The sequence below is a fragment of the Rattus rattus genome, chromosome 3 (assembly GCF_011064425.1).
Source record: "Rattus rattus isolate New Zealand chromosome 3, Rrattus_CSIRO_v1, whole genome shotgun sequence".
NCBI classification, from domain to species: Eukaryota; Metazoa; Chordata; class Mammalia; order Rodentia; family Muridae; genus Rattus; species Rattus rattus.
The window spans coordinates 117,505,119-117,576,874 of NC_046156.1; the positions used below are offsets into that span (position 1 = coordinate 117,505,119).

The 71,756-nt window shown below is 44.7% G+C and overlaps 1 protein-coding gene across 1 annotated transcript; it reads left to right on the top strand.

Annotated features, from left to right (window-relative positions):
- Positions 1 to 2,881: 2,881 nt before the first annotated feature.
- On the top strand, positions 2,882 to 33,780 carry Anxa5 (annexin A5). The gene is made up of 13 exons (XM_032898499.1): positions 2,882 to 2,947; positions 3,057 to 3,090; positions 16,639 to 16,723; positions 19,012 to 19,106; positions 21,084 to 21,197; positions 22,543 to 22,633; positions 25,672 to 25,751; positions 26,161 to 26,217; positions 29,601 to 29,694; positions 30,834 to 30,929; positions 32,458 to 32,516; positions 32,716 to 32,838; positions 33,312 to 33,780. Exons 2-13 carry the CDS (start codon positions 3,088 to 3,090, stop codon positions 33,372 to 33,374), a joined length of 960 nt encoding a protein of 319 aa, XP_032754390.1. The 5' UTR covers positions 2,882 to 2,947; positions 3,057 to 3,087; the 3' UTR covers positions 33,375 to 33,780.
- Positions 33,781 to 71,756: the final 37,976 nt, after the last annotated feature.

The following is a 71,756-nucleotide window of genomic DNA, read 5'->3' on the forward strand; positions in this document are numbered from 1 at the left end:
TTTTACACTGCATTTACGCACTGACATATTTGTGTGCTTTAAATATGAAATGTCTCCCATAGGCTTTTGTGTTTAATAGCTCTTAACTGGTGGTGCCATTTTGGGGGAGATTACTGCAACTTGAGGGGTGGGGACTCACTGGGCACAGCCTTGAAGATTACATCTGGTCTGCTTCTCCACTCTGCCCTGTCCATCATGAGGTGAGGAAGTTCCTTCACCACATACTCCTGCTGACATGAGTCTGTCCAGGACTGTGGGCCAAGCGACCATGGAGCAGACCTCCTAAACCTCTGAGCCAAGAGAAGCCGTCCTTTTGTTAAGTCACTTCCGTCAGATGGTCACAGCCATTCAGTGTGACCTCTATAAATGACTGGGCTGTGGGAGGGGCTCAAGGCCCAGCAGCAAGTGAGACACGGGATATCTCTCCTTTCCTAAGTATATTTTGGAGATGCTCTTACACATTTCATTGCTTGTTTCTTTGTTTATTGCAGCACCATGGATCAAATCCAGGGTGGTGTGCATACTGGGAAAGCACTGTACCACAGAACTACAGTCCCATTCCTAACTTTACTTTGGATTTTAAGACAGAACCCCACTAAATTCCCCAGGCTGGCTTTGAACTCCCTCTGTAGACCAGACTGACTTTGAGGTTTTCATTTCCCTGCCTTAGATTCCTAAGTAGCTACATCAATAGGCCTACACCCTTGGGCCTGGCTAGCCCTTTAAAGACTAAAACATTCTTTCTGAAAGAGTCCTATGACATCTTGTCATTATTTATCCAAGATCCACAGTCTAGTCTCCTGTTGGGAAGTTGGCTAACTTATTTTTTGTTTGATAAATACAAATGTTTTGAATAAAAATAGTGGAAGGGCATCTAATGTTATGAATCTCCAGAGTCTCGGCTTGGACAACACATTCACAGGCTGTTAGCGTGGCGGCTCCAGGCAACCTTCTGAAGGTGTCATCTGATGAATCACTCCCAGATTGATATGTCGAAAACCCAGCTTCTGAGGTCAAAGGATTGCCTTGAAGAAGCATCAAATTATGCACATTTCGCGCTGTGGTTGAGATTAATGCTCTGATAAAGGAGGCTCCAGAGGGCCAGGGAGCATCTTGCATGCGATGCTTCAGTGAGATGAGGTTCTCTGAGGAAGCAGACCCTCTCCAGATCCTGAATGTGCCGAGCCTTGATCTGGAATTTTCCAGCTTCCAGACAGCCGAGAAATACACCTCTATTGCTTGTAAGAAACGACATTACAGCGTCTCATGTGTTCTTTCGCAGCGTGCCCTCTCCTCAGCGTGCCCTCTCCTCAGCGTGCCCTCTCCTCAGCGTGTGTGTGCGCTATATTTAGATTGGGAAGGTAGGTCATCTTATGCATGTTTCCCTAGGTGCTCAGCACACTCATTCTCATTAGGCCAGGCTTTCTTCTAGTTGGAAAACTTCTGAAGAGCCTCCTTTAGGAAATAGTGTCCCTCTGCCCTATCATCGTGAGCTCTGCCCTTCTACATAGACCTCACGTTGGTACGGGAAGTCAGCTTGCTCCTCCGGAATGAGGGCTGGGGTCCAGGAGAATAAGGTAATTGAGATAGGATGTAATAGAAACATTTGCTGGGGAAGATCAAGGGTCTGGGTCTGATAATTTATGTTCACTACTTGGCTGCAGGGCGGATCACTATTCACTGTCTGCCTCAAGGCATAGTTTTCTACAGCACTGACACTTCTGCGGTCTTTACTCCAGAGAAAGGAGGAAACGGAGTTGAGTAGATGTGGATGAGAAAATTATGAGTGAGGAAAAAAAATGCTCAGGACAGATTGAAGGAGATGCTATTAGAAAGAAAGTAGACAAGTCTGAGCGACTGAGAGATACATGGGTCTTAAAGGAACGCGGGGGTGGGTGGGTGGGGGGAGATGGGTGGTGCATAGAAGTACTTGAAGGGTCAAGTGGGAGGATCCCTTAGTGTAAGAAACAAAACAAAGCAAAAACCAAAGTAGTCTAGGAAAAACAATTCCCTGGGAGAGATGCTGGAATGTCTGAGGCTATGCAGAGTGGCTAGGTCCTTGGAGAAGGAATTCCACAGAGCAAATGAGGAGGGAAATAGGAAAAGGGTACACTCTGGGAAAGGTGGCAGGCTTCCCCTCTTCGGCGGTGATTTTGTCTACTTTTCCAGAAAACCATCAATCTACCTTGTCGGGGGCTCCCTACAGCCCCCCCCACCGGTTAGCTTCTTCTTGCTCAAAGACCTGACCCTGATGCTGCTTTCTAGAACATCCGCGGGGGCCTCCACTTTAATCACCCTGCACCTCGGGTCTTCCAACTTACTGGTTGGGTTTGGAAATGAGCCCAGGTAAAGGGCTGCCCATCCGCTACACGGACATCCAGAAACGAACACTAGCACAGAACACTTGGAAAACAATCTGGAAAAGATCCTCACTGCCCCATGCTTAATGTGCAGTGCAAGACGCTGCTGTGGACTGCAGCTGTGACAGTCCCCAACTTCCCAGGCCCACCCTAGGCTTGCGGCGCCTCCAGCACAGCGGAGAATGAGCGTGTAACAGCCGCGCCCCACGCAGGCGCAAGAGCCTCGAGACTAGGACGTGGCAGGGTGTGTCCTAATAGGGGGAGTGGCGGGGGGGGGCTGGGACTTAAGTTAGGGACGTGGTCATGGTGGGGCGTGGCCTGTTTGGGGACCTAGTCACTCAAGGGAAGTTTGGTAGCTAAGGGTGTGGCGGGTGTCCGGGACAAGGCGGGGCTTATAGTGCAGCGTCGCTGGGGGCGGGGCCCTGATGGGTGTGTGATCTTGGCAGGGGCGTGGCGTAGCGGGGCCAGGTGGGGCTCCACTGGGCTGGCCAGGGCGTTTCCGTTGCACGGAGCTGCGGAGAGTACTGCCTGTCTCTCGGCGTGTGCATCTGTCCTGCTCTCAACCGCAGCCTGCGCTCTACCTTCTGGTGAGTGACCATAGTACCGGGAGCGACTCCTCCACCAAGGGCGCAGGACCCTTTTGGGGGCGGGAGACCAGAGCTCCAGTGACCATCTCTCTCTTTTCCCCTCTTCCAGCAGCTCCAGCCTACTCCTGACCGACAGCATCATGGTAAGCCTGCGCCCGCCACCAGGGCGATCGGGGCCCTCTCCAAAGGCAGCAGAGCTGGAGGAGATGAAGCTGCCTTCCGAGTCTCTTAGTCTCCATTTTTCCCTTCTGGGTCCTGCTCTGTGTCCTCTCCGTGACCTTTTTGGTGTCCTCCGTGTGCGCTCTCCTGTTTCCTCCCTCGCCCTGGAGTGTCCAGAACCCCGATGCATGTGAATCTGGCCACCCCAAATCCAGAGTTGCCAAAATTAGATCCGGAGCAGGAACAGTTCTCTTGGTCATGTGAGAACGCCCTTTTGGCTTCCCTTGGTTTTTTTATTTTCCCGCAGTTTCCTGTGTTTGAATACTGGGTGTGCGTGGGTTATTTCCATGGTGCTTCAGGGGAGCTTTTTCCAGCTCAAGGCGCAGTTTGTTTAAAAGGAACTGACTGCGCCTTTTCTTTCTTTCCTTTTTCTGCTAAAGGCACTGAACCAAAAATCTGGGTTTCCAAAGTCATGAACTCGCAAAAGGAGTTCTGAATTGAATTTGCCACGGGACTCTTTCAAGTTTTTGTTGTTGTTATTGTTTTGAAAGATCTCCTAATATTTGTCAAAAGTGTAGCAAAGAAAAGTTTTTATTTTACCTTGCTTTCCAAGACAGGGTTCCTCTGTGTTGCCTTGGCTGGTCTCGAACTCACAGACTGTCTCTGATGAGTGCTGGAACTAAAGGCTTTCGACACCACCGCCCAGCTTATGCAGTAATTTTTCAAAGTTGGTCATGTGAATAAGTTTTCATACCTAAAATATTCCACCCTGAGGCAGGGTGGTTATACCTGGAATCCTTCGTCTTGGGAGGTAGGGGCAGGAGGATCAGGAGTTAATGGTTCTCTTTGGTCATCCACGGCCTTGGCTTTAATAGACCGTTTCAACAAACAAAACAACAAAACTTTTCATCCGGGATGAAACTAATTTCACCCATCTTGCCAATCTAACTGGCCTTGACAATCTTTTAAATAAGTGTTTCAGCCTACTCAGTGTGCCTGAAGACAGACAGACACACACACACACTCACACACTTAATCTCTCTCTTCCTCTCCCTTCCCCCTCCTCCTCTCCCTCTTTCTTTCTCTCTCTCTCCCTCTTCCTCTTTCCTCTCCCTCCCTCTCTCCCTCTCCCTCCCTCCCTCTCCGTCGCCTCCCCCGACTCCTTCCCTTTCTCACCAGTTCACTAGTCAGGTTGCTTTAGTACGGTTGGATAAGATTTCATGGCTCTTCCCAAAAGTCAGTGGAGGGATTCAGATGATTTGGTAACGACACTATCAAGTTTATACAGTGCACAGTGTTGCCATTCTTCTGCATTTGCAGAAGTTATATTACCTCAAGAGGACCTCAGATTTTGGTTCTTCCACAATAAAGTGCATGTTTTGTAGGATTAGCTTGATTCCTCTGAGGAGTTCCTCTTCATGCGTTGCTGTGGTGATAGACATGGTGATTAGTAAGCCTCACAGAACAGTCCCCTCCATCTCTGCGCATTTGGCTTACTCTCAGATATCTTGTAAATGTCCCAGGGATGTCTCCAGGTTTCGGTTTTGATAAGGTCCCGATGTGCAGCGCAGGCTGGTTTGGAAGAGCGGGCTTCCTCTTTCTCTGAGGTGCCCTTGCCTCAGCCTCCCAAGTGCGGAGATGACAAACCTTGCCGTCTCGATCAATTGTTTTCCATTATCCCTGCTCTTTATCCATGATCCTATTGGAAACACTAGCATGCTGGGCTTTTCTGCACCGTTGTCTGTGGAAAGCACAAAAGCAAACCATTTCCTTTAAATACCTCAGACTAGGATAGCGTTTTGTTTCTTGCATTTGGTGATGCAGAATGCCCATCCACATTTTATAAGTGCCATCCCTCCCTCTCCCTAGTGGTTTTGGGGACCCGGTCTCAAAGAGCTCAGCCTGGCCTTGAACTCAATATGTAGCTGAGGATGACTTTGAATGTTGATCCTCCTGCCTTGGACCTTCCAAGTGCTGGGATTACAGGTGTGCACCCCCAAGCCTGGCTATAAGTGCATTTTACTGTCTAATGCCTCCTTTGCCTTCTGGTGTCATCTAGGAAAACTGGAGCTTCATGTCAGGCCTCACAGAGGCTCTTTTGTTGGACTTTTGTTGACCCAAGGGGATGGGAACCAGAGACTTACATTCCATGACATCTGGAGATTAATGGTATCAGATTTCTGTCTCAGAGGCGTGTGCTTTAGCAATTAAGAAAGCATTGTTTAAATATTAATGTCTCTTGTTTATTGAAATAGTTTCCACTACAGCAACTCTTCACATTTAAGAAGTTTGATTATGTATCTATAGTAATAATCTACTCTTACTTATGCTGGGACTGCACCATTTGAACAAGCACGAAACTACAGAGTCAGGGGTTTAGGCAGACCATGAGTATGACCATCTTGCTAAGAATTTAACTAGAAAGAATTGGTTGAGCCAGGCGGTGGCACACTCCTCTAATCCCAGCCTGAGGAGGCAGAGGCAGGTGGATCTCTGTGAATTTGAGGCCTGCCTGGTCTACAGAGCAAGCTCCAGGATAGCCAGGGCTACACCACAGAGAAACCATGTCTTGAAAAAACACAGAAGACCTAGGTCAGTCACATGCACGCTCTATGCTCTCTGGGTGTTTCAATCTCTGTGCACCCACATGGGCCCACGTGAGCTGATTCTGTGGGTTTTCTTGTAGTGTCCCTGACCCCTCCTGTACCTACAATCTTTCCTCCCCTTCTTCTACAGAATTCCCCAAGTTCTACCTAATGTTTGGCAGTGGGTCTCTGTATCAGTTGCTGGGTGAAGTCTCTCAGAGGACAGTTATGCTAGGCTCCTGTCTGCAAGTATAGCAGAATAACATTAATAGTGTCAGGGTGGCCTCCCTCTCATCTCATAGGTTTCATGCTGGGCCAGTTATTGGTTGGCCATTTCCTCAAAATTTCTGCTCTGTCTTTTACCCCTGCACATCTTGTGGGTGGGGCAAATGGTACATTGAAGGTTTTGTGGCTGGCTGGGTGTTCCAGTCCCCTCATTGGAAGTTTTACCTGGTTACAGGAGATGGCTGGTTCAGGCTCCATACTGCTAGGAGTCTTAGCTAGGGTCACCCTCATAGATTCCTGGGAGTTTTGTTTGTCCTAAGTCTCTAGCTTGTCTCAGAGATCCCCTAACCCCACCCCTAAGCCATCTGCACACATATAAGAGCTGTGTGGTTTGGTCTTCATGTGGGACTCCTAACAATAGGATCAGGGGCTGTTTCTGATTCGTATAGCCTGCCTTTGGGGCCCCTTTCCCTTACAGGCCTAGCAGTAGGGCAAGGTACCTCATCTTACAGCAACTTGATATGCTGAGGCTGGTTGGTAACCATGGGAGGCTGCCCTTTTCTGAAGAGAAAGGGAGGAGGAGCAGGTGAGCAGGGGGAGGAAGAGGGAAGGGAATCTGTGGTTAGGATATTAAATAAATAAATAACAAGAAAAGAAAAATATACAACAAAAGCAAAAAAAAAAAGTAGATACCTTGGATCCTTGTGTGTGTGTGTGTGTGTGTGTGTGCGTGTCTGTGTGTGTGTGTGTGTGTGTTTCCGAAGTCAGGATTGTAACAGCCCATTGGGCCTGGTTGGCTCACCAGTGTATTTACTGACCTAACCTGGATCCAGTCAGAGTAGGGAAAACACCATGGCAAAGGATCATACTGAGAGCCCTGTGACTTCATATTACCATGTTCGCCAAATATGCAGAACCGTAAGATTCTATAGATCCACATTGTGAGATCCGATCTTATTTTCAGTCCTAATCCTGGTCTCTTAACATCAACGGATTGGGTGTTTGAAATTATTTTAATGATAGCTTTCTCAGTCTTTGTCAAAGGAAACACAGAGGTTAATTTTATTTTCTATGATGTCTAAGAAAAGTTTAAATTATAATTTAAACTTATACATACCTATAAACAGTGGGCAGTAGCTATTTTTCAATGTATGCTTGAAAATATTAATTTGAATGAATTGTATGATTTTAAACCATAATGCCCCTGCTATTGTAGCATAAGAATGCTGCTACGTGAGTATCAGATGACTATGATTATTGGGTGAGTACATTTTCTATCATGGTAAATTTGAATGCAAACTAATTCAACTTATTAAGTATTAACATAGCTGTTAAAGATGCCTATATTATCTCTATATAGTGAAATATGCATGAGTCATTTTATATTTTTCTTTCTATATCCAACTTCTTACATAAATGCAGTTTTTTCTTTACATCTTAGTAATGTTTCTTCAGTTAGACTTACTGTATTTTGGGTTAGATTTTAAAATTGGGTTCTTAAGCTTTTTTTTTTTAAATTCCTTAGGTGTTATGCTATTACCATAGGGTTCCTATTGCTGTGACGAAACACCACGACCAAAAGCATCCTGGGGTGGGGTATTTCACCAACATTTCCATTTCATAGTTGATCATCCAAAGCAGTGAGGGCAGGAACTCCTGCAGGGCAGGAACATGAAGGCAGGAGCTGATATATAGGTCATAGAGGACTACTGCGTACTGACTTCCTCGTTCCCATGGCTTACTCACTGTACTGGCTGGCTTTGTGTGTCAACTTGTCACAAACTGGAGCTATCACAGAGAAAGGAGCCTCAGTTGAGGAAATGCCCTCATGAGACCCAGCTGTAAGGCATTTTCTCAATTAGTGATCAATAGGGGAGGGCCCAACCAATTGTGGGTAGTGCCATCCCCGGGCTGATAGTCATGGATTCTATAAGAAAGCAAGCTGAGCAAGCCAGGGGAAGCAAGCCAGTAAGCAGTATCCCTCTATGACCTCTGCCTTAGCTCCTGCCTCCAAGTTCCTGCTCTGTGTGAATTCCAGACCTGACTTCCTTTGGTGATGAACAGCAATGTGGAAGTGTAAGCTGAATAAACCCTTTCCTCCCCAACTTGCTTTTTGGTCATGGTGTTTTGTGCAGGAATAGAAACCCTGACTAAGAGGACACTCACCATGTGAAATCTCTTTGACCACTCACGACCACCTGCCCAGGGATGACCTCACCCACAATGATCTGGACCCCATCCATCAATCTCTAAGAAAAGCCTTAGAGACAGATTATGGAGGCAGTTTCTCAATTGAGGTCCCCTCCTTTCAGATAACTCTAGCATGTGTCAAGTTGACATGCGACTAGCCAACACGACTGACCCCTTGTCAACCTGACACACAAACACACCTCTGTTAAGTCACATTTTATTTCTTGTTCCTCCCCAAGCTCACACATAATTATCAGCATTATAAGAATTCCAGATTTTAAGAGTTGCATGGTCTTTAAAAATACGAATAAAATTCATTCTTTTTAAAAATACTCGGGCTCTACACAAAGCCAAAGTCTGTAAAACTGTAAAATCTCTAAAAGTTCAAATTCTTTCAATTGTGGGACCCTGTAAAAATAAAAAAACCAAGTTAAGTACTTTATTACTTCAAGAAAGAAGAAGAACCAGGGCATAACCAAAATCAAAGCAAAACCAAACTCCAGAAGTATAAATAACGCAGTGTCCAATGTTTGGGATCCACTCAGGGTCGTCTAGGCTCTTCCATAGGGCCTGGGTCGCGTCTCCAGCTCTGCCCTCTGCAGCACGAGCCCCTTGTCTTCCAGGCCCTCGCTGCCTCCACTCTCCTGCTGCTGCTGTTCTTGGTGGTCTTCCCACGGTACTGCCATCTCCAAAAATGTTGGGGTCTTCTGATGCCACTGGGCTATACTTCAGCAGTGGCCTCTCCTGAGCCCCCTTAGGACTGCAGCCCTGGCACAGTGTTCTCTGTAAGCCCTTCATGACCTCTTCTTGCTTTTAACGTCAGTACCACTTGGGTGATTTCCATGACCAGGTTTGGCTGCCAGCATGAGCTACAACCTCGGCCACTTCTGGAGCACAGCCTCCGTGTTCTAACCCTGAAAACCCACTTCCCAGAAGACCTGAGCGTGGTGATGCTGGTCTCTTCTTAATCATAGCTGAGTGAGTCTTTAGCTTCAGTTGATCAGAACCACAGGTTCTTAACTCAAATGGCCTGGTAGAGTCTTTGCTTCCCTCTGGCCTTCATTGTCTGCACGGCATTCAACAGCCTTTTCTCCCAGGCTCCCTCAGAAGAGTTCATCAAGCTTTGCACACATATGTTATGATATATATATATATATATATATATATTATATGACAACACTGTCTTCAGACACACCAGAAGAGGGCATCGGATCCCATTACAGATGGTTGTGAGCCACCATGTGGTTGCTGAGACTTGAACTCAGGACCTCTGCAAAAGCAGCCAGTGCTCTTAACTGCTGATCATCTCTCCAGCCTCAATATATTTTTTTTTCCTAGCCCAAAGTTCTTCGATAATCCTCCCCTCAAAACAAAATGGTGGAGTCTGTCACAGCAATACCCCACCATCCTGGTACCACCCTGTCCTAGTCAGGGTCACTGTGGCTGCGGTGAAACACCATGACCAAAAGGAGGTTGGAAGGAAAGGGTTTATCCCACTCACAGCTCCACAGAGCAGCACTGTTGGTTTTTCATTTCACTGTCTAGCCACAGCCAAACTAATAGGTATTCCAATTACCTTAAATACTTAAAAGTTCATGGGCTCTTTGGTTTGGAAAAAAAGTTGTCTGTATTTCATAGACAAATGAACCATTTCATAAATTTTAATTCGGTTTAAAGATTTCTTTTTTTCAGGTAATCAAATTTTAAGAATTTAATTTTGAGCAGTCAGAATTTAATTTCATTAGCTTTACTGCTCTTTTTTTTTCTGGGGGGGCGGTGTTTTTCTAGACTGCTTCTCTGTACAGCCTTGGCTGTCCTGAAACTCACTCTGTAGACCAGGCTGGCCTCAACCTCACAAAGATCCACTTGCTTCTGCCTTCCAAGTTCTGGGATGAAAGACACATATTACTACCACCCAGCTGTTTTGGCTGTTCTTAAAGAGTTAATATATCCACTGCAGTAGGAATGTCCTGGAGACAAAAATTGGGCTGTTTAAATGTCCAGGAGAAACCTCCAGAGTATCAGTTACCTCTGTGATACATATTTAAACTGTTTAAGAGTTGGTTGGAAAATGTGGGGGTTGGTTTAGCATTGTGGGCTCATAACAATAATTTACCGAGGCCCCTTGCAGAGCTGGCAGGCTCAGAGTAAACAAGTACATTTTCTCTGAGTTCATTACAGAGGAATCTGTGGACGCTGCCTTCCACCTCAGGTTGGTTATCTCTGTTGCTCACTGCGGGTTCCCGGGTCAAGGTTACCCATGGCCTCTGCTGCCCTGGCTCAGTGTGGTGCAGATTCCCCATCCCCCTGACTCTGGCTTCCTTTGGATTCTGACTCCCTCTGACTCTTGGCTGCTTTGCAAGACACTGAACCCCTCATCGGCATCTGCAAGGCCTCGTTTCCGTGTCGCTCACCCGAGCTCCTTGGAAGACCTCTTCTGGTGCTTAAGTGACCTAGAGATGTGTGGATTGTGACTTTCTTCTTATAGTGACTTCAGAGTTCAAAACAGTAAACACATTCCTAATCATAGATCCATTTCTGAAATACACCCTAGTTGCATAACTGTCTACGATTCTACAATTGCACAAACGTATTAGTTTAATTAGAGTTAGTGCTCCTAAGGCTTTGCTTTAAATATGTTGTGGATCCAACCTTCCTTTGTTAGTAGCTCACACAGTATGCAAGCACGTAAGCCATTGGTTGGAAGAAATGCATACTGCAGTCGGCCTCATTTCTCCCCACCCTGGTTTCTGTTGTCTTTACTTCCCATTTGTATGTGCATGCTGGCCGTTTGGATATTTGCTTTCCCGCTCCATCCTGGGTCTTGTGAGACTGGAAAGTATAATGGATGCTGTGACTAGGAGTTGTTGCTAGAATGGATACTTTGCCAAACCCTTCAAATCATTATCTAGTACTTGTGATACATTTTGGAACTATGTGTTACTCTTATCTGAGGTGGCTTTGTTGGCACCATTTCTGCAGGATAAAGGAGGGGAGAAGCCATAGTGGGAACAGATGCAAATGCTTAGGGCATGGCTAAGAATTTGGCACAACCGAACTGTAGATAGCACTGCCAGAGTGCCCATGGTAAGAGAGGTGAAAGGAGTCAGACCCAAGTAATAGGAATTGTTCTCTTGTGTTGGAGAGCCCTTCTTGGGCCATTAAAGGTGAGTAAGCCTGGACCAGATTTGTGTTTAAGACAGAGTGTTCTGGCGCTAGCATGGTGACTGCATTCCTGGTGATTGTAGAAGAGGGATAACCTTGTTGGAGTTGGAAGGGAAACTGGATCACTTGGGAACTTGTTCCAGTAAAACTTGTCCCCCCACCACCACTGAAGAATTAAGACAGGCAGTAGGAGGACTTTATTTTTATTATTTTACATTTTTTAGACAAGACCTCACTCAGCACAAGCTTGCCCTGAGCTCACAACAATCCTCTTGTTTCAGCCTACAGAGTCCTAAGGATACAGGCATTAGTCACCAAGCAGGACACAGTTGGTCCTAGATTGGAGGGACCTGTGGGAGAAGGAGACCACTTCGATATGTGACCAAGGAGGTGGCTGGTGTGGGCTGGGTGCAGGTCAGGATGGCTGGCTGGCTTACTGAGTTTAGGTTTGGACAGAGAAGACAGAACTGGATTTAATGAATTTGAGTTCCTATCAAATTTTAAGGTTTTTAGCGCCTACATTTTAGCACTGTGAGCTCCCTGTAACTCCAGTTCCAGGGGACCAAATGTCTAGCTGTGGCCTCTGGGTTCCCATACTCTGGTGCACATAGGCTCACATGCACACACACACACACACACACACACACACACACACACACACACACACAGAGAGAGAGAGAGAACAAAAGGTTCATTGGCCTGGAGCGGCGGCTCAGGGCACTTGCTTTTGCTGAGGATCCAGGTTTATTTCTCAGCAACCACAACTCCTTATACCCACCCCTAGGTAGCTCTAGTTCTAAGGGGTCTGATGCTCTGTTCTGGCATCTGTGGACACAAGGCACGTGTGTAGGCTGCACTTCCCTCTGAGCAGCAAGGGACTCCCACTCCCCACGTCCTCCCACTTCTCCACTGATTTTTATGTGGTCTCTGTCTATAACTCAACATTGCGCTCAAAGCTTTCCTACCTTAGCGTAGCTAAGTCACAGTCATTAGATTTGTGCTTCTGAAATACTGAAATACTGCTGAAGTAAAGCTTTGAATCCGTTGGCTCTCCTATAAACCCGGTTGTTTCTGATCATCTCGCACATGGATTGGTTGGCTGTTGCTGCTTTCCAAGTGGTGTTCACAGAATATCCCTCAGGACAGTTAGGTGAGGCAGCAGCAGGCTCCCTGCTACCTCGAGAACTCATGGGGGGGCTGAAGCTCTTACGCACATCAGCAACAAGGAGACACCCCCTTACTGCCAGCAGCTTCTAAGGGCACACGTGTTTGTTTCATTTTACTGATGTTTGCCAGTAGAAGACGTTCTGCGCTGGCAGGGAGGGTTAAAATCAAAACACACAACAGCAAAGACATACACACCAAAGCCTGGCACTGGGGGACAGAACTCGGCCTCCTGCACACTAGGCAGATGCTCTGCTGCTGAGCCTCTTTCTCTGTTGGTTTTGAGACATGGTCTCACTGGGCTGTCCTTGAGGTCACTCTGTTGCCTTGAACTTTTGCTCCTCGGGTCTCAGATTCCTGAGTAGCTGCGATTGTAGGCAGGCCCCAAAAGCCCGACCAACAGAATTTTAAGTCACTGTCTTAGGGTTTCTATTGCTGTGATGAAAGACCGTGACCAAAAAGCAAGTTGGGGAGAAAAGGGTTTATTTAGCTTATACTTTCATATTGATGTTCATTATTGAAGAAAGTTAGGACAGGGACACAAGCTGGTCAGCATCCTGGAGGCAGGAGCTGATGCAGAGGCCGTGGAGGGGTGCTGCTCACTGGCCTGCTTCTGATGGCTTGCTCAGCCTGCTTTCTTGTAGAACTCTGGACACCAGCCCAGGAATGGTACCATGCAGCCTAAGCTAGGCGCTCCCCTATTGATCATTAATTGAGAAAATACTTTACCCCTGGATTTTTCAGGGGCATTTCCTCAACGGAGGCTCTTTCCTCTCTGATTACTCTAGTTTGGACAGGGTCAGAGAAGGATTAGGGTCAGGGCTGAGATCACATGTTTAACCAGATGTGTTGTAACCCTGTGTTTATTTTATTTTGTAATTCACAATGGCATCAGGTTCACTTTGCTAATTTTGATCATCCAATTTCTTTTCCTTTTCTTCCATCCATCTGTCCTCTGTCCGTCTATCCATCCATCCATCCATCCATCCATCCATCCATCCATCTTTATTTCTTTGTTTTTCTTTCTTTCTTTGCTTGTTTCTTTCTCTCTTTTTCTTTTGTTATTGTTTTGTTTTCAAGACAGGGTTTCTCTGGTGTCCTAGAACAACTCACTCTGTAAACCATGCTGGCCTTGGACTCGCAGAGATCTGCCTGCCTTTGCCTCACCTTAATTCAGTGACGAGGATGTCTTGTTCCTCATCAGTTGGTTGCTTTATCACAAGGAACATAGTGGGTCTTTAGTTTCTTTATCCAATCAGACCTTCCTATTTTACTAGGGTGTGGGGGGTGTAGAACTCTGTTTTCCTGTCTCCCTACCTTTCCAGGCAACATAATTATTATGATAAAGACTGGATGAGAGTTCAGAAGTGAATGATATGTTGTGAATAGGGGTTGTGTCTGTGAGTATCATAACTTTTTCCTGTGGGACATTGTTGGTGAGAGATGAAATTACATGAGGCTAAGCTGAGGCTGCATAAGGGACCAGAGCTTGCTGTGGATGAAGCTTCTCTATTTTGGTAGACTATGGGGATTTCAGGAAATGGGGCCTCCCAATGAGTCATTCAGAATCAGATTGCATTTTGTGTGAGTAGCAAGGACCAGGCAGAGCCCTAACTAGGGTTCCCTCCACATTACTCATATGTATGACTCACGTCTGATTTGCTAATGCTGCCACGTGGCCTTGCTAGCCCTGTACGGAATATAGCAAAACTGTGTCATGATCTCTAGAAAGTTGTTAGGTATGTGGCTGGAAGTTATTTCTTCTAGCTAGTAGTGAAATCTTTAAGGCTGTCTTCCTTCCTCACACCTGTCAAGCAGTATCCTTCAGTCCCTAGGATCAGATGTTTTGAGACAATGACTTCTAGTTTATGTTCAATCTTGCCCATGTTTAGCTCTGTCTACAGTTTCTTCATAACTTACAGATCAGGTCAATATTTCCTTTAAAAGTGCATTTGCAAACCGTTGTTTGTGAGATGGGACTTCCCCGAGGTGAACTATCTCACTGCCTTGTGGAATACTTTGTCTACCACAGGGCTATATCTGCCACACCCTCCTGTTCCCGTCTCTGGGCAGCCCTTTGTTCTGTCCCCTCCCCTCCTCTCTCCCGTGTGCTGGATAGTTTTATGTCAACTTGCTACAAGCTAAAGTCATCTGAGAGGAGGGAACGCAGTTCAGAAAATGCCTCCATAAGATGGATTGTAGGCAAGGCTGTAGGGCACTTTCTCAATTAGTGATTGACGGGGGAGGGCCCAGCCCATTGTGGCTGGTGTCATCTCTGGGCTGGTGGTCCTGGGTTATGTAAGAAAGCAGGCTGAGCAGGCCATGGGAAGCAGCGGCTGGTAAGCAGCCCCCCCTCTATGGCTGCTGCATCAGCTCCTGCCTCCAGGTTCCTGCCCTGCTTCAGTTCCTGCCCTCACTGCTTTTGTTGATAAACTTGTACGTGGAACTATGAGTGAAATAAACTCTTTCCTTCGTAAGTTGCTTTGGTCATGGTGTTTCATCACAGCAGTAGTAATCCTAACTAGGACATTCTGGAGCCCCTTTCTCCCTGTCTTCTTGCCCTGGGAGGCAGTTCAACACCTCACGATTAAGGAGCCACAGGCCCTTGGCTTGCATCAAGTCTTATCCGCTACTTAGTTGCTTGTGAAGGATTTGCTGAACTGTTAAGCTGGCCTCATTTGTCAAGTCTCACTGAGATACCCACAGGGCACCTACACAGCACGTGGGCCCGTCTTGCACATCGTACCAGGTTGTCATTCTGATCCTTTGATCCCAATAACCCTTATTTCCTTCTTTCTACCCACTTCTTCCCACCTTTTTAATGTGACTCCAATGGCCTTGCTGTCACCTGTATGACCTTGTCGCTTACAGCCAACCCCTTTCCCCAAGTGTCTGCTGTGGGCTGTTTAGGTCTAAATTCCAAACCAGCATTGTTGGCGCTGGACTCCGGTTCCTGCTGGTTCCTGCTGGTTGGTTCCTGCTGGTTCCTGCTTCACGTTCCTGCCAGTTGCATCTGTTCAGCGTCTCCTTCCTCCCTCTGTGTCGGTCTCTGGCAGTCCTCTTGGCCATACTCTCATAGAACCTGTTCCTTTGTCCCACCAATGTCAGTCAGTGCTGAGCAGAGGGAACATTGATCCTGGCCCCACTGCCTGCGGCGTTCTTTATTGGCAACCGGATCAGTCCTTTGCTATTTGTGTGGCATTTGTAGACTTTTCCTGTGTCGATCTGTCTATCCAGCCTAAAGCCTTTTCCGTTCCACTGTAGCGCTTTGCCTGGAGTAATAGGTCATTTTAGTCTTCTGTGTTTTTATGTGTGCTGACAGGTAACATGTCTATTTTTATAATCTAGGTAACTTAAGTCTTGGGGTACTTCCCCTCTCCCACCTCAGTTTCCTCTCTTCCCACTTCTGCATTTTCCTTCTTATGGTCTCTCGTGTGTGTGTATGTGTCTGTGTGTGTGTGCCTGTGTGTGTGTGTGTGTGTGTGTGTGTGTGTGTGTGTGTGTGTGTGTGTCTGTGTGTCTGTGTGTGTGCGTCTGTGTGTGTGTCTGTGTGTGTGTGTGGTGTGTGTGTGTGTGTGTGTGTGTTCATATGTGTGGTCCTGATCAGTGTGTGCACCTGCCTGCTCTGCTGCATTCAGTTACTTACGTGCCTGCCTCTTTACTGCTGTAGGAATCACAGGAACTTAGTAGGACTTCATATGCTAATATGAAACAGGGAGCCTTATAAAGCGAAGAGAATCTTTCATGGTCCCTGCCTGGCACACACATTGCCAAATATTTTCAGAAATTGCTGAATCAAGACTGCTAGGTCTACAGGAGCTGGACTCAGTATGGAGGCCACGTGAGCTGAGTTTTCAACTGGGTGCTTGGGGTGGGGCTTCCCATTTTACTACAAGCTCCATGTGCTTCAAGATTGACTCGGGGAGGCTTAGCCAACAACCGCAGGCGTGTCAGGTTTGGTTGGGTGGGATCGCGGTGAGGAAGAGGAGGGAGCTGCCCCCTGATGACGTTACCGTCTGTGGGTCTTGGTGTCTTCTCTCCGTGGCTGGCCTTGCTTCCCCGATCAGTGGGTCCCAGTGCCTTATCAGTTGGCAAGTTTCCTTAGAGACCAAGCACAGCATTGAGCAGGGTCAGATTGGATTGTCGAGTTACCAGCCTTTGATATGGGTCACAGTGTGAATAACACTGTCCTTCCTTTCCCAGGCTCTCAGAGGCACCGTGACTGACTTCTCTGGATTCGACGGCAGGGCTGATGCCGAAGTTCTTCGGAAGGCCATGAAAGGCTTGGGTAACTTAAACCTTTTAATTCTACAAATAGGGGGATGAGGGGCAGGGACAAATACATTTAGATAACAAAGTAATATCCTAGACCACCCTGAAGATTTATTCTCTAGAATTGGGTTTGAGAGTATCACCAGCTCTGTGCTGTGGGGGTCACCAGTCCAGCCTGCATATAGTACGAGGCAAGCTGCTAGCTCAGTAGCCCAGCCCATCCAATGTCTGCGTCTGCATAGGAAGCTCTTACGGACCCCCCCACCCCCGGAAACACACACACACACACACACTGATATCTTTCTAACTAGTTGCCAGCCTCTTAAGGGTTCTCCTGTGCAACTGACTTGTCTACTCTCCGACTCCTACACCTGAGATTTGAAGGGGGATTGCCTGCGGCATCCCCAGACCCCCTTTTAACAGCCTGATCTCACATTACTATTTGATATCCCTGATCCAGTCAGGCCTGGGTGTCTGCTATGTATGCACGCCCTGTATTTTTCCTGTTCTTATTCTAAGCCCATCCTCTCTATATGGCTACCTTTCAAGACACTGTTGGGTGTCTCCTTCCCCCAAACTCCTTTCTACTCTAGTTAGCCAGGAGATCTTCCTTTGACCACGTAACACTTGGACCTTCCCTAAGGCACTTGCTAGTCTGTTCTAACTCAGAGTTAATTGTAGATTTTTGTTTTCCATGCTAAATCATCCATAACTTGAAGCCAGGGATGATGTTTTTTTTTCTTTTCTTAATCTCCTGTAATACCCAGCATGCTATGCTTTGTGAATAGCCATTATTGGGGTCACTATGCGACATGAAAGGCAGGCATGTCAAGGTTTTAAAAATACAGGCGTGTGGGGTTGGGGATTTAGCTCAGTGGTAGAGCGCTTGCCTAGCAAGCGCAAGGCCCTGGGTTCGGTCCCCAGCTCCGAAAAAAAGAAAAGAAAAAAAAAATACAGGCGTGTTTGTCTACTTACTTTAAGTCCAATTGAGAATATAATATATATATATATATTACATATAACTTTGTAATATATATTGTACAAAGTATTACATATATATGTTTTACATATATAGGTTATATATGTTTTACAGGTAATTATATGTTTTCACATATGTGTATTTTCATATATGTATGAAATATGATAGTTTATATATTATTTTTTTTCTCCATCTTATTAACTTGAGTATTTCTTATTTACATTTCAGTTGTTATTCCCTTTCCAGTTTTCCAGGCCAACATCCCCCTAACCTCTCCCCCTCCCCTTCTTTATGGGTGTTCCCCTCCCCATCCTCCCCTCATTTCCACCCTCCCCCCAACAGTCCCGTTCACTGGGGGTTCAGTCTTGGCAGGACCAAGGGCTTCCCCTTCCACTGGTGATCTTACTAGGCTATTCATTGCTACCTATGAGGTTGGAGCCGAGGGTCAGTCCATGTATAGTCTTTGGGTAGTGGCTTAGTCCCTGGAAGCTCTGGTTTCTTGGCATTGTTGTTCATATGGGGTCTCAAGCCCCTTCAAGCTCTTTCAGTCCTTTCTCTGATTCCTTCAATGGGGGTCCCATTCTCAGTTCAGTGGTTTGCTGCTGGCATTCACCTATGTATTTGCTGTATTCTGGGTGTATCTCTCAGGAGAGATCTACATCCGGTTCCTGTCAGCCTGCACTTCTTTGCTTCATCCATCTTATCTAGTTTAGTGGCTGTATATGTATGGGCCACATATGGGGCAGGCTCTGAATGGGTGTTCCTTCAGTCTCTGTTCTAAACTTTGACTCCCTATCCCCTCCCAAGGGTATTCTTGTTCCCCTTTTAAAGAAGGAGTGAAGCATCCACATTTTGGTCATCCTTCTTGAGATTCATGTGTTCTGTGCAATTTGAGCATTTGGTCTAATACCCACTTATCAATGAGTGCATACCATGTGTGTTTTTCTGTGATTGGGTTACCTCACTCAGGATGATATTTTCTAGTTCATTCCATTTGCCTATGAATTTCATAAAGTCATTGTTTTTGATAGTTGAGTAATATTCCATTGTGTAGATGTACCACATTTTCTGCATCCATTCCTCTGTTGAAGGGCATCTGGGTTCTTTACAGCTTCTGGCTATTATAAACAAGGCTGCTATGAACATAGTGGAGCATGTGTCTAGTTTATATATTCTTACCTTTACATTTCATTTTGTGTAAGCTGTGCTATATGTTTTCATAGAGGGTATTTAGAGCACAGAGTAAACGTCTGGGATAATTAGTAAGGTTGTTTAGAAAATGTGTGGGTGGGAGGCAAGCTTTCACTGTTAGCCATCAATTTCAGGCACCGACGAGGACAGCATCCTGAACCTGTTGACGGCCCGGAGCAACGCTCAGCGCCAGCAGATTGCTGAGGAGTTTAAGACTCTGTATGGCAGGGTAAGGCAACAGCTCGTCTGAGGCGGGAGCGAGTCCAGCTGTGAGTTCTGAAAGAGTTTGAGAAATAAAGCAGTCCCCGGTATGTGTAGGGAAGATTTCAGGACCCTTCCACTCTGCCTCGAGAACACTGTACTCCTCACATGTCCTCCAGAATAGCACAGTGCCCTCATGCGACTTGCTCAGCTCCCTCCGGCCACTGTAAACCACCCCTGGACGATTGATTAACAGTCAGTGATGGCAGTAGAGTACAGGCAGTGTACCAAAAACAGTCATTGAGAAGATAACCAAAAGCTCAGCCTCACACGATTGCTTTTCCTTGCTTGATGCTTTTGGGGGTGTGTGTGTCAATGTGTCTGTGGTCCCATGTTGGTAACTGCCCCCGTCTTTCCTGTCTGTTTTCATTACCTATTTTTTAGGTCTATGCCTGCATTGCTGTCTAAGTGATTTTATTTCTTCTGTGATTAATAGTTCGTAGTAAAGAGAGAAATCTTACTGACAGCATGTGTGACACACCGTAGTGTAGTCTTGTTATTCTGACAGTTTACATTGTTATTTTACTGAGAAGCAAATGGAGCTCAAGACCAGAGAGTGTCCTCTAGTGTTGCCGGGGACAAACCCCAGGAGCAGGTGCTCTCCACAGAGCTGCAGTGCAGCCCATTGAGAGATGATGTCTAACCCAGTCCTGCTGCCTGCTGCTGGAGATCACTGTTCCTTTCCATAAATAATGGCGCACATTACCACATGAAAGGTGCCTTTTCACCAGTCAGAAGCATAACAGTGATCGGCAACTCTATATTGGAATGTTAATATTATATATTAGAATTGGAGAGTAAAAGAGAGGCGATGGTTTAGATATTGTAGGCTAAATCTTACTCTTAAAAATATATTTGTGAGTTTTGAGAAAATTTCTCTCTTTTTTACTCTTTTATTCTGGTGGTGGGGGTTTGACCCAAAGCTGGGTAAACTGTGATACAGTGGTCTGCCATTGAGGTACAACCAAGCATTTTGGGAGAACTTTTATGAGGATACTTCTCAAGGATGCTGAAAAAATATGTATGTGGAATATATGCTTTCCATGGCTCGAGTGCTCGGCCACAGGGCGACATTTCTAGTTAAGCCTTTTGGGTAGGTGGGTGGATGAGTGAGTGAGGCTTGGGATTTTGAGGTAGAATCTTACTGTATAAACTGAACATAATGTTACAGGCCTGTAATTGTAGATATTTCAGAGGTTGAGATGAGACCACATGTTCAAGTCCTACCTGGAGTGAGGTTGGTGACCTGTGCTTTTAATCCCAGTATTTAAGAGGCACTTGGGTCTCTGTGAGGTTGAGGACAGCTTGATTCTCATAGTGAGTTCCAGGACAGCCAGAGTACATAATACAGAGACACAGTCTCAAAAAAAAAAAAAAAAAAAAGAATAAGAAGGAGGAGAAGGGAGAAGAAAAAGGAGGAGGAGATGTAGGAGGAGGAGGAGGAGGGGGAGGGGAGAAGGAAGAAGAGGAGAAGAAGAAGAAGGAGGAGGAAGAGGAGGGAAGAAGAAGAAATAAAAAATCCTACCTGGGGTACAGAGTGAGTTTAAGATTCGTCTGGACAGTGGCCTCAAGAATGTAGGTGCTTTCCTGGCAGGAGGAGGCCCTGGGTTTTATCCTATCACGTGTTACCAGGCTGGCTTCCTGCCTCACCCTTTCATATACTGGAATTACGGGCATCTGTTACCACACCTAATACCGCGCTTTGCAGATGTATTCCATTTTATTTTGGTGCGTGAAGTTAATGAAACATCTTTAATACCTTGCTAGATAAATATTGGTGCTTGAGGTTTAGGGCAGATGTTGAAGGCACGCTCCTTAGGAATTTCTTTAGCACAGTGATCTTCTCTAATCCTCAGAGAAGAAGCATACAGAATTGACTAAAGCAAAGGGTTTTCATTTCTGTTTGGGAAGATTGTGGTCACCAGGTTTTTGTTTTCTGAGGTAGGACCTGGTGAATGACATGAAGTCCGAACTGACTGGAAAGTTTGAGAAGTTAATTGTGGCTTTGATGAAGCCCTCCCGGCTCTACGACGCCTACGAGCTGAAACACGCTCTTAAGGTAAAAGGGTGCAGACAAGGGCCATTTCTGCCCAGCCTAGTGCCACTTCGTTTTGGTAATTATCCTGGGTCTTATTTTACTCATTTCAGCGAAGGCTGCTCAGACAAAACGGTGGGGGTCAATAAGGGGGAGGGGAGGGGTCAAGCCTAACAAGTGTGCAGCTTAATCTTCTTGTGTAGTCAAAATTGTTGTCTAGAGTTTTAGTGCGCTGGATTCTTATACCTTCATTTTATATATTAGGCCTTGAAAGTGTTACAGAGGAAATATTTTAGTTTCTGAGGTAGGAAAGGTGGAAGTTGACTGTGTTGAAACATTTGCTCGGACAGTGGCAGGGAATGGTGTGCCCTTAGTAGGTTGGTTCCGAGTGGGCAGACGAGATAACCAGCTCAGGGATTGTGCTCACACAGTGGGAACATGGGAGTCTCCCAGCCCAGAGTCTGCATTGGCTGGGTCTCCGTGCTGTTCCGTGCAGTTCGTAGTAAATGGGATCTTAGGACCCTAAGAGAAGGGCTTTTTAACAGACTGCACCTCAAGCGTTATTAGCAGCAAAGATCTTCCCACAGGGATGGACTTAGGTATTTCAGGGCTTGAGTTTTTGCAAAGAAGCTGAAATAGAACCTATGCTGTCTTAAACAGACGACAGTTGTAGCCATGTTTCTACTTGTATGTTGTGATGTAGCAGTGTAGACATGACTTTTATAAGAACAGAAAGGAAACCAGCTAAAGTTATTTTTCAGAAACACAGAAAATATGTGCCAGCAAATGGTCTCTGTTTGTTAGCCATGTTTCTGTTTTGTTAGCCATGTTTCTGTTCTGGTACTTTCGATGAACTCTTTAACCATAAAGTTTTATTTGGCTCATGCTCATAAATAACTGGCCCCGAGGCTTTGGGCCTGTAGCCAGCAGGCAGGAAGCCAGGCACAGAGAAGAGACAACTGTGGTCCACCGCCCTTTTAAAAGACATTCCCCAATGACCTAAAAGCCTCTCACTAGGCCACATCTTAAGGGTTTGGTTAGTGCCCCCTAGTGCCACTCTGGACACCAAACTGTTAATGTTTGGCTTTTAGGGGACAGAATTAAAGACCTCAACTACAATGGTATGTTTGATGGACATAGAAAAGTCAACTCTGTTTTTCAGTAGGCAAAATAAAAAGTAAGATAGACTTAGATTGCTGAATTTTTGAACTCTAATAATAGAACATGTGTATGAGGAGATCCATGTTGTCTTGGATATTTTTGTAATTATATAATTTGGATAACATCCAGAGAAATAGCTTTCTTTTCTTTTTCTTTTTTTAATCTTACTGACATGTTATCGCTGTTAAAAAAACAAATCTTCCAACAGGGAGCTGGGACAGATGAGAAAGTGTTGACTGAAATCATTGCCTCAAGGACACCTGAAGAGCTCAGGGCCATAAAACAAGTTTATGAAGAAGGTAAACAGTTGGAGTTTATCATCTGCCCTTTCTGTCGTGTGGATGTGATCTTGTGTGGACGTGGTCTTGTGTGGCTGTGGTATCAGGCAGCACATGCCTGTTGAGTGGAAGAGCTGTATGTCAGGTTATTCTTCGTCTTCAATAAAAACCAAACAGGGGTTGGGGATTTAGCTCAGTGGTAGAGCGCTTGCCTAGTAAACGCAAGGCCCTGGGTTCAGTCCCCAGCTCCAAAAAAAAGAAAAAGAAAAAAAAAAACAAACAACAACAAAATAATAAAGGAACAAACTCCCAGTCTTTATTCCTAGCGGTTACAGTAACTGACAACACCTGAAGGGAGATGCAGGGTAGTTTTACACAGGATTTGCAGACACTCTAAGAATAGAGAGGCTTTTTCCTCTCCTTGAATTTAAGTTTCTTTAAATAAATCCAGTTTTGTGGAAGATGTTAAGAGCTACAAAGAAGACATTTTGGGGAATGGGAAGAGAGTCTGAAACCCTTTCTGCACTGGAGTTGATAAAATATTGATAAAGTGTATTGTTCGCTGATACAGTGATTGATAAAGTGTATCGGCTTGGCTAAAGTGTTCCGTATTCTGGTTGTTATTTTTAGTGTAATCCGTGTGTGTGTGTGTGTGTGTGTGTGTGTGTGTGTGTGTGTGTGTGTGTGTAAACAAAGTCTGCGTTTCAGTCTATTTCGTATGTCTGTGGTTTGAATGTATACAAGTCCATGAAATGAAAGTGCAGGAAGATTGTTCTGACCTGCTGCTGTCAGGTTTTTCTGTCACTCAGCCTGGGGTGTCAGCCAGAGATTGTGGTGCTCTTGTAGGAATCACGTACAGAATTTAGATGTGAAGCTTTTAGCCCACTGACTCAGAACAGTATGGAATCTAGGGCAACTAAATAATTTCCCAGGTCTCTTTCCAGCTTCTTTTTGTAGTCAATATGGCTGCTGCCGCTGTGGCAGCGGTGGGACACGTATCTCATGGAGGCAGACACATATCTCATGGAGGCAGACACATATCTCATGGAAGCCGTATATTTGATGTGGTCTTCGGAGCTCTCTGTCTTCGGATGCTGATGCTGAGGACAGAGCATCTGTGCTCCAGTAACTGTGCATGTGACTGTGCATGCTGCATCCTGCTCAGTGTGTACCTGGACATGGCTCTGTGTTCATTGCTGCTCTGGCTGTCATGAGGAACATAGAAGACATGCGTACCACAACTCTTGTCCCCAATGACTTCATGTTCAATAGTTAAAGGATGGTAAACATTTAAAAGTTGTGTATGAAAAGTATTAATTCAGAGTGCAGACAAGGAGGGAGAGGGCATCGTGACTTAGGGTCTTAGGGGAGGCTTTGTGATACAAACTGGATAGTGGAATTTCAAGAGCTGGTGGCTTGCTAAGTATCCACTGGAAAATGCATGGGGTTTATGCATATGCTCACACAGTGCCACATTACTTAGCGTTAAACACGAAACGTGACATTTGCAATTGCACAGGTCAACAGGGCAGGTCTCAGATTCTGTGGAGTGAGCTGGGTACAGAAAGACAAACATGGTATGATACCACGTGGGTAGAATCCAAATGAATGATAAAACAACTATAACTGTTGAGAGTAACGTGGTGTTTGCCAAGGCTGGACAGGAGGGACGGTGAAGGGAGGAAATGACAGGGAGATGGTGCCCAGGGGACAGTGAGATGGAGTGGGAAAGGTGTGGAGATCTGGTTGTAGTATGATGACTTTCATAGTACTCTATTGTGGGCCTAAAATTTTCTTGGAAACTAGATCTTAAATGTTTCACCATTCACAGTTAGCTTGTGGTAACCATTTCACAGTATCACGCATGATGTATGCCTTAAATAATACATGTTTTCTTTACTCCTTATAACTTAGCCAAAGGGGGAAGAAAAGACAAGATGGGTTTCAGTAGGTAAAGGCGACTTAGATCATCAGTGGCGTGGATTCTGGGCTGAGGACAGTAGGCAGAGCGATGTGACGGAGCCTCACTCTAGCGAGGGGCAGGTGTGTGTGTATGAAGATACACAGCAGTAGGTAGACAGTTTAGGGATGACCTTGGTTGGTGGAATGTTGAATGGACAGTTGAAAGAAGGAAGGAAATTTGAGTCTAGTGGTGCATTAGACAGATAGCTCAGTAGGGAGGCAACGAGGAAGCCGTGTAGTGATTATGGCACCACTACACCGGGTCACCGGGAGGCGGGGAGCATGAAGAGTACTAATCAGAGGAGCAAATGCTTTGTGTGTGTGTGGGGAGTTAATAACCAGTTACAAGTATTGGAGCAGAGGAAGGAATCAGAGATGCCTACAACATTTTGTATTTGGGTGACTGGTTCTAATGCACATAAAATAAAAGCTTCAGGCCTTAAAAAATATTCCTGCTTTCAAATAGTGATTAAACATTGTAGCACCTTATATAGCAAGAGCACTTTAAGATGCCGTTTGAGAGTTAGTGAAGGGGTGTAGGCCTCAGTAGCTCTCAGTTCTCTGCTTTCCTGTGACCTTGGGCTGAGGAGTTGGAACCCAAGGTTGAGGGGTTATACTTCAGAACGTTATTCTTTTTGTCAGAGATGACTTAACTGGTGCAAAGGAACACTGTCTTGTCGGGGGGAGATACCACCATGCAAAGGCAGGAATTTATAGGATGAAAATCATCTAGCAAAAAAAATCACATAAAACATTTGCAAGAAGCAGAGTTTCACCTTAGGATTATCATACTTTTGAAGCTTTACACCATCACCCTGAGTTTTCATATTACTAACTACATGGGGAGAGCATTGTGGAGTGGCTGACATAATTCAGGCTTGAGTGAATGCTTTTGGTGGATGTTAATAGAACCAGCCTATTTTCATCTGGCACTCACTTACTGAATTTACCATCTGTCTTTGGAACACTCAGAGATGGCGGAGAAAGGATTTTGTTAACCAAATATGTCTTCCTTTATGCCTTATTCACCTGACTAATGGGGCAGGGTATTCTAATTCAGAGATGTTATGAACAAGTCTGAAATCATTGTTTTTCAGAATATGGTTCCAACCTGGAAGATGACGTGGTGGGGGATACCTCAGGGTACTACCAGAGGATGTTGGTGGTCCTCCTTCAGGTACTGGTAGAAACTTAACATAATTTACTAAGAAGTTGTTGGAATGACCTGCCTGTATTAAGTTAAGGCCACTTAAAAGTCTTTCAGTGGTTTCTGGTTTGTGCAGACTCCCACTGTAAGGGCTACCTGCTGCCTGTGTTTGTGTCTCAGACTATCTGATTCAGACAGTAGACAGCCCATTCATTCATTTCAGGCAGATGTATGCATCCCGTTCATCCACAGTACTTAGAACCAGCAGGGCTGGTCTGGTTCGGACACTGCTGTGTTGTGGTGGTATAGCATGCTGTAGGGTTGCTATGATTTTAGCACAAGCGTAGTCTCTCGGGGAGAGAAAGTGCCTTATGGATAGGCATCAGGTGCACTGCGTGCAGAGGCTCTGAAGTCCAGTGTGTGATGTCGTTTCTTACAGGCCAATAGAGACCCTGACACTGCAATTGATGATGCTCAAGTTGAACTGGATGCTCAGGTGGGTAAATATTCTGTGACAGCTTTGTTATGACGTAGAAATTAAAAGGAATTTGTAGTAGTGAAAAACTACAATGTGTATTTTAAGAACCTTTAAAGAATGTATTTAACAGCTCCCTACAAAGCATAGGACCCATGTAGGTAGGAACATTTTCCTTATTCTGATCTGGCCAACAAAATACTGTCATCCCAAAGCAGAAGTAAAATTATGCAAATTGTATGGCAAGCCACACCTAGACATGTTCTTTTTTATCATTCACAAAATGGAGAATTAGTAAAAGAAAAAGCCTCATGTTATCGCCCCAGTGCCATGATGGAGTAGGTGTTTTTAGTAGGATAGAATAAGAAAAAATAAAGTGTTTATGGTTTAAGTGACATTTCGTTACAAAAGAAATGACAGGCTGGTTTGTTTTAGATAATTCTTTGTGTTTCCTATGACAGTATATAAAACAGGATGGTTGTTGTCTTGTCAACTCCCAAATGAACATTTTTACCTCAGGGACTTCTGAATCCCAGTGCAGTTTCAGCCTGGTTGACCTGGGCCTAGAGTATTTGGATTCCTAGAATCACATGCAGTAGCCCCGTCTCTGGCCATGTTTTAGTTAATGTGCCACTGAGAATGGGAGATCTGGTCGACCACTCTATGCAATTGCCAGCAATATGTCATCTGATGTTGCTAAGAAGGAGAAAGTTATCTTATTTTGGGTGGTTGATTTTTTTTTTTTTTTTTTTTTTTTTTTTTTTCGGAGCTGGGGTGGTTGATTTCTTAACAGCTTCAATCATTGTGGCCCCTGCCTCGCTGGAGGAAAAAAAAGGAAACATTTACTGGGGCTCACTGTATAGTATTTCACTTGTGTTCTGCCTTATGAATGTCAGCTTACTGTGTCCCCTTCCTGCCTAAGCCCTTTAAACTTAGCATTTCACTGTTCCCAGGTTAAAGTCCAAGCCCCTGAATATGGTTCTTAAACCTCCTCATAATCCATTTTTTAAAAAGAAAAAGTCAGTTCCACTTTAGATGCTCTCTACTTGGCCCTTTCTGACCTTCAGGGCATGAGTCAGGTGGCCCTTATGCAAAACTGTAGCTTCCCAGGCTTCCTGCTCCTATCTTCCTATCTCACACTGAAGCTGCCTGCCCGCCTGCCTGTCTTTCCGGGGCAGTGTCAGGTTAGTTCCAGCCTCTCAGCTACAATCGTGCTGGCAGTTGGTCAGTAAGTAATGCATGAGGAGGTGCTGCCCTCGGCTCCAGGAGGCCTCTCCCAACTGTGAATAAGGCAGCCCGGAGCCTCTGAGTACTTGTGGAGCTCCAGTCCCCAGCCTGGCTCTGTCACTCCAGCACCCTTTCTCTGCCACTACACCAGCCTCATGTTCAGTGTTAGCTCCCCATTCTGATTTCCTATAGCATATGAAGCGCTTACGAAATATAGGTTAAACTCTCATCAGATCCAACATAACTCAGCCCTCTTGTAGACAAAGGGTAAGAACAGACCTCTCAAGTCACCCTCCCCAGGGAGGGACTTTGCTCAGTTGCAGAAGACAACATTGCTTTCCAGGTTTTGATTCTCTGAGCTTTCGTGTGAGATGATACAGTTCTCATGTTCCTGTTCTCAGGACGAGGAGCTCTGGAAGCTTTTCAGTGCTTACACCGTGGGAAGCCAACTGTAGTCTCAGATGACAGGGCTGAGACCTGCATCAAGGTCCAGTGGGCAGACTTCCCAGCACGGTTGATGTAATCGGCACTGTGCTGTGTGAGAAGCTTCTGGAAAGCAGTCTAACTGAGCCTTTCCATTGATTTTTCTCCTTACCATTTGCCTCTCACATTCATGGGCCTGTGGGTCACCTGCAGATTCTAGGCTCCAATCCTATAGGTCTGAGTGAGACCCTGGTTCTCATACCGTCCCACCCACTGATGTCATTATCTGGGGACTGTTTTGATTACCTAGGCTGTGGGCATGTACCTGTCATGCAGAAAATACAACCATTTAGAACACAAAGTGAAACGTTGTATGTGTGAATGCTGTTACGGGGGGACTTCTTTAAAGTCTCCTGATGGAACCCGGGCTCTCTGCCCTTTGCCCTGACCAGGAGCAGTGGAGAGCAAGCCACACTGGTCATGTGCTCAGGACTGTTCTCATCAGCAACTCAGCCTTTTGCAGGGTGCTTCTCTCAGGTCTGGGAGGGAGCAAGCCCTTTGTACCTTGTAGCAAGGCCCCAAGGTTCTCTTCACCAGGAAGGATCTGTGATTTGGTGTAAAGTAAGCTGAGATGGTGGATAGACCTCTGAGGTTTTCTCTACTAACACCTGGCACTGAGGAAGGTCTATTGTACCAGGAATCTGATAAGCCATAGTAGATCATTGACTTGGGAACTGAACATATGCACAGTATACTTTACTTTTTTTAAAAAAATAATTTTAAATCCATTAAATCAATTTGTACTTTTTAAAATGTATTAACTGACTTAATATTTTAAGAGTGGTAAAAACTGATATTTATCACCTTTCTTGCCAAATGCTTTCTCTAGAGAGAGGAATGAACTCTTAGAGAAAGGAGGGAGAAGGAAAATGGAATCTGTTTATTTGGCACAAGGATATAAGAAAGGGCCTTTTAAGTCTCTGGAGATAAAATTAGAAATAGTTCCAGAGCACTATCATGCACTTGCACGTGTCTACCAAGATAAAAAGTCATATATTCACAGGCAAGCCACTGTCATGTCTTATCTATATTTGGAGTGTCCTTATGGGCAGAAGGCCATCTCCAGGTGGATAATATCCCTCTTGGCCCAACAGGGATCTGTCTGCTAATGAAAACAGTAACTCAGAGGGTGTAACTCTATGACATTGTGAAGATTGGCCCCATCTCAAGTGATCTCAGATCCCCTAATGCCCACGTATAAGTTTTGTAAGCTTGTGTGCATGAACTTAGGTGAGCATTTATGTTTTCATGCCAAAAGTGGGTATGGTACTCAAGTTGTGTCGAGAGTATCTGTTAAGTCCTCTGCAGCTGCCGAGCCCGCAACGTTTCAATGTACTATGGCGTGTGTGTGGCTGGGTACAAGGTGCTCTGTAACTGACTTTGCTTAAAGCACAGATGTAAAGAGGGTATATGGAGTTTACTTTTATACCATGTGCTGTAAACATGTCAGCAGCTATAGGACGAGCGAAGCAGAACGCAAGACAACTTCTCATTGAGTTACTTTCCAGTCTGTAAATCAGTGTTCAGCAGTGAGGTGAGAGCAAGTTTCCCAGCACACAGCATCTCTCCCAGAAGAGGGAGATTCAGCCAGCATTGGAAAGACGAACTCCTGTGTCATTTCTGTGCTTTGCATGTAGCCCATTAACCTGGTGTTTAGGAAGGGGCAGGGTGCTCACCAGGGTGGTTTGTTGCAGGCATTGTTCCAGGCTGGAGAGCTGAAGTGGGGGACGGATGAAGAAAAGTTCATCACCATCCTTGGGACACGCAGTGTGTCTCATTTAAGAAGAGGTCAGTATAATAGTTTGAGACAAATGCTTTGGGGAATCTGGGAAGTACCTGGGCAAGTCTGACCAGATGCCTGCCCCAGAGCAAAATCAGTCCCCACAGTTCCATCTTGAGAAATCTCAGACGTTCTTGACACTGCTACTGTAGTTTTTGCAAAACCAGATGTCCTTAGCAATCCCTTCACTGCTAGAGGTGGTGGGGGGCATTAGGCTCCGTCAGACACCAAGGAGGGTCTCACTCTAAGAATTACCCTCAGGAGATTGAGACGTCTCCTAAGACGTCTCCTATGCCATCCAGTTCATAGGCCTGCATCATTGGAGTAAGTCTGGTAGCAAGTGACAGCCCACATCGTGGCTTTGACAGTTGTACTTCTGTTTCTGTGGCTGTGATGTGGCTGGTGTGGCAGGACCAGGCATCTTTCTGTTTCCCTGCCACACTGCTCTTTGCCCTCCCTCGGCTTCCTTCTTCGCTCGTTACCTCATCTTCACAAAATGATTCACAGCAAGAGGAGGAGTTAAATTAGTCACGTTTGTAGGTCACTTACTAGGAGGAAGAAGGCTTTTCAGATTCACCTGTTGGTCTCATTGATTGCCAGGGGCTGGAAAGTCAGTATTTATGAAATACCACTTAGAAACCATGCATGATTACTTACGCCTGAGTATTATCACCACGCTTATGCCTGTCAAGAGCTACAGGCAAGCCATTGTCATGTGTTCTCCTTATTTGGAGTGTCCTTGTGGGCCGAAGGCCATCTCCAGGCAAATTGTATTTCCCTTGGCCTAATGGGGATCTGTCTGAACTCAAGACAAAAACCAAACAACCGAATGACATCATAAAGGCTGACCACATCTCTGGTGAGCTTTTGGGAAGCAGAGACAGGAGGATCAAAGTTGAGGCCCATCTGTGGGACATCACAAAGTCTTGTCACAACATTCAAAGCTAAACCAAATTTTAAAAATTCCTAGTTAATGACATTGTTGCAACATAAGTAAATCATTGCTTAAGGCACAGGGCTCTGACAGCAAGGAGGACGGGGTGGGGGCTGTGCTTGGACGGATAACACTGGGTGAAAGTCACAGCTTCTCTTTGGAGGGAGTATCTCTTCAGTGAGTAAGAAACACATTCTGTTCTATTTTCTCTAGTGTTTGACAAGTACATGACAATATCAGGATTTCAGATTGAGGAAACCATTGACCGAGAGACCTCGGGGAACTTGGAGAACTTACTCCTGGCTGTCGGTAGGTGAATTCACAATGTGTAGTATTTATTCTTATATGAATTGCTTTCATCCCCTTGAGGCTAAATCTGAAAGTAATCATGTTTCTTCATGGAAAGTAGGGGAATGACATAGCATTGGGTGAAGCAAACTCTTGAGTTTCCCTTGGGAAGTCCAAGTTGGTGTTCCGAATACTTGGTTATTTACCCGATTATATGGGAGCACCAAGAACATTAGTAGGGACCGTCTGAGAGCCACATTAAAAATAGTACTGTGGCCCTCTGATGCCTTGGACACCATCACATAGGCCTGCAAGCGTGGCTTGTCTTCGATGCCCACAGGGTTTTAGAAAGCTTTTGAATACTCTCCTCATAGCTCTTCATGCAGACTGAGACGTTATCATGGCGAGAGAGATAAACCCAGGTCTCTGATGTGACAGGATATGCAGAGTATGGGAAGGTGGTTTTTCTTTTCAGGTCAAATAATTTGGAGTTTCAGTTAAGCGCTCAGCATGACTGGAGAAGTGAATTTGCAGGCGGTGTGGATTTTGTGTGCTCTCCAGATCCCGCAGGCCCAGCCTGGGCTCACATGGTCTGAAGGCAGCCTCTGTCTCTTCTGAGCCTTTGTGCTGGAGCCAACTTAGTTTAGTAGCCTTTCATCCGAGCACACGGCCAGTGAGGTAGAAACTTGGCTCTTTCATGAGGAAGACACACAAGAAGGTCACAGTTATTATACGCACTTAATTAAAACTCCAGATCATTTAGCCTGAAAACAGCCGCCTTCTATCATGTCAAACACATGCTTGTTTGTTTTTCTCTAGCCAGAGGATAGTTTCTCAGTCTGCCTGAGAAGCTGCTTTTCTTAATCTTTGAAAAGGAAGACTTGAGAGGTATCAGAGCTGAAGGATTCTCATTTTCGTGGCCTGCAGAGTTTTTGTGTCCTTTGCTGAGCGACTCCTATCTGCACGCCCTTAACCCATGTCAGCTGTGGCGTGGTGGGGGTGAGCGGCCTGGCCCAGTGTCTGAAGTGCAATGCATACATCCAGGCTGCTTGTGTGAATTGTGAGTTTTAGTTTGGAGAATTCAGAGAGAGTTCAGAAAGTCAGTCCAGGCGTTTGCAGAGATTGGAGTAGTATTCTTGTACCATTTGATCGGATGTCTCGGAACAGAAACTTCTAAGCTACTTATATAACTTATCAGTGATGAGGGACGTGGCATTATAACCACCCAAGTGCCAACAAAGACCGCAGAGAACAAAGGGGCACAGAGAAGAGCCTCTTTTCCGGTGCCTTTCTGGACCTGCACAGAGGAGAGCCAAGCTAGAGAGTCGGAAGGCTCTGAGGAGTCAGAAGGCCCTGAGGAGTCAGAAGGCCCTGAGGAGTAGGAAGGCAGCGGAGGAGGAACCAGAGCAGCTTGCCGATGCCCCTCTGCAGGGCACCTCACTTTTACTCTTAGAAACAGATCTAAAAACAGGGGACAGTGTTTGCACTTTGATCACGTCGCTCTTCATGTCCGAATAGCTTTTGACAGTTGTATTCTGTGTTTTCTTAGTGAAGTCTATTCGGAGCATACCTGCCTACCTTGCAGAGACCCTCTACTATGCTATGAAGGTGAGTAGGTAGCCTGCATCTAGTACATGCAGCCTTCCCTAGCTCTGATTATGCTTCAGATAAGCCTGGGGATGCACGTCTCCTTCAGACGTGTAGCCTGTTTCTCCTATACTAGGAGACTTTAATGGTTTACCTCGAACCAGGGGCATTTAATGCTGTGCGTGAAGACCTAACACCTGTGCTCTTTTCTCCTTTAAAGGGTGCTGGGACGGACGATCACACCCTCATCAGAGTCATAGTGTCGAGGAGTGAGATTGATCTGTTTAACATCAGGAAGGAGTTCAGGAAGAACTTCGCCACGTCCCTGTACTCTATGATCAAGGTAGAACTCTGGCTTACGTTAGAAACGCGCTTACATCAGTCCGTGCACTTAAGACAGTTTCACACACAAGCGTTATGAGGGAAGTCTGAGGAAAGAAAGCATGTGCTAGGCTTGCCTCCGAGGCAAAGCCACGGCATGGGAGGCCCTGCATGCCCTTGTTAGCCCGAGAGAAACTGGGCATCTGTTTGGAAAGCGTGATGATTTAACATACTTGGAAAGGTTTCCTTGCCCTCCCCACTTCTCGAAGGAAGAACATACTCCACTCCATTAAGAGAATAGCCCTTGAGGGGTAAAATTAGAAAGTTCAACTGGGCGGCATTGGAATTTCCCCATGTGACATTCCTGTTGTGAGAGTCATGCAGAGAAGTTGCCCAGTCCGGAGGAAAGTCACAGGAACACTAGTCACGCTCGGCTCTTTCCTGAGCTGTGGCTTTTGTGAGTCATGGAGTTGACAGAGCGTGTTTGGGTTCCAGGGCGACACATCTGGAGACTATAAGAAGGCCCTGCTGCTCCTCTGTGGAGGCGAGGATGACTGAGGAGCTGCCTGGAGTGCCCTGGGCCCGCCTGCTGCCCATCAGCTTCCTTCAGCACCACGCCTGCTTGCGTCCAGTGCCTGCCTGCCTGCCACGCTGCCTTACTCACACGAGTGTGTGCTAATGACCAAAGCTGCCTCGGATGAAAGCAGTGTTCTGCTGTTCTGTCTGACATAGACCTTCCCATGTCTCTCAGTCTAATATCTCTAGGTTGCTTTTTCTATCCTCTTCTAAAGCTTCATTTATATTAAGTTAATAACCATATTACCTTGATCGGAACCTTAGCCATGAAATTGTGAACTCTTGGAAATGCTGTCCATCAAGCTTAGCGCTCTAGCTGACCCGAAAAATTAAGATGGTCGTCATATTAGAAACGTTGCCGACAAATAAACATTCCCGTCCCTCCAAATCCTGTGTAGGCTTGTGTTTAGAACGCTTATTTAACAATGGTCCCCCTTTGAAAGCAGGCACTTGACCGTAGTATTAGTAAAAGCTAAAAGTATAGTTGGTCTTGGAGTACTAAAAAATGCAGCACCACGGACCAAATTTCCTAACACAGAGAGTTGAAGGATGGTGAAAGGGTGAGGGAGTGGGGTGTGTGCGCGTGTGTGCGCGTGTGAGTGTGTGTGTGTGTGTGTGTGTGTAAGTTTCCTGGCAGGATGAAATGGGGAGGGTCTCCTGGGAGAGAGGTTTATTGCCTCATCAGATAAGGCAATACTGTGGAGCTTCTAGCAGAAAAAGTAATTTTGCACAACATAAAATTTCAGAGTGTTCGCTTTGGCTTGTAACACTTCTTAGGGTTTTACTGTTGTGAACAGACACCATGACCAAGGCAAGTCTTATAAAGGACAACATTTAATTGGGGCTGGCTTACAGGTTCAGAGGTTCAGTCCGTTATCATCAAGGCAGGAGTATGGCAGCGTCCAGGCAGGCATGGTGCAGGAGGAGCTGAGAGTTCTACATCCTCATCTGAAGGCTGCTAGTAGGATACTCCCAGACAGTTAGGACAAGAGTAATAAAGCCCACACCCACAGTGACACATCTATTCCAACAAGGCCACACCTCCCCACAGTGCCCCTCCCTGAGCCAAGCATATGCAAACCATCACATCTCTTTGCCTTCTCCTGTTTGGGACAATCGCAGAAGTTTGTTCTGGTTCTTCCTCTCAGCCCCATATTCCCAGAAATAAGAGCCAGACTCAAAATATATTAATAAATACCTTGGCCATATAGCTAGGCTCTTGTCTGACTAGCTCACAACTTCAAATAGCTAATGTATTCTAACCTACGTCCTGCCACGTGGCCCTGTGCTCAGGCACCGTGTGTCTGTCTCGCCACAGATAACACAGTATTTTTTAGAAAGCATTTCTTCAGCCTTGTCTTCCTGCTTCCTGCCTTTGAGCACCTCAAGTGGAGTTACTTTGCTATTGTACGTACGCTATATATTCACGGTTACTTTTTCCCTAAGTAAAATGTTAATTTCCCCTTTAAATAATAACAGCGACCTTCTCATAGCCCTCACTGCTCTACAAAATAACCAAGGGAAGTGTAAAAGTCACGTGTGTGATAATGTAAAGTTGGACCCCACACACACACACTCCCACCCACGCTCCGCAGGCGCAGAGCCTCAGTCCATCACGTAAACTGTGCAACAAAAGCTTGCTGGTTCTCGAGCTCTGAGCTCGGTGTGGTGGCTCACACCCGTGATCCCAACACGGAGGAGGCTGAGGCAGGAGGACTGCTGCGAGTCCAGGCCAGCCTGGGCCACAATAGGAAACTATATCAGAAAGAGAAAAGGGCTGTACCATGTGCTGCACTTTTCCGGTTTGTACCCCTGCCGGATCTTGCTGTGAAACTGTTGTGAAAACACTAGTTCTTTTCAGAACTCCTGTTTAAAGAGACTCATTAGTTAATCTAAATGAGAACAGTAAGGTATAGAGTTCTTGGAGAGACAGGCTCATACCACATAGCCTAATCTAACCTTCATCTCCAGACACCATTCTCTGTCTGTATGTCTCTCCCTCCCTCCCTCCCTCCCTCCCTCCCTCCCTCGTTCATTCTTCCTTCCTATTTGGGGAGGGGGTGGTTGTTCTGGAAGCTGGCCCTAGCAGATCGTGAGCAAGTGTTCTACCACGGAGCTACACCCAAGCCAGAGTTGTTAAAACTCCGCAGGACTGGTGCCTTTCTAGACTGGTGAGTAGAAAGCAAGGTGGGATATTGAAACCAACACAGATGGACGGACTCTTAGGTTCTTTCCAATCTTCGATCAAAATGGTCTCACGATTAAGAGCCTTTGTTTTTCATAAAGTAGGTAGGTGTTAATTGGCTGTGTGAAATGCAGTTCCTTTTACAAATAACTTGTGTGAAGATAACCCGGCCATCATTGAGGAGAAAGATTAGTTCTGAACTTCCTCTCTCCAGTTAAATCTCAAAACCATAAACTTAGTCATTGATTCATAATGAAGACATTTCCTCATGTTACCTGTTAAGAGTCTCTGGAGGTAGGTGCCAGGATGGAGTTAGGGATGCAGAGGGCTTAAGGGAAGAAGGCAGGAAGCAGAGCTGATCAGCTGTCAGACCGTTTTTTAGACCTCACAAGTGTCTGCTGAGGGGGGTGTTCAGCTAGGGGCACATTCTGCATGAGAGAGGTCTGTGGTAGAAGTGTCTGGCTGATCTGTACCTTCCTGCCCAGGTACTGGCCAGGGGTCTGCTGCTGAGAAATGGCTCTACCCGGAAGCTGAGGATGCTGATGGAGACACTGGAATTAGCAGCTTCCTCAGAGTTGTAGGCCTGGAACTTTCCCAAACAAACAGTCCCTGTTAGGGCATTCCTGTTTCTGCGGCAATAACCCAGAAGTAGAAGGCCAGTCTGTTGATCACCCCAAATCCAGACCCTGTAAAAGAAAGATGGTTACTTTTAGTTACCTAAAACCAAACATTTCTGTATGATCCAAGAGGAAAGGGTGTGGTGATCTGACACATTTGAATGCTTATTTCCAGCTGCTAAACTGTTCAGGAAGGATGCGGAGGTGCGGCCTTGTTGGAGAAGGTATGTCACTGGGGTGGGCTTTGAGGTTTCAAAAGCCCATGCCAGGCCCAGCGTCTGCCTCAGGCATGTGGGTGAGATGTAAGCTCTCTGCCACTACTGCAGTGCTGTGCCCGCCTGCCCACTGCCATGCTCTCAGCCACGGTGGTCATGGACACACCCTCTGACATTGTAAGACCCTGATTGCCTTGGTCATGGTGTCTCTTCGCAGCAATAGGAAAAAAAAGACAAAGTATGAGGAGGGAAGGAGGGCGCAGAAGATGGAGGAACGGTAAACACCATCATGAGTACAAAAATATGTAAAAGCTGAGAAAAATGAGAAATGCTTAGTTTATACAACATAGACTTTACTGTAGAAATGGAGCCTCAGAAGTCAGCTGGCAAAGCCAAGGACAGCGGTGAACACTGTAAGCTCGGCTCTTGGGCACTGAGGAGGAAGAACGGATGTGAATCCGGAGGCCACACTGAGCTGAAGAGCAGGACCCTGCCTCAGAAAAAGTCACCACTATAACGAAAAACTAAAAAGAAATGGTTTCCAGGATAGGAACTATGAATGGGCCGTTAACGGGGCCTTTAGTTGGGTGCCGAAAGCTCCTAACAGGACACAGATCCAAGTTACATCAAGATTCTCTCTGCCAGGAGTGGTGAGGGTTGTCAGGGATTCAAAACCTGGACGGCAGTGTCGTCAGCAGACTGGTGAGGGAGGAACTCTCAGGTGACGGGACGGGATGTGAGCCAGCGCGCACCGGCAGTGCTAATCGAAGCCGTAAGAGCGTTTGCCATCTACACTCCAACAGCACTCTGGGCACCTGTCCATTACCCAATTACACATGATGCACACACAGGCTCTTACCACGAGAGTCTATCTTAACAAGAGATTGGGGTAACCTCTGTACCTATCCATATGGCGGACTCCTCAAATAAAGTAGTGCAAGGAACTTACAATAGTTTTCTGTGCATGGTATGGTGGAGTCTCTAATACCCTTACTGGGGAGTCAGGGTTGAGAAGTGTCAGTAACTTTTCTTAACTCAAGTTTGAACAGTAGGAGGTAAGGGCAGGACTAAAAATATAAATTAGTTTCTATCTATATGAAGAGATGCTGAAAAGATACTGAAGGCAAGCTCTTTTGCTTGTTTGGCTATGACAAGGAGAGCATCAATCTAATTTGCCCTTGATGGACTCGTTCATGCCCATGGTCCTAAGTAGTTGTAATCAGTGCCAGCTAACGCTCATCCAGGTTTTGATGGATGTGGAGTGGATCTGGAGGAAGTGGTATCAGTAGCAATGGTGACATAAATCTTAATATGTTCAATTACTAAACTGATGTGTGAATACAGCTTGCAAACTTAAAAGGAAACCACCTATAAAATCATTGTAACTCAAAGACATGATTTCCTTCATATATTTACATATATATATAATATTAAGACATATATTACATACACATATATATTACAAAGGCAGTTCCTTTTAAAAAATAACTCGTGTAAAGACAATTGGGCAATCATTGACACCCCTCCCCCACCCCGTGACCATTTACTGCCTGTCTATAACCCTTTCATGTTGAAAGCAAAATGACCTTGACTCCTTAGAAAGGGAGGCCAGGACTTGAAAAAATAATGAACAGAGCAGGTGAAGTAAGTTATTTTGAAACATGGGGAATGGTCAATAAAATCTCTCATGACAGCAGTGTAAAATAAAATCATGGTGAGGTGGAGTTCTTCACTTACTAAGCAAAGATGAGGGAGGGGTAGACAGAGGCCTCACTTGCCGTGCCCTGCACAGCTCCAGGACCTGACAGGTGGTAAGGGAACAAAGAGAAGACAGACACACTGACACAGAAAACTGGCATCGATGACAGAGTGCTTATTACAGAGTTGAACAGACAGGTGGGTAATCACAGACAAACTAGGAGGCAGGGTTTGTGACATACAGCCATATCAAAAAGACATGTGTGGCTGATCTCCATCCCTGCAGGGGACTAGTCTTCATGCCATAACATCCCACAGGGAAAAGCTTGGTGGACATTTTCTGCACACACTGTCAACACCCACACGCACATACCAGAGGAAGGCTTTGTTAACTGTGACGGGTACCCAAGACAACCAGTTTCTAAAGCCTTTGTGTTTATTCAGAGCTGTAACTCCACGGTCAACTGGCAGTTGCTCTTAGACCCATGGAACCCAGTACTTGACAGTGCGTCTGAGTGGCAGAGAACGCTGGTCACCTTATTGCCACCAGGAAGCAAGAAAGGAAGGGGGAGGGGCCAGAGTCCCATAGCCTCCTTAAGAGCACACCTCCAGTGACCTAGCCTCCGTTAGGTTCCGCTTCGTAGAGGTTCTCTCTTCAAATAGGACCACACTCTGGTGTCCAAGTCTCTAGCATGTAACCTCCCGCCCCTGCCCAAATTCACAAAACAATGATTCTGAGACTAATCATTTCTGAATAAATGCTTAGGCCACTATCCCAGAATTCTCTCTGTCTCTGACTCTGTCTCTCTCTTGCTTTCTTGCTCTCGCTCTCTCTCACTCTCTGCCTTATGTCCTACCTTCTATCTCCTGCCTAAACTAATAGACCAACAGCATTTTTGTTGACCGGTGAAACTTACACGCAGTACATAAGAGATTCTCTGTACACTAACTAGCATTATGAGTTTTTAGGGAGTGTCAGACCCAACTATAGAAAGCAAGAGAGTTCCCACACCTACCAATGTGTGAAACAGTTTACTTAGTCTGGCATAGATTTGTAAAAGAATATTTGCGCATTAGAAATAAAGAAGGATAAGAAACCTACCTATAGTATGGTCCTTATTGTATTAGTGTGTGTGAATGTGTGTGTGTGTGTGTGTGTGTGTGTATGTGTGTGTACAGTTGAGTACAATTTGTGTCTCCAGGAGAAAACGTTCTTTTAAAAACTCTTTAAAATAAGCAGACCACACAGAGGTCAGCAGGTGCCCAGGTCACAATGACCTGCTTTTCATGAATTTGCTTTTACTAATTATATATGTATTCTTTGACAATTCCATACGCATTGTATTTTTGTTATATTCACCCTCATCAAACCTCATAATGCCCACACTGAACCCCCCTTTCAACAAGTACTACTCCTACTTCGTGGTTTTTTGAAACAATTGGATTAATTAGAGCCAGTGCTCTGAAGTGAGTTTGATTAGAGCTGCTTGAATGAGCGTGGGTAAGAGTCGTTTACTGGAACGTGAACAACTTCGCAGTGAACATACAACTGAAGAACCACGACACCCATGTCTGTCCAACCCCCTCCCCCCCCCGGGTGTCCTTACCCCTTCCCCGTCCCTCAAGCACAGTCTCCACAGCTAGCCATTAACTGCCAAGAGCTCCTACCTGGGGTCAAGACTCTGTTCCTGTGCAGTATATTTTGTGCCCAGTAGGTGGTGCTGTTGTCTTGGATTTACTTCTACCACCTTCAAACTGCTCTTAGGACTGGAACCTTTGGAAACTTCATCACAGTTGAAGGCTAGTCTTCTAAAACCTTCATTGGCAGCAGATATACCCTAATCTAAACTTTAATGCCGGACTCATTCATTGAAGTGGTTTGGAGGTATGCTATTTTGTCAGCTGGGATATTTAGTTTTGTCCTGGACAGTGCTGGCGGCCTGTTTCTCCCACTATTCTTCAAAAGAGCTGCTGTATTTAGATCACAGAAACTGCTTGTTTTTTGTTTTGTCGTTATTTGGGTTTTGGATTTTTATTGTTGTTGTTTTTGTTTTTTGCTTGTTTGTTTGTTTGTTTGCTTGCTTGTTTGTTTAAAACAGCCTCTTTGTGTTCTAGGCTGACCTTGAACTCTTGATCCTTCTGCTTCCACCTCTTAAGTGGTGGAATTAGAGGCATGTGTATCTATACCAAGCTTATAACTGCCTTTGCCCCGTGAGTATGTCTGTATGTCTGTCTGTCTTTCTGTGTGTCTGTCTGTCTCTGTGTGTCTGTGTGTGTATCTGTGTGTCTGTGTGTGTCTGTCTGTGTGTGTGTCTGTGTGTGTCTGTGTCTGTCTGTCTTTCTGTGTGTCTGTCTGTCTCTGTGTGTCTGTGTGTCTGTCTGTCTCTGTGTGTCTGTGTGTATATCTGTCTGTCTCTGTGTGTCTGTCTGTGTGTGTGTGTCTGTGTGTCTGTGTCTGTCTGTCTTTCTGTGTGTCTGTCTGTGTGTCTGTCTCTGTGTGTCTGTCTGTGTGTGTGTGTGTCTGTGTGTCTGTGTCTGTCTGTCTTTCTGTGTGTCTGTCTGTGTGTCTGTCTCTGTGTGTGTTTGTCTGTGTGACAGTGTGTGTCTCTGCGTGTGTGCACTCATGCTCATGTAGAGGACACAGAACAACCTCAGCTATCTGTCAGTCCTCAGGGGTCATCTACCTTCTCCTTTCCTCCATGCATACTCCTCCCCCCCCACCCCCCACGACGGCCATCTTAACTGTTTCTTGAGTGTTTGCAGTAGGCATGCCCATGGGAAGTTTTCCTGTTGTTTGAGGCAGGATTTCCCTGCCCTGGAATTTATCGTGTAGGCCAGGCTAGCCAGCCAGCCATCAGCCCAGGGGGAGGGGGGTGCTTACTGTGGAATTTTAGCAATCTGTGTAACTAAGTCTAGAGTGTGATTTCCTTTTCCTCCATGCATACTCCTTCCCCCCCCCCCCCCTCGACGGCCATTTTAACTGTTTCTTGAGTGTTTGCAATAGACACGCCCATGGGAAGGCTGTGGCTCCTTTTTGTTCTAGAGTTTTTTTTTTTGTTTTTTTTTTGTTTTTCCCTTGGAGCTTTTAACCTCTGATCAGATTGATTTATCTTGTAGCCTGCTGTACACCTGTCATGCTGGGAACTCAGGATGCCATTTGGTGGCTGCAGTCCTACTGTGTGTTGTGGTTCTCCACAGGTGGATTAACCTTTTAGAAACAGCACCTTTTCTCACTTGGTTTTCCCCTCTTATCCTGTCATCCCTCTTCCCTCTCTTTTCCTCTGGGTCAGGGTAGAAGTAGCAGAAGGTGTACTCTGAGCTCCTGCTCGGTGCTGTGTGCTCAGTGCTGTGTGCTCGGTGCTGTGTACTCTGAGCTCCTGCTTGGTGCTGTGTGCTCGGTGCTGTGTGCTCAGTGCTGTGAGCTCGGTGCTGTGTACTCTGAGCTCCTGCTCGGTGCTGTGTGCTCGGTGCTGTGTGCCCGGTGCTGTGTGCGGTGCTGTGTGCTCAGTGCTGTGTGCTCGGTGCTGTGTACTCTGAGTTCCTGCTTTCGGTGGTGTGTGCTCAGTGCTGTGGGCTCGGTGCTGTGTACTCTGCTCCTGCTTGGTGCTGTGTGCTCAGTGCTGTGTGCTCGGTGCTGTGTGCTCAGTGCTGTGTGCTCGGTGCTGTGTGCTCAGTGCTGTGAGCTCGGTGCTGTGTACTCTGAGCTCCTGCTTGGTGCTGTGTGCTCAGTGCTGTGAGCTCGGTGCTGTGTACTCTGAGCTCCTGATCGGTGCTGTGTGCTCAGTGCTGTGTGCTCGCTGTGTGATGTCTGCGTTTTAAGTTGGTTCTTCTGTCTCGGGCCTCACTTGTTCTCACCATTATGCTGTTGGGAGTCTGTGTGTGACAGCTGTCTGTCCCCTGCGCCTCTTCTCTGTGTGCTTTGGCCTTTGATGACCACTGCAACAACTCTCTCCTTTACCTCTGCTCTCTCAGAAATGCGATGGTCTCTCTCCCTGCTGGTGGTTTCTCCACCACCATTTTTGATGTAAGGATCTGTCTGGACTCTCATTTTAGTGGGCTGTGGGGTTTGCTGCTTAAACTGCTGTCTTAGTTATGGTTTTATCGCTGTGAAGAGACACCATGACCACAGCTCTTATAAAGGAAAACATCTCATTGGGGCTGGCTTACCGTTTAGAGGTTCAGTCCATTATCATCGTGGTGGCAGACATGCTGCTGGAGAAGTAGAAGAGAGCTCTACATCTTGATCCGAAGGTAGAAGGAGGAGACCGTGTTCCACACTAGGTGTAGCTTGAGCACAGGAGACCTCAAAGGCTGTGCCCGCAATGACACATTTCCTCCTACAAGGCCACGCCTCCTAATAGTGCAGCTCCCTATGGGCTGAGCATTCACCCACAGGAGTCTATGGGGGCTGTTCCTGTTCAAGCCACCTTAACCACTGTCCTGAATAGAGCACTGCAGGAGCGATGAGGTACCTGACCCCTCCTGAGCTCCTTTGCCAGCCACTCCCAGTTCCCACGTCTTTGCCAGGCCTTCCGTAATGCTCACCGTAATGCTCACTGTAATGCTCACTGTAATGCTCACCATAATGCTCACTGTAATGCTCACCGTAATGCTCACCGCTCCACTGAATCACTTCATCCTGATGCAAAGAGGGCAGTGTTAAATCAGAGTCTCTTCACTGAGATGACCAGCGGGTATCCTGACAGCCGGGTCCTTATGCTCATCTTCCACCCCAGTTCAGTTCTAGTGTCATGGAACTCTCCTCCCATGTTTCTCTGGCCACAGCATTCAATCCTGCTTGTTCCCGTGTCACCTGCTTAATCAACATCAACTTGCTCTCTGCCAACCAGAAGTCACCACCCTGAGTTCCTGTGATTGCATAATGTGCCTCCCTGGGACTTCATGAATGGCTGCCCACTCCCCTGAGGTGGTCTCCACTTTAGGTCATTTACTTGTGGCCCCAGCCCTGTGGCTTTACTGTTGCGAGCTCCTTTTTATTCCAAGCTGTGTTCTAAATACCTTTCCTGCTTTGGCCCCAGCTTCTGCTCCTTCCTTCCCAGACGAGGCTGCTCATAGGAATTTAGAAGCAGTTTATGGTCCCAGGCATCAATATGCCCCGCCCCGTGCCCTGAACATTTGCGTTCCTCAAAGTGCTTATGTTAAAATCCTAACCCCCAAAGTGAGGAAGTTGGAAGCTGAGCCCTCATAAAATATGTGCGGGGAACCCAGGCTCCCTGTTTTATTTTTACTTTTTCTTTTCTTTTCCTTTTTTTCCTTTCCTTTTCTTTTTGGTGGGAGGATGCAGACAGGAGGCGCCATCTATGGGCCAGAAAACAAACTTGCACTAGATCTCAAATCCACTGGCACTTTGGTTGGTGAACACTCCAGCCCCTGGAGCTGTGGGGATGTAAATGAGCCACGGTGGAATACACTAAGGTACCCTCCAACTGTACGCAGCCAGCCATGCATGCAACCTCAGGAATAGACCCATCCCCAAGAGGGTAAAGCAGTGCTTGGCAGCGGAAAATAATCTTACACTCACACATGTGTGCAGATGCACACCTATATGTAAAGCTTACACTCACGCACATGTGCACATACACACAACTGTATCTAAAGTACACACAACACACCGCACACACACAGAGTCCATAAAAAGATAGTGTGGTGTTAAAATTAGATAAGGCTGCAAATTCAGGAGAATTTCTGTGAAAATTTGGGAGATGATGATGATGATGATGATGACGACGACGACGACGATAAAAGAGGATCTGTGTCCTCATTTTCTGGTTTGCTGTCCCAGCACCATCCCATGTGCTTACATTTGCCAAGAAAATGTCAGTGAATCTTTTTCTGGAGGGTGAGTCATTGCTCCTGTCCAGTCCCGTGGTTCCCTGTCTGCGGCTGTGGTCCTTTTTCGCGCACGGAATCCTCCATCCCGGGCTCCCACTTCTTTGTGTCCAGGAGCACTACCATTCCGAGTCCAGCCACAACAGCCTTTTACCTGGTCCCTACTTCACTCTCACCAACTTACTACTAAGAACCTCCTCCCTGTGGGGCTGTAATGGTTCAGGGTTATAGAGGAAGGGTTGAGGAAGCTTCAACTCTGGAAACTTCAAACATGAGGACCGTGGTGATTGGCTTCCTCCCCACTCCCAACGTGGCGCTAAAAGCTGCCGCTTGCACCACCAACACTAGTAAGAATTTATTATCATGTCAGTTATCAGTTGTAGCAATTTTAAAAGTGATAGTTTTTTCTTTATCCAGGCTGGGTCCCTAATAAAGACGACAGAAACTATTAGATTTATTTAAACAAGCTTCATGGCACAACAATTGAGCAGCTACTAGTCTATTCTAATCGTCTAAAATAATCTGGCTACCTCAGTCAAAATCCTAAGATACTTGCATTTTAGTATTGATCTGGCTTTTTCTGCCCTAGGTGTGTTCTCAGGGTGGCTCCTTGACCTCCTTGTGAATCCTGCCCAGCTTCCCTCCCTCTCTCCCACCTTCCCCCCTCCCTCCCTCCTACCTCCCCCCTTCTCCCCTAGCTGGGATCAGAAGTCCTGCCCTATTCTCACCTCTGCCCAGTCATTGGCTGATCAGCTCTTTATTGACAAGTCAGGGAATAAATGGGGAGCAATGCTTACACAACATTGAGACAGGATTGCAATGCCCTGTCCAGACTGCAATCCGATGTAAGGGCACAGAAATCAGCATTTGAATAATACAAAGATATTCTTTACACCGTGCAACAACGACATTATGCCAATACTTCACTTATAAGCCCCCACCCCACCCCCACCCCACCACCTCCGTGCACACACCCTACAAGCTCTGAGTATGCAGATGAAGCATCTTCCAACACCCCTGCCCTGGCCAATGGTACACGGACACACAAACCCTGCCTCAGAGACCCTGGCCACCTTCCCAGGGGCACAAACACTTCTTTCGGCCCCTAATGAATGAATCGGTTTTCTGAAGCTGTCCCTGGGTGGGTCATTGCCTTCACACTGCCCACTGAGATCCCGCACTGCTCGCGCCTGGCTAAGCGACCCTCCCTCCAGTCCGGCTAGGTGTGCAATGGGCACAGCTACCCAGAAGGAGAAGCAGACCGGAGCCGGCACCTCCTCATCCTTTCCTCCATGAAAATTCACTGTTTTCAAGGTCTATTTCAGCCTCAGTCCTGTGTTTAAAGAGTTCCCATTCCCACCAGTTGAAAGAGAGCCCGTGCTTCCGAGCGCCCTACCTGTACCCTGCAGGCAACAGGAGTTTATGATTCACAGTCTTTTGGAGCTTTCCTCTGGCAGAAGGCCAGTCCTCAAAGCTATTACTGAGCCTCACATCCGTTTCTTCCCAGAACAGTCTGTGCAATTGTAGAACCCGGACATTTTGATGATTGATTTAATTATTATCTTTCTTTTTTTGAAAGATTTATTTTGTATATGAGTACACTGTAGCTGTCTTCAGACTCACTAGAAGAGGGCACCGGATGGTTGTGAGCCACCATGTGGTTGCTGGGATTTGAACTCAGGACCTCTGGAAGAGCAGTCGGTGCTCTTAACCACTGAGCCATCTCTCCACCCCTGATTTAATTATTTTCAATTCTGATGAACACTCAGGATAAAACCATATGAGAGAGAGAGAGTGAGAGAGAGAGAGAGAGAGAGAGAGAGGTTGTCATTCTGATTATGATAATGAGTACATTTGTCATTGAGCAGACTTAGTTCTTTGAAGACTTTGAAAACCAAAATGGTCATGATAGCCTCATTAATTTTTTTGTTGTTGTTGAAAAAAAATAGTCACAAAAATAGTCATCCAAGTCTGGAGAGGATTATTTAATCACCAAAGTGCTTGCCTTGGGAGTATGAAGACCTGTGTTTGAGTCCCGGGACCCATGTTAAAATAGAAAAGGCCTGGTGTAGAGACACACACTCACAATCCCAGTGCTGGGGGTAGAGATAGGGAGATTCCTAAGGCTCCCTATCTAAGGCCAGCATCTACTAGGTGAGCCTCACTCCATGTCTTAAAAGCCAAGGTAGATTGCCCATGGAGGAACAGCTTCTGTGATGGTTTCTTGCCTTCCACATGCATGTACAAATACATTGACATGCAACTCTACACTTGATCTCAGCCAAAAGGCTGAGGAGCAATGACATGCAATTCTGTATAAGTGTGTGCACGCGCACGCGCACACACACACACACACACACACACACCCCTACATATACTAATGTGCATGTTCTGAGAGTGACCTGAAAGTTGTTGGGAAGATCTAGAGATTTTAGAGATCACAAGAACATCAACATTTTAAATAATAATAGCAGTGAGACTTACCTCAGTGAGAGAAGGAATCTTGGTTTAGGAGGGTCCTTCTGTCTACTGGAGAGGCTGCCCACTTCTTCTCAAGACCTTACCAAGCTCCATCTTTGCTTGGATGACTCACGAAGAGGAAGCAAGCTGGCAGAGAGGAGAGAGGACAAACGGATACAATGTCAACAAACTTTCCTGGTGACTTTTCATCAGGATGGTTTTGTATCATTAAAAGATACACTGAATTTTCAACACATATTGGGTTTGGATGCCCATCAAATGTTTGCACTGTGTGGGGTGATTGACTTGGGTGATCTCAGATTGAGTAGAGTGCCTGACTTGGCATGCAGGTGGCCCTAAATTCATCACCATCGACTTGCCAAATCACAGCAAGCATGGCAGACACAGTAAAGTGAACCAAAAAGGGTCTACGCAGTTCCTCATTGTTCTCCATGTATTTGCCTAAACTATCAGGTTAAGGATAAAACTTATTTTGTTCCAATAAATGGGTGTCATTGTAACAGTCTCCATCGCATCTGTGGTGAGGGTGAGAATCTTGGTTGGATTCAGGGATGTATCTGCTTTAGATGAGCCTCAGGGAAAAGGAAAACCCTAGTCGCATGAGAGGCTGTGATATGGGTCCAAACCATGAAGACAGGCACTGATGAGTTTTCATCAGTGGGGTTGAGTGGAAGCATGTGTCTGGAGTCAGATGTCCATGATATTCTCCTGCATCAGCTGCTAATTATGAAATGGAGCCACTCACTCCATTTCTCTGTTTCTTCAGTTGCGAAATGTGGGTGTGAACTTCTTGCCAGGATCCCGAGCTAATTATCAAGAAGATATTCCTGAAATGCACGGGGTTTCCATGTTGCCTGCCTCCACTGTAACTGACCCGTGGAGAATATGACCAGCCTTTGATGCTCCTGAGAGGTCACCATCTTACTGTCTCTTTTTAATAAAACGCAGTCCTAGGGAAACTGTTTTAGTTTATTAGTCTATTGCTGGATTCCATTTCCGTGTCTATAACTGTTCCTTCTTTCTTGCCATTGCTGAAGGAACAAAGACATCGTCTCCCCCATTTCCATCCAGAAAGGAGAGGCTGGCTTTGTGTTTCTCCAAGGATGAGCTGAACAAAGCACCTGTGAGTTTGGGGCAGCAGAGACTGGTGGGGGGGGCAACTGCATGGGGTCCACGCTGTGGGAAGACAGGCTGAGGACAGAGAAGAGGAGGTCCTAGCAGGGAGAGGACAGAGGCACCTCCCTTGAAGCATTGCCTTTAATTTCAGTCATTTCCTGGTGGTCCTGCAAGGTGGCAGAGCCTTTGATGAGCAGCTGATATGAGGCAGGAGAATGTCCTGAAACTGCCCCTTCAAAGGACACATCTGTCCTGGAATGGTAGTAAGTATCTGTACTCCTGACATCAGAGGCCTGAGCTAGTCAGAGTTGTAGGCCCATCATAGATTAGTTAAATATATCATATCATATAAACATGATATCATATAAATGACAAGACTGTCTCAAAAACAGAGAAAAACACAACTAAAAAAATACCTAAAGGATTATAAAACATCCACTTTTGATGGTGATCAGAGCACTCCTGGTCTGTGGCTGTCAGACACAGTAGATGTTCTCTCCTGAAGGACATGGATTCATTTGTGGAACAGGAAGACACAGGAAGCAGGGATCCCTGGTTTGGGCAGCTGCTGTAGGGAACTTGAGGGTGATTCACTTGAAGGGGTAGTTCCAGATCATGCCCCAGCAGCCCAGAGCTTGTGCCCCTGCTGAAGCAAAGGCCTTGCCACATTTCAGGGATCTCAGGGTAGCTGGATGTGCTGCCTCTTTATGAAGGTGTGGTTTACCTAGGTATTTCTTGTATACAAAAATCCTTTTTTTTCTTTTAATACTTTTTGATCAAGTAAAGATCAGATTTCACATCAAAATCATTGAAGAGACAGGAGAGAGAGAGAGAGAGAGAGCGACTAAGTCTAAGTCAATATTTATGCTATTTGACATGATAATTCTATTTTCTTAGAAGTAACCTAAGGAAATACTCTGAAATACAGATAAAACTTCCAATCAATAAAATGTTCATTATAATTTTATTTATAATAGTTGGAAAGAAGCTGAAAAAAATTATTTGGGGAGTGGTTTGATAAATGATGCCATGTATATATAATAAAATGCCATGTAGTAAAAAGATGAAATATTTCAAAGTAAGTTTTTATACCATGAAAAATATGCTAAAATATTAAGCGATAAAGCAGATATGCTATTTTAGAGAGACTGTAATTCCATACAGAAAGCAAATGATAAAAATAGTAGACCCAGTTCACATGCCTACCTGGAGTAACATTAGGTAAGCACGTGTCTGTCTCACAGTAGAATATTACACAGCAATGAAAACAAACTCTTGTCCCATCAAATAATGTGAAGTAATCTTTCTTCCTTTTCTTTTTTTAAAAAAATTATTTTTCTCTTATACAATACTTCCGACCAGTTTTCCATCTCTCAACACCTCCCCACACCCAGACCCACTTTTCCTGTAACCCTTCAGAAAAGAGCAGGCCTCCCAAGGATCTCAGCCAAACATGGTATAACAAGATACAATAAGGTTAGACACAAACCACCATATCAGGGCTGGGTGAGGCAAACCAGTAGGAGGAAAGTGTCTTAAAAGCAGAGTCAGAGACAGCCCCACCCCAGCCCTGGTCCTGTAAGAACACCAAGCTACATATCTATAACATATAATCAGAGTCACATGCACACAGACTTCCTGATGGTGGGCTCCTAGGAGCCCTAATTAGCTGACTCTGGGGTGTCCTTGACCCCTCTGGTTCCTACAACCCTTCCTCCTCCTCTTCCACAAGGTATTCTGAGCTCAGAATGAATCTTTCAAATGAAATCATATTTTTAATAACACAGACGTAGGTGACGAGGAGCCCGGAAGATAGCTGAGAGGAAGGTAAGGTAGGTAATGACACAGTGAAGAGGAAAACAACAACTGGGAGAGACCGATGGTGGGTGCTGGGCAGCCTCAGATGTCTTGACCTGGAGAACAGTTACACAGGGACTTGCTGGCATAGCTATCAAATTCTGTGCATATGTTATATGCAGTTATAAATGGCGTTACAGCAAAATACTGGAAACAGCAGAAAGAAATAAAATATCTTGTAAAAGAAATGATGACAATAAAATTATAGTTGACTTTCATTCTTTTCTCTGTTTGATCTATTTCCCAAATTTCTTTAACACATCTTCTTTTAATTATCAGATAACTAGTCAAAGATAAATAAAGGCTATTAAAATTGCCATTAAGGCTGTTGGGTCTGTTATCTATCTATTCATCTATCTATCTATCTATCTATCTATCTATCTATCTATCTATCTACCTACCTACCTACCTACCTATCTATTTATCTATCATCCATCTATTGTGTATCTATTTATCTATCATCTACCTATCTATCTATCTATCTATCTATCTATCCTCTATCATCTATCTAACATGTATCTATTTATCTATCTTCTACCTATCATCTACCTATCATCTGTCTATCATCTACATATCATCTATCATCTATCACCTATCTATCTACCTATCTATAATCTATCTATCTATCTATCTATCTATCTATCTATCTATCTATGTATCATCTATATATCTATCATCTATTATCTATCTTCCATCCTCTGTTCTATCAATCATTTATCTATAATCTATCTTCTGTCATCTATCTGTCAGTCATCTATCTCACCTATGAATAAGAGAGGAGTCTAGGGCTGGGGCTCAGGGGATGTTGGGGACATTTGTTCCCTCTAATACCATAATGACTCAATTTTTATAATTCTTATCATAAAACATGGTCTCCTACAAAGGTTTCAATTTGCTTGAAGGCTCAAAAAAGGTTACTTTATAGAGAGAATTTTATTAGCCTTGACATCAGAGCTCCAACAAATGCTAAGTAAACAACTTAGTCAAGTGTTTGTATTGGAAAATTAAATCGTAGAGGTCAACCAATTGTCAAAAATACATTTCAGCAAATGGTTTCCCCTAAAGATAGGTTAAATGGGAGTCAAAGCCTGAGATTGGCAAGCAGGCTTTAAAATCTGCCTCATTTTCAAAGATGCATAGGCTACTGGAAAAGGGGTAAAATTATGTTTTGCATGATTATTTTAAAAATGGATTTGCTGTTACCATATTACTGGGCATTTGTACATGATACTTTATAATTTATATTTATCCATCTGGAGCAACTATAGCCTTTATAATAGGGACATAATTATTTCATAGATTTTGTCGGATTTCCAATGTGATTCACAGAAATCACAATATTTTGCTCTATTTTTTTCTATTTTGAAATTAGCCTGAACAGATTTTATAGATTATGTACAAGATAGTTCTTCCAAGGTTTTTGGTGCATGGTGATTGTTTAATCTTTTGTTTTTCCTGTCTTTGAAGACACCAAGGACTTTTGAGAAAAAAAATCATTTAATTATTATAGAAATTATGTTCCTTTTTTTTCTATTGAGACAAGCACTTCTTTATGTAGCCCTGGTTCACCATATAGACCAGACTGGCCTTGAACTCACAAAGCTCCACTTGCCTTGGCTTCTAAGTGCTGGGATTAAAGGCTTAAAGGCATTTGTAGCTCTTCCTTCTCTGGGAGGTGGGGCTGTTGGCCACCCAAGGACAAAGGTAGCAGAAAGGGGTGCAGGGTTTGGATGGTTTGAACACCCATGGATTGACTTCTGGGTTTGGCTTCAGCAAGACAGCTCAACTTTGTTCACGGTGAACAAGGGCTATATAGATAGATCTTGGGGACTGAGTGGGGAATTCCAAGGTGGACATTCAATTGGCTAGGGCTGACAGCTGCAAATGCTTCATTTACATGAAGAGGAAGTCCAAAAACCTGCCTGGCAGGTTCTTATTGGGAGACTATGAGACTGGTCTCAGAGGGATTTTTGGGGGATGGTAGGTGGGGGTTACAGGTGGGAGGGGTGGGTTGATCATAACACAGCATCTACTTAACACATGGTGATGTGCTCAGTCATGCAGAGCTTGAAGGAATCTTTGTGCAGGGTCATCTTCCAGAAAAGGTCTGGCATCTGTGCTTAGAGACACTCTCCAGATAAGATCGGGCGGAGATGAGACAGGCAGGCTGAGAAAGGAAGGTCTCCATATTTTTTGCCAAGCTCAGAGAACTTATCTGGACACAGTGGGCTGTGACCTTAAAGCAGGGTCTTCCAACAGTGTGTGCCACCACACCCAGTCTTAATATTCTAAAGGTATAAAATGATAGTTCTGAAGCTGGGGAAATAGTTCAGTTTGAGACAGGCTGACTCCATGACAGGTTTCAAGTTGGTAGTTCAGGAAACTAGGCCTAAATCTGTTTCCAAGGACTGGAAAAATCCAGGCAAGTCCATGCAAGCCAGTTACTGAAAAAAAAAGCAAAACCACCACCACCACCACCACCACCACCACAACCACCACCACCACCACCACCACCACCACCACCACCCAGGCTTCAGGCAGCCAGTCAGAAGCTGCCCTGCCACCTGGTCAGAGGAAAGAACAAGGGGTCAGCAACAGTTTCCAGACTTCCCCAGCAACAGTTTCTAGTCCCCCATGCCCCAACAATGGTTCTGGGATGTCCCTAGAGATAGAGTCAACAGATTAAGAAAAACCTACCCTTTCCCAGAATTCCCCTAATGTGCCTTAAATTGGGCCTGTGAGCTCACTGGGGTGCCTCCATCTTGGTAGATGGGAGATCCCAGCAAGCTGGACTTCTGCAGAATAAAATGCTCTTTGCTTTTGCATACTCTGTGAGTCCGGGTTATTCTTCATCAAGTCATGGACCCTTAGAAGTTGATAGAGTGTTTGCTATTCGTGTTGGTTCCTGGCCCTGTTTGCTGGAGCTGTTCTGGGAGATTATGGAGCCTTGCTGGAGGGTGGGCTTTGAGAGTTCATATCTTTCCCCCACTTCCAGCTTACGCTCTGCCTTCTGTGAGCGGCTGAAGGTGAGAGCTCCTAGCGTTCTGCTCCATTCCCACTGTCGTGCCATCCTTGCCATGATAGACTTCCCCTTGGGAAAAATAGGCTGAAATAAACCCTTCCTTCTGTGAGATCATGATGTTGTATTACAGCAGCAGCAGCAGCAGCAGCAGCAGCAGCAGCAGCAGCAGCAGCAGCAACAACAACAACAACAACAACAACAACACACGCATCCTGGAAGCACAAGGACTTGAGTTTGATCCTCAGCATCTGTAAAAATATCTGAGCCTAGTATCATTGCTGGGTGATAGACAGGAAGATCCATGGGGTGGTTTGAATAAGAATGCCCCCATAGACATATTTGAATGCTTAGGGACTGGCATTAAGGAGGTGTGGCCTTATTGAGGTAGCTGTGGCCTTATTGGAAGAAACATGCCACTGGGGGCGGGCTTTGAAGTTTCAAATGCTGAAGCCAAGCCCAGCGGCTCACTCTTCCTGCTGCTTGCTTTTGTAGAAGAAGAGATCTCTGCTCCTTCCCCAGCGCCATGTCTGTCTGTACACAGTCATACTACCTGCTATGATAATAACAGACTAAACTTCTGAACTGTAAGCCAGCTCCAGGGAAATGGTTTTCTTTATAAGAAGAGTTGCTATGTTCATGATGTCTCTTCATAGCAATAGAAAACAAGAACACATATGAATACTAACACTTGTAACACAATCATAAATTCACATATTGAAAAATTAAAGATCTAAAGGAAGATAAGGCCACTGTAACAGATAATGCATTTGGGAGTTTCAGAACATTCTTTCCTATTTACTGGAGTATGCTGAGTTCTAGCATCCAGAAACACGCTTCTCCTCTCGGTTCTGAATCAGTTAGTGTTGTGTCCATTTTCATGGCCAATGTATTTCTATCCCACTCTATTCCGATAGAGATGGTAGTGATAGATCAAAGAAATAATTGCATCCAAATCCTTCTTGAGCCAATGAGTTTATTGGTGTTATTTATAGGAACTTGCTTGTAACTCAGCTGCAGTCACATTACCAAAAAGTCCATCCCGCTATAGGCAAGGACTCACAAAAATGACACCTCTGGACCTCCCTGTACGACCTGTACCAACAGAGTCCTCTCTCCCTAAGCCAATTATTTACTGTTTATATAACCTTAGGGAGGACCCTCATGAGTCTTATAAGTTTTCTGTGGGCTTCATGAGCCTCCTAACCTTTCCACAAGGGAGAGTTTTTAATCTGGAGGTAATAGTCACAATGGTGAATAAATAAAAACAAAAACAAGGAAGAAGATGTGGAAAATTTACCTTTATCGCTGGGATGGGAGATCCTGGCCTGCCCTAAGCCATGAATAAGATTGGCTCTCAGAGGTAGAGGCACAGCGTACTGGCTGGACTGGGCCAAACTATGAAGGGAAACATGAGCGGTCTGAATCCAAGACACCCCCAAGGGTGGTGTGAGTCAGCTACACCCATTTATTCTTTCCAAACTTAGCAGTTAATTAACTGACTTCCCCTCTTGAGGATCAATAGCAGAAAAGGGAAAAAAGAAAATGGAGTGGGGAATCTTAGAGAAAAATCCTCTTACTGGTCAAGGAGAGTGGGAGATTTCCTTTTAGTATTTCTTTAAAAGAATGGAATACAATATTTCTAACGTTACATAAAGAGAACAGAGTAAAGGAGCAAATTGTGGTTCCTGGGGCACCAAATTATACACAGCAGGGTTAGGGTAGTATGGCCAAGGCTGCTGTCCATAGACGGCTCTGCTGGCTGGGTGGTCTGTGGGTGACATCTGGCCTAAGGATTATCCCAGCACAAGGGCATCCTGGCAGGTGGAGCCAAGGAATACCACAAAGCCACACCAAGCAACAAACCTCACCAAGAGATTTATTGGGGAGAAGAACATAATGGTGGCAGCCTCTGAATGGGAGGAGAGACAGCAGTGGGCTAGGTGAAAGGGCAGGCTTTTATAGGGTATTTTGAGCATGCGCAGTGAGCTAGTAGCAAAGTACAGCACAGCTGGAAGTATTATGTGGCCATTAACTCTGAAACATTGCTTGGCCATTAATATCGAGTCACAGAGATTTCCAAGTCTCAGAGCCTGGAGGCAGGCCAGAGAAAGGATAATTTCCCACTCATCTGTTTCCCTACTTCTAGGAGTGTGCATGGGCAGAACTGATGAGAGCCGCTCACTGTGTCTAATAAAGTGTGTGAACAGTATTCACTTTATGTCTTGTAGTCTAGAGTTTTCATATATGTTAAACAGAGAACGCCTGTATGATTAGCCCCTGGTGAAAACACTGGGGAGCGAGTTGAGTGAGTTTCCTTTAATGCCTGCCTGCTCATGAACCATACCCCACAGTACCCTATCAGGAGCACTTTCAAGAGCATCTGCAAGGTCTCCTTTGCCCTTTGTCCATAGGATACTCTGCTGCTGATTTTGCTTTGTATCATTTTGTCATCAACAACGCTGTTATTGAAAAGTGTAACTAAAAGTGTTCTTTTGGGCCCTGGATACAATGTAACACAAATTATATTTGTCCCCTTAGTTCTCAGCAATTTACTATCTAAAAATAGAGTGTAAGGAGAATTGTCTGTAGGTAGACAGCAAGTATTACCAGACTCAGAAGGATGGTAATGTATAGGCCATAAACCCATGGTCTGTGATAAACTATACTAAGTTAATTTAGCTAAGCTGAGTTTTCATCCCTGCCTTGTCCTGGGATGGCATAGGTCATTGTTGTATAGCAATGTTCTCCTAGACAACACATTCCTTCTTGGATGGAAGTGCTTAGAAGGGTGTTCTAAATTTTAGGATCTAAGGGAAAGTGAAATATTCCATTCTGCAGGTTGTCTAGTGTGCTCATTAAGTCTAGGAAGTAAACAACTCAAGGACTTCAGGAAGTTCCTGAAACTGATTAGATATACTAACCTCTACCCCTTCAAGCATTAAGGACTGCAAAAGAGACACCCTAAGACCTAGAACAATGTCTGCCTGGATCAGCCACAATCCCTAGAAACAGAGACAGGCCCAATTGCTTGGAAGAGGTTCATACCAGTTGAACTGCTTGGGAAAGACCCTCTCCTACCCTTTGATCTGTCTGCAGGTTGTGTGTAGCATACGACAGGTTTCTAGCTTCCATGAGCTGTCAACTACATTTGGGTGGGCTTTGGTTATGCAGTTGCCTTTGAGTCATTTCTGCTTCTGTAAGTAGACCTTCACCTACATTCCTGTAAGTAACCCCCATAAAACTCATTGGTTCACTAGGAATTTGGTGGTATCTTTACTTACTTGATCTCACACACACACACACACACACACACACACACACACACACACTTCCCTGCCTGAGGCTATTAGATGATGAGATGCTGGTTCACATCTTCCCTGGACTTCACACACACAGCAGTCATGCAGGATGATTTGCCTGAGGTTGGGAGGCAGAGGGGAAACAAGCCTAGTCTTCTTTCTGTGCTTAGAGTTTAATGCACCCCTGCAGCCAGACGGTTGCTCGCCAGCTGAAGGACACCAGTGTCCTCTGTAGGACAGAGCTATTTCAAAGGTGGAAACTTACAAATAGCAAGTAAGACAGGCCCCCTCTCATCTTTACTGAATTTCAGCCCAGTTCCCCAAGAATTGAGAGAGTCACTCCATCATGGACTCGGAATACCCTCACGTTCTTGCTCAGTTGCTAAGAAACTGTTTTTCAGGGTCTCTAGGTTTATAGAAGTATCATAGGGGATGAGATCTTCCACTTGGACAGAGAAGAGCTGTGATTGCCACTTCTATGGAACTGGATGGTTCTCTAAACTCAGCATCTCCCAGCTGAGGTGCAAGTCAGCATCTATGCAGTCGCTACCTGAGAGCCTCTGTACAGCATCAATGGGACCTGGGATTTGAGACACCAGGGATAAACATGGTGGCCTAACTATCCTCTCCTCTATGCGTAACTACATATTTTACCTTTGACGTAGGCGTTTTGTGTCCTCTGCTCTGGAAACAGCAGGAAACAATCAAACAGATTGGAAACAATCAATCCCTACACAGTGTTTACTCGGATCCTAGACCTGTAATAGAATAAATTCTCACAGAAATTGTGTTTTATGGACATTTCATGATGAATGCTTCTCCACCAAGTCTTGACTTCGATGGTTTGCCTCACAGCTAGCTTCATCAATCTTCTGAAATTACACATTTCCTCAAGTTCTATCTGAATCGTAGCCACAGAACATTTCACACTGGGCATATTATGTGCAACATGTGCCTGAAATTTTGGAATAAAAATATTTGGACAGTCACTCTAGTTGATCACACGAAGAAAAGAATTTGTGAAGTTGAATAGAAATTTGAAAACAACTTCCTATTTTTAGCATTAATTTTAGCACTAATTTTACAGAAGTGTTGGAATATTCTGTTTTATACTATTCTGGTATTTCTATTTCGTTTATTTTTGTCTGAACTACCTGCTATTCAGGCATAGGTAAGGTTGGGTTTCAGACCCTGACAAGCAGCTGAGATGTCTCTTTAACATATCACAGTGGACCTGGCCTCCAGACTCTCCCAGCCAGCATCCCGTAGTACCGACCTATTATAAGGTATGGCTGGGATACTCTTTCCTCTACCCTGAACTTTCCAGCTCAGGGGCTGGGCTTCCCTTCTCTTTCTGTGTTTTTCTCTCCTTGCATTCCCTACCCCACACCTCCTCCTGAGAGATCAGGGAATCTTCCCAAGAGTTGCCCCCAATAAACCCTTATACTGTCAATTTCATCGGTGGAGAAAACCCATTAGGTAAGAGAGAAACAAACAAACAAACAAACCAACCCACTTAGCTGGAGTACGCCAGGCCTCCGGCTCAAGTTCCTGTTTGACCCGGGGAAGAACACAGAAGTGCAGGGCAGTGCTGCTGAGCTCACGTTGGCCTTCTGGAACTCCCAGCAGTCTTAGTCACTACGGGCTGCTTTGAAGTTGTAATCAGCACAGAGGCAGCTCGGGGCTTGGATATAAATCAATAAAAATGGACTTGAGACAATATCTGCATTCCTTCCAATTACAAAATCCAAACGATCTTGTTTGTCAACTGTGGTCTCTAGAATGGGAGACGGCTTCCTGAGCCTTACGCCGCTGATAACGGCCATGATAATACTCTTTTGTTCGGTTCTGCCTTTGTGAAGAAGCCGAAGGCCCGTGCGACAATTGCGTTGGCACCGTGTCCTGTCTGAAGAAATCAAAGGCGTGCATGTGATAACTGCACCTGCTCGCTGCCCTCTGTGAACAATTCGCCGGCCAGCCGTACAGTGGTGAAGTACAACACCACACACTTCAATTTTCATCAGACATCGTATAGGGGAAGAGAGTCTCGCTAAGTTTGGGGTAAAGAATGTGACCCAGAATTGTCTTCTCTACACACAATGGAAGAAAAGTGAAAATATTAGCTCTGAGGGAGGCAGTCATAGCCCCTTTTTACTGCAGTATTTTTAGGGCCCTGTTGGGATCTTGTATAAGAAAGGAACCCAGTGGTATGCAGGCATTCATTGCTGCCTTTTTTTTTTTTTCTGACTGTGGGCATAATGTGACCAGCTTCTTCAAGCTCCTTCACTTCCCCACTATAATTGTTCAACCTTGAACTGTGAGCTAAAATAAACAACGTTTCTCATAAATTGTAGAGTATTTTATCACAGTGGGAGAAGAAAACTGACTGAGAAGGCTATCTTCAACATAGAAGAAAAAAATGAGGCCAATGCGTGTAACTTTCATCAGCCTGGAAACTTAGAAGAATTTTTTAAACATTACAATTTTTTTTTTTAAATTACCAGATATTCCTAGTTGTAGGTTTCTTTTGGTTTGCTTCTTCATGAATGGAGTAGACTGTTCTAATCCGTGATCTTAAGATTTAATTGTTACAATATTATTTTATTTACATTCCAGTGATTGTCCCCCCACCCCCACCCCCACATAGTTCCTCATCCCATTCCTCCTCCCCTTGCCTCAGAGCCTCAAGTCTCTCAAGGATTAGGTGCATCTTCTCCCACTGAGGCCAGACCAGTAGTCCTCTGCTATGTACGCGCCAGGGGCCATGGACCAGCCAGTGTGTGTGGCTTTCTGGTTGGTGGCCCAGTCTCTGGGAGCTCCCTGGGGTCAGGTTAAGTTGAGACTGCTGGTCTTCCTATGGGGTCACTCTCCCCTTCAGCTTCTTCACTCCTTCCCCTAATTCAATCACAGGAGTCCCCAACTTCAGTCCAATGGTTGGGTATAAGTATCCGCCTCTGTCTCAGTCAGCTGCTGGTAGGGCCTCTCAGAGGACAGCCACGCTAGGCTCCTGTCTGTAAGCACATCATAGCATCAGTAATAGTGTCAGGCCTTGGTGACACCCCTCCCTCATTCCCGCCCCATAAGGTGGAGCCTAACTTGGGCAGTCACTGGAGTGCCTTTCCTTCACTCTCTTCTCCATCTTTGTCCTTGCAGTTCTTTTAGACAGGAACATTTCTGGGCCAGAAATTCTGACTGTGAGTTGGTAACCCCACCTCTCCACTTGAGGTTCTGTCTGTCTTTCTACTAGAGGTGGACTTTTTGAGTACCCTCTCCCCAATTTGGGAATTTTGGCTAAGGTCATGCCCATTGAGTCCTGAGAGTCTCTCACCTTCTGGGTCTCTGGTATATTCTAGAGGGTCCCCCAACCTCCCACCTCCCCAAGGCTCCATATTTCCATCCATTCTCCTGGCACTCTGGGCTTCTCTCCTGTACCCCACCCCTACCAATATCTGATCATGTTCCCCTTATCCCCTCCCTCTCCCTTCTCCCACCCAGTTCCCTCCCTCCTGCTGCCTCCTGTGATTGCTTTCTTTTCCCTCCCAAGTTCTATAGATGTGTCCTGTACAGTTCTACAGAGTTCTATAGATTGTATCCTGTATTCTGCACAGCTTTGGCTAATATTCACTTATTGAGTACATACCTTGCATGTCCTTTTGGGTCTGAGTTACCTCACTCAGGATGACATTTTCTAGTTCCATCCATCTGTCTGCAAAACTCATGATGTCCTCGTTCTTAATAGCTGACTACTATTCCACTGTGTAAATAAACCACATTTTCTGTATCTGTTCTTCTGTGGTGGGACATCTGATTGTTTCCAGTTTCTGGCTATCACAGATAGTGCCTTTATTAACGTAGTGGAGCATGAGCCCCTGTGGTCAGGTGGGGGCATCGTTTGGGTATATGCCCAAGAGTGGTACAGCTGGGTTTTCAGGTAGGACTATTTCCAATTTTCTGAGGAACTGCCAGATTGATTTCTAGGTTGTACCAGTTTGTAATCCCACCAGCAATGGAGGAGTGTTCCTCTTTCTCCACATCCTTGTTAGCATGTACTGTCACTTGAGTTTTTGATCTTAGCCATTGGTGTAAGGTGGAATCTCAGGGTCATTTTGATTTGCATTTCCATGATGATTAAGGACTTTGAACATTTCTTTAAGTGCTTCCTGGCCATTCGAGATTCTTCTGTTGTGAATTCTGTTTAGCTCTGTACCCTATTTTTTTAATTGGGTTATTTGGTTTTTTTTTTTGTTTTTGTTTTGTTTTTTTTTTTTTTTTTTTTTTGGAAGTTAGCTTCTTGACTTCTTTATATATTTTGGATATTATCCCTCTATTGGGTGTAGGGTTAGTGAAGATTGTTTTCCGCAATCTGTAGGTTGCTGATTTGTCCTACTGATGGTGTCTTTTGCCTTACAGAAGCTTTTCAGTTTCTTGAAGTCCCATTTATCAATTGTTGATCTTAAAGCCTGAGCCATTGGTGTTCTGTTCAGGAAATTTCGCCCTGTGCCAATGAGTTCAAGGTTCTTTCCCACTTTATTTTCTTTTTTTTAAATTTATTTTAAAGATTTATTTATAAGTACACTGTAGCTGTCTTCAGACACACCAGAAGAGGGCATCGGATCTCTTTACAGATGGTTGTGAGCCACCATGTGGTTGCTGGGAATTGAACTCAAGACCTCTGGAAGAGCAGTCGGGTGCTCTTAACCGCTGAGCCATCTCTCCAGCCCCCCACTTTCTTTTCTATTAGTTTCAGTGTATCTGGTTTTATGTGCAGGTCCAAGATCCACTTGGACTTGATCTTTGTACAAGGTGATAAGAATGGATCGATTTGCATTCTTCTCCATGCTGACCACCAGTTGAACCAGTACCATTTGTTGAAAATGCTGTCTTTCCCACTGGGTGGTTTTAGTTACTTTGTCAAAGATCAAGTGACCATAGGTGTTTGGGTTCATTTCTGGGTCTTCAGTTCTATTGCATTGATCTACCTGCCTATCTCGGTAACAATACCATACAGTTTCTATCACGATTGCTCTGTAATACACCTGGAGGTTAGGGATGGTGATTTTCCCAGATCCTTTACTGTTAAAAATTGTTTTGGCTATACTGGACATTTTGTTTTTCCATTTTACTCTTTGAATGTCTGTGAAGAATTGTGTTGGGATTTTGATGGGGATTACATTGAATTTGTAAATTGCATTTTGTAAGATAACCGTTTTCACTATGCTAATCCTACCAATCAATGAGTTTGGGAGATCTTTTCATCTCTGAGGTCTTCTTTGATTTCCTTCTTCAGGGATTTGAAGTTCTTGCCATGTAGATTTTCACTTGCTTGGTAAGAGGTACAGCACGATATTTTATATTATTTGTGACTACTGTGAAGGCTGCTGTTTCCCTACTTTCTTTCTTAGCCTCCTTACCATCTGTATAAAGGAAGACTACTGATTTGTTTGAGTTTATTTTATATCCACCCACTTTGCTGAAGTTTTTCAGCTGTAGGAGTTCTCTGGTAGAATTTTGGGGATCAATTTTTTTTTTTGGTTCTTTTTTTCGGAGCTGGGGACCGAACCCAGGGCCTTGCGCTTCCTAGGTAAGCGCTCTACCGCTGAGCTAAATCCCCAGCCCCGGGGATCAATTATTTATACTATCATATTATCTGTACATAATGATACTTTGACTTCTTCTTTTCCCATTTTCATCTTCTTGATTTCCTTTCGTTGTCTAATTGATAGAACTTCAAGACCTATATTGAACAGGTACGGAGAGAGTGGGCAGCCTTGTCTAGTCCCTGACTTTATTGGGATTGCTTCTAGTTTCTCTCCATTTAATTTGATGTTGGCTGTTGATTTGCTATGTATTGCTTATATTACGTTTAAGTATATGCCATGAATTCTTGATCTCCAAGACTTAACGTGAAGGCATGTTGTATTTTGTTAAAGGCTTTTTCAGCATCTATGAGATGATCATGTGACTTTTCTCTTAAGTTTGTCTATATAGTGTATTACATTTATGGACTCTTTTATATTAAACCATCCCTGCATCCCTGGGATGAAACCTACTTGATCGTGATGCATGATGGTTTTGATGTGTCTTTGGATTCAGTTTGCAAGAATTTGATGGAGTATTTTTGCATCAACTTTTGCAATTGAAATTGACCTGAAGTTATCTTTGTTTGTTGGGTCTTTTGTGGTTTAGGTATCAGAGTAATTAATGGTGGTGTCATAGAATGAATTAGGTAGTATTCCTTCTGTTTCTTTTTTGTAGAATAGTTTAAGGAATATTGGTATTAGCTCTTCTTTGAAGGTCTGGTAGAATTCTGGACTAAAATCATGTGGCCCTGAACTTCTTTTAGTTGGAAGATTTTAAATGACTATTTCTATTTCCTTGGGGGTTATGGGACTGTTTAGATAGTTTATCTGCTCTTGAATTTCCTCAGTTTCTGTTGTCTCCCCTTTTCTTTCTGATTTTGTTAATTTGGATACTGTTTCTGTGCCCTTTAGTTAGTTTGACTAAGGGTTTATCTATCTTGTTAATTTTCTTAAAGAACCAGCTCCTGGTTTTGTTGATTCTTTGTATCATTCTCTTTGTATCTAACTGGTTGATCCCAGCCCTGAGTTTGACAACTTTCTGCTGTATACTTCTCTTGGGTGTGTTTGATTCTTCCTGTTCTAGAGTTTTCAGGTATGCTGTTAAATTTCTAATTTGGAGCTCTCCAATTACTTTATGAAGACATTTAGTGCTACAAATTTTCCTCTTAATACTGCTTTTATTGTATCCCAAGTTTGGGTATGTTGTGTCTTCATTTTCATTGAATTCCATAAAGTCTTTGATTTTTTTTTGTTTGTTCCCTGACCAAGTTATCATTGACAAGAGAGTTGTTCGGTTTCCATGAGTACATGGGCTTTCTGTTGTTTTTGTTGTTATTGAGAACCAGCCTTAGTCTGTGGTGATCTGATAGGATGCATGGGATTATTTCAATCTTCTTGCATCTGTTGAGTCTTGTTTTGTATCCACTTATATAGTCAATTTTGGAGAAGGTTCCATAATGTGCTAAGAAGAAGGTATATTTTCTTGCTTTGGGGTAAATGTTCTATAGACATTTGTTAAATCCATTTGGTTTATAACTTCTATTAGTTTCACTGTGTCTCTCTCTGTTTAGTTTCTGTTTCAATGACCTGTCTGTTGGTGAGAGTCAGGTGTTTAACTCTCCCACTATATGTGAGATCCAATGTATATTTTTAGCTTTATTAAAGTTTCTTTTACAAATATGGGTACCCTTGCATTTGGGGCATAGGTATTCAGAATTGAGAGTTTCTCTTGGTGAATTTTTCTTTTGATGAGTATGAAGTGTCCTTCCCCATCTCATTTAATAATCGTTAGTTGAAAGTCTGTTTTATTGGATATTAGACTGTCAATTAAAGCTTGTTCCTTGAGACCATTTGCTTGAGATTTTTTTCTAGACATTTACTCTGGGGTAGTGTCTGTCTTTGTTACTGAGGTGTGTTTCCTGTAGGCAGCAACGTGTTGGATCCTATTTATGTATCTAGTCTGTTATCCTGTGTCTTTACTTTTTTCATTTGTATTTTAAATTTTTCTTTATTTTCTATTAAAAAAATCTTTCTAGACAGTCTCATAGAGCCTAGACTGGCCTCAAACTTGCATCGTAGCCATGAATGTTCTTAAAGTTCTCATTCTCTTATCATCCTGTGTCTTTCTATTGTGGAATTGAGTCCATTGATATTGAGAGATATTAAAGATAGATGCTTGCTATTTCCTGTTACTTTTGTTTCTGGAGGTGTATTATGTGTGTGATTCTCTTCTTTTGGATTTGTTGTGAGATGTTTAATTTCTTGTTTTCTTGGGTGTACTTACCCTCCTTGTGATGGAGTTTTCCTTTCAGTATCCTCTGCAGGGCTGGATTAATAGAAAGGTATTGTTTAAATTTGGTTTTATCATGGAATATCTTGTTTTCTCCATCTATGGCAATTGAGAATTTTGCTGGGTATAATATCTTGGGTTGGCATTTGTGTTCTCTTCAGGTCTGGATAACATCTGTCCAGAATTTTCTGGCTTTTAGAATCTCTGTTGATAAGTCTAGTGTAATGTAAGTTGGTGTCATTATGCAGGTAAAGGCAGACAAGATAAAATGAGGCCTGTCATTGGACGAGAAGGAAGGGAGGTGGCGGGAACAGAGGTTTTAGAAGGGAGGGGGAAACAGAGAAAGAGAGAGAGAGAGAGAGAGAGAGAGAGAGAGAGAGAGAGAGAGAGAGAGAGAGTTAGTTATAGCTTCTTGTTTCAATGTCTGGGGCCTACACATGATCTTCTGGGCTCTTCCAATGGGCTGGCATCAATTTCCAGCTCTGCCTTCTGTAGCACTCTGAGCTCAGGTTGATCCACTCCACTGTTGCTGCTGTTCTTGGTGATCATCTCATGGTACTGGCATCTCCAATACATTGTGGTCTTCTGCTGCAACTAAGATTCACCAGTAGGTACTTGTTCCAATTTTTGGGAATCCACACATGATCTTCTGGGCTCCACTAATGGGCTTGTGTCACTTCTCCAGCCCTGCCCTCTGTAGGACTCTAGGCTCTTGTTGACTCTACTCCACTACTGGTGCTGTTCCTGGTGATCATCCCATGGTACTGGCATCTTCAATTCTCTAGAGTCTTCCACTATGATTAGGCTCCACGAATAGACTCTCAGAAGCTCTCTTCATGGTGCCGAGCCTCAATTGCTTGCATGACCCTGTTAGTCCTTGACTATCATTTGTAACTGAGGCTGCACCTACAGCAATGGCCTTCCATGGCCTCTCACACTGCCCAGTTTCAGCTACTCTTTATAATCCCTTCCTGTCTTCAAAACAAGTACCACCTGGGTGATTCTTACACAATACCAAATACAGCTACAGTACAAGGTACAATCTTGGCTATCTCTGGGACACAGCTTCTTTGTACTCACAGAAAATACTTCTCAGATTTCACCTCAGTGATGCTGGTTTCTTCTTAATCACTGCTAATTTCTTAACTTTAGCTAACCAGCATCAATTGACCCAGAGTCAAAAATTTCTATTTTTGACTCTAAGGTATTAGAGCCACATGGCTGAAGCTATCAAGTTCTGCTGCTTGCAAGAGCTGGAACATGGTCCCCTTGTTCTTTTACATTATCATCAACTTTCTGCTTTACAACTCCTTCACTGCTTAAACTTGTTTGTCCTAGAACTTGCTTTGTGGATTAATTTTGAACTCAGAGATCTGCATGGCTCTGTTTCCTGTATGCTGGATTAAAGACACAGATCCCCATGCCTGGGTTTAAGCTTTTCTTTTCACGTAGAGCCTGCTCAGTCCCAGGCTGGATGTACTTGCCTGTGCCTCCTGGGATTGAAGGGTTGAACTAACCTTGACCTAAACTTAGCTGGGTAGGATCTTGTTCCAGTGTCATCACTTCTGTAGTTCAATTTAATATCCTTGAACACAGGATTCAGTTTTATTTCACTTCCTGGTGCCCCTTTAACATATTTTTAAAAATATATCTTATATTTTTTCTTTCTAAGTTTGCTATGCTTGTTCAAAACACTGTTCATGGGACTTAACCAGAGAACAAGGTCTCTGCTGGGCTTTTTTGAGACTTCCTGTGTCAATGCAATTAATATAAATCCCTTTACCTTAGCCTCAGGTAGACTCTTCAGATAAGGGCCAAAAAGCAGCCACATTCTTTACCAAAATATCACAAGAACAGTCCTTTGGTCACATATTAAAATTCTTCTCCTCTGAAACCCCTAAACCAAGGATTCACAGTTCAAAGCGCCCTCAACAGCAAAGTCTTGCATATTCCTACTGGAACAGCTCAGTAAGCCCCAATTAAAGCATTCTAGTGCTTTAGAAATCCAAAGTCCCCAAATCCACATTCTTCCAAACAAAAGCATGCTCAGGACTATAACAGCAATACCCCAGTCCCTGGCACCAACTTCTGTCTTATGGTTTTACTGCTGCGAACACTATGACCAAGACAATGCTTAGCTGCTCTTCTTAACCCCTACATGCCTCCAAAACCAGTACCACCTGGGTGATTCTTACACATTACCAAGTATAGCCACAGTACAAGGTATAAACGTGTAATGTATAAAGGACAACACTTAATTGGGGCTGCCTTACAGGTTCAGAGGGTCAGTCCATTATCAGCAAGGTGGGCAGCATGGCAGCATCTAGACAGGCATGGTGCAGGAGGAGCTGAGAGTTCAACATCATCTGAAGGCTGCTAGTGGAAGACTGACTTCCAGGCAGCTAGGATGAGGTTTTTAAGCCCATGCTTACAGTGACACACCTACTCCAACAAGGCCACACTTCCTAATAGTGCCATTCCTTGGGCCAAAATATACAAACCATCGCATCAGGGTTGCCTTCATTTATGTTTTCTTTATTGTTTCTATTTCCATTTTTAGGTCTTGGACAGTTTTGTTCAATTCCTTTACCTGCTTTTCTGTATTTTCCTGTGTTTCTTTTAAGGGATTTATTTGTTTCTTCTTCAAGAGCTTCTACCTGTCTGCCTGTGTTTCCCTGTATTTCTTTCATTTTTTCCTTTTTTTAAAAAAGATACTTCAGACAGACCAGAAGAGGGCATCAGAGCCCATTACAGATTAGTTGCTGGGATTTGAACTCAGAACCTCTAGAAGAGCAGTCAGTGTCACTGAGCCATCTCTCCAGCCCTCCTGTATTTCTTTAAGGGAGTTATTTATATCCTCCTTAAAGGTTTCTATCATCTCCATAAGAAGGGAATTTAGGTCAAATTCCTGCTTTTCAGGTGTGTTAGGGTATCCAGGGCTTGCTGTGGTGGGAGAACTGGGTTCTGATGGTGACAAATTGCACTGGGTTCTGTTGCCATGTTCTGCCACTTGCCTCTTGACATTTATCATCTCTGGTATTAACTGGCCTGGGTGTCTCTGACTGGAGCAGGCCTCCTGGGAGGGAGGTAGAGCTGTATGACCTGGGTCAGAGCTGATATCCTGGGAGGCAGGCAGTGCTGCCTCTGTGTGTGTGTGTGTGTGTGTGTGTGTGTGTGTGTGTGTGTGTGTGTGTGTGTCCTATGTCTCTGGTTAGGGCAGACCTCATGTGTTCCTGGTCAGGGTGATTCTCCTGGGAGATAGGTAGGCAATGGGGTCTAGGAGAAGGATCTGCCCCAGTTGCAGATGGAGGTGCAAACTGGAAGAACTGTGTCCCTGGTTATTGGAGACCGCCCAGGAGACAGGTAGGCTGTGGGATGTGGAAAGTCGGCCTGCTGACCTGGCCCAGGTGTAGAAGAAGACAGGAAGGAAGATGGAGCTCCGGCAGGGCAGATAGGTCCCGAGTCAGCTGGGTTCTGGGTGTCCCAGCTGGTGTGGGTGTTTGGGCGGGAGTCTCATCTGTGCCCCTGATTACTGTGGATCTCCTGAGAAGCAGGCAGGGTGTGGGAGGGTATCGCCATCTCAAGATTTAAGTTTTAAAAAACATTACTTAATTATATGTTTGATTTTTTTCTGATTATTTTGGTTATCTCTAGAGGGAAAAAAATACTTCTGAAGTTGGATCTCGCTGCTTACCATTTTGAAAATGGGTCTCAGTTTTTCTTCTCTCCCTGCTTAGTTTTTCAAGTATCTGTCTCGTCAGTTGTGACTCCTTCTTTATCCAGCATGGCTGTAAGTGCTGTTGAACATTGGCATTCTCTATGATCCTGTCTTCTTTTTCACTTCAAGATGTTATTTCTGTACATCACAGCTATTCTTTTGCAGAGGACATGCATTTTGACCTTGGGCAGAGAACGCCCACAGTCTTCCTCTTGTTAGTTTTATGCTTATTGTTTTGGAAGATTTTTAACCTTCTGATTTCCAGTTAACACTGGAAACTTCTCTCAAGGAGAAATTAAAAGAAATGGCAGCAGGGTAAATTCTCTTCTCGCTGCAGCTGATCCTGCCAGCACAGACACAAGATGGATGTGCATTTGTGAGATGCTGTTCTGTGGGTTAGCATATTATTAGTCTGTCTAAATGATGCATATGTTTCATTAGAGCCTAATTTTGGAAATATCTGTGGTTGGAGAAAATAATGGCACATCTACAGTGTTTATACACTATTTATCTAGACAATTTGAATCAAAGAGGTTGATTTTCTGGAAAGCATATGGTTTAGGCTGTCAGAAGCTGCCATATATCAGCAGAGAGGCCTGAACCCTCTGTGGTAAGCAGACACTGGGTGTTAAGAGCTCTGAAGAGACATGAGACAGTAGCAGTTGGGACATAGGGTGGCAGCTGGCTAAGTTACAGGACATCAGGTGCCTGTTTCTCTTGCTGGGCCAATCAAAGCCCAAGGGTCCATGATACCTATGGTGTGTCATCATTTTTGACAAGATGAGGTTGAGAGCAGTCAGTCCCCAAAGCTTCCAAGTGTCTTGAAATCTTTGCCAATCCCCCCACCCCCAATAAAAATACACTGTGTCCTTTCTTCATGGCCCTGGTAGATATAAACTGTCCAAGGTGTGGTCTCTCAGTGGAGAAGTTCATACTCCAATTACTTTGTTGTAAAAGTTTCACTCTGAGTCATTAGTGGTGTCTGGCTGAGGAGCCCTTTGCACTAAGAACCTCATGTTCCGTTACTCTGATTTCCAGCATTTCCAGAAATCTGTTGCATAATAGCATGATGTCATCAATACCTTGTCATTGTCTCCCCTCTTAAATTTATTTTTAGGTAGAAAAAGATGAAAAACAAGAAAATGAGAAACAAAGCAAAAGATCTAATCAAAATTAATCAGAAACAATCTTGTTGACATTGCAGCATATGACATTGTCTTCTAAAGTAGCTACTAGATTATACTTCTCAGTGTGAATAGTTTCCTAGGATGTCATCCAACCATCTTGTTGTTATGGATTATGTTCAATTAAATTATAACTAAAAGTACTGCCGAAATGGAGAGTACAGACTATTATTGTCCACAGAGAATATGTAAATGCTGTATTTAATATTTCACAAATTCAGGGAATAGTAAGAATAGCAATACAGAGATCTGGGACAGGGGAGACTCCCAAGAGTCTACCAGGGGACACAAGCTGAGATTTCTAGCAGCTGGGGATATGGAACCTGAAGTGACTACTTCCTGTAACCAGGTAAGACTTCCAGTGGAAGGAGGGGAACACCAACCCACCCACAAAACCTTCGACCCAAAATTTGTTCTGATTTAAGATGTGCAGGGACAAAGATGGAGCAGAAATCGAGGGAACGGCCAGCCAATGACTGGCCCAACTTGAGACCCACTCCTCTGACACTATTAATGATACTCTGCTATGCTTGCAGACAGGAGCCTAGCACAACTGTCCTCTGAGAGGTTTCACCCAGCAGCTGATGGAAACAGATGCAGAGACCCACAACCAAACATTAGGCAGAGTTCAGGGAGTCTTGTGGGAGAGAGGAGAAGAAAGATCGAAGGAGCTATAGAGGTCAAGGACACCACAAGAAGACTTACAGAGTCACCTAACCTGGGCCCATGGGGGCTCACGGAGACTGAACCATTAACCAAAGAGCATGCTTGGGCCTAATACATATGTAGCATTTGTGCAGCTTGGCTCTCGTGTGGGTCCTCTAACAATTGGATCTAGGGCTGTCTGTGATTCTGTTGCCTGCATTTGGATTCCTTTCCCCTAGCTGGGCTGCCTCGTCTGGCCTCAGTGGGAAGGATGTGCTTAGTTCTGTTGCAACTTGATGTGTCAGGGTGGGCTGGTACCCATGGGAGGTCTCCCTTTCTCTAAGGAGAAAGGGAGGAGAGACTGGGGGAAGGGGTGTGAGGGTGGAACTGGGAGGAGAGGAAGGAGGAGAGCTGCAATCAGGATGTACAATGAATAAATGAATAATAGCCGTGCATCATTAGAAGATGCATGAATTTCAAAATATAAGCATGGTAGGAGAGAGTCACTAGCAATCCTGGAGGTGACTGTCATCAGTATATTGTTGTTCTGTCCAAAAAGTGTGTCCTCTCTGGGTTTTATATACATTTACATAGTTTTTAAACAAAAGTTGCTCATACATATAAGTGGTGAATAAAGCTACAGGAGACTCTTCTGCTCTCCTTCCTCTCTCTCTCTGATTCTCTTCTCTCTTCTTCTCTCTCTCTCTCTCTTCCTCTCTTCCTTTCCTGGCTTGATTCCTTCCCTCTCTCTCTCTCTCTCTCTCATCTCTCTCTCTCTCTCTCTCTCTCTCTCTTCTCTCTCTTCCTTTTCTCCTCTCTTGGCTTGACACAATAAAAAAAAAGTTGATTGTACAAATATCTTGTTAGTTTTTTAAAATTATTCTTCTTCCTTGCATGTGAATACAAATACTTCACATGCCTGAAATTCTAGCAGTCATGAGGCAGAGAGGAAAATTGTGAGTCTGAGGCTAAAGAGTTGCTTAGCCCACCTTGGGCTCTATACGAATGCTTGATCTCAAGAGCCCACACGTCCCTGACCTTCAGTTTGGATCTGGCCTGCTCTTTACTTGGTTATCACAGCAGTGTGACTGGTCAGAAGCCATTTTGGGCTGACTTCTGAATTTTGACAGGATTCACATAACAGTAGATGAGAAAGGACTCCGGAAACTTAACACTCTGCATTTTGCTCAAGATGAGAATAAAGAACAAGAGATGGGGACCAACATAAATGAAAAGTACAGAAGCAGTAGTTAATGGTGTCCTTCCTTAACAGTTTATGGAACAGCTGTTCAAAGAAAGAGAACATAGTAACCCAAGGAGCCAGAAACCATGTTTCAGTCTTGAGACTGGGCCATGGAGGAAAAAGTTTGGTAAGAGGTAGAGAGGTAGTGAATGTCTGTTACCATATAAAGAAGTGTGGTGGAGTCTGGTAGGTAAGATTGAGCCATGGTTATGGAATCTAGGAATGACTGGTGGCCAAAAGTCAAGGCAAATGAGTGGTAGACAGTAGTACCTTCTAATAACAACCTTAAATAAAGGATTTGTTTTATTTTTAAGTATGTGTCAGTGCGTGGGAGTGTATGTGCATGTCCGTGTGCATGTGTTCAATGACTGCAGCACCCACAAAGGCAAGAAGAGGGTGCTAGATCTCCTGGAGCAGGAGTTACAGGAGGTCGTGAGCCCACCAGATGGTAGAAACTCTAGGTACTCGGTGAGATAGTAGAATTAGTAGGGATCTCAAATGCACACTATTGCAGCAAGAAAGGCTTTGGACTTTAGCTACAGTCTGGGCATGGCCCCTAAAGGTGTGTCCCCACCCCTACAATGACACTATTAGGATGGGGTAGTACCTTTCAGAAGTGGTGGCTGGTAGACATCTACCAGAATATGCTTTTAAAAGAGATTATGAGACCATAGTCCCATTATATCTCTTTCTGCTTCCTGGCTTATGAATTGGGCTACTTTATCCTTTACTCCTGGTACCTTCATCAGAGGTTCAAAAGCAATGGGGCCACGTGAACTTGGACTGGAACCTTCAGAATCATGGACTAAAAAGACTCTTCTCTTTGTAAGTCATCCTCCTTATGTATTGTGTTGTGGTAGCAAGGGGAAGACTAATTTAGCTCTCTGTCCTCGGGGATCATTGCATGCATTCAATACCATCTGGATACTGGTTACAGCTCTACCTCTGGCCTGTCCTTGAAAGCAGCTGCCCGCTTTGACCCTCACTGGGACATGACACTCCATCCAACCCCACACTCTTTTCTACTTGGGTAAGTGGTATTCACACCATCTGCATGTATCTTCACAGAACAAAGCCATCTTTTGCTTCACTTGTTCTCAGAATCAGCTGTATTTTGGGGGTTGTTAGTCTGGTCATTTACTCATTTAACAGCTGCTCTTTCAGTGACATATATAGATCTCTAGTTGGCAAATTAATTCTTTAGGGAATTGCTTCACATGTCCATGGCAGGACCTCTCCTGCTTGCTCTTCTGTGCCTGTTCAGAGTTGCTGAAGAAAAGTGGGGTTCTCCTTTCCTTACAGTATGTCCTCTTGTTGTGTTAGAGCCTCCCCCAATTTATTAAGATATAAGTGACAAAAATCATA

Coding starts and splice junctions, on each gene's coding strand:
- Anxa5 (XM_032898499.1), top strand. Junction 22,634..25,671: donor AAAACAAGTTTATGAAGAAG/GTAAACAGTTGG, acceptor ATTGTTTTTCAG/AATATGGTTCCAACCTGGAA. Junction 30,930..32,457: donor GAACTTACTCCTGGCTGTCG/GTAGGTGAATTC, acceptor GTGTTTTCTTAG/TGAAGTCTATTCGGAGCATA.